Source organism: Sapajus apella, unplaced genomic scaffold, assembly GCF_009761245.1.
Source record: "Sapajus apella isolate SASKATOON/1434 unplaced genomic scaffold, GSC_monkey_1.0 scaffold2, whole genome shotgun sequence".
Taxonomy (NCBI): domain Eukaryota; kingdom Metazoa; phylum Chordata; class Mammalia; order Primates; family Cebidae; genus Sapajus; species Sapajus apella.
Window position 1 is genome coordinate 23,673,284 of NW_022436942.1, and position 68,528 is coordinate 23,741,811.

Below are 68,528 nucleotides of genomic sequence, written 5' to 3' on the forward strand. Positions count from 1 at the left end.
GTCTTCAGGGTCCAGGGGCAGCACTCTGGAGTGTGTACTGGGTACGCAGGCCTGGGCATCACAGCTCCTCACGTAGCAACGTGCCTCCCCGGGAGAATCACTCCTGCGGCTATAGCACTGTCCACTGCTCCTTTTCCTGCACAAACATGATGAACTGGGCTCCCCTGTGCAGGCCCAAGTGGGTTAGGGTCCCAGTTCTGCCCCTCATCTTTCTGAGCCTCAGTTTCTTCATCTATAGAGTAGAGATTATGTTTCTGTCCACAGAGTGGGAATAGAATAATGAGAGCCTTTAGGTAATTCTTTCTTTCCTGAGTCAGATGTGGGGGCAAATCAACTGTAAGGCTGATAAGATAGGGATCTCATCCTTCCTCTAGCTTTCTATTTTAAGTAAAGAGATTCTTTCTTTCTTTCTCTTTTTTCTTTCTTCCTTCCTTCCTTCCTTTTTCTTTCTTTCTTCCTTTTCTTCCTTCCCTCCCTCCTTCCCTCCCTCCCTCCTTCCTTCCTTCCTTCCTTCCTTCCTTCCTTCCTTCCTTCCTTCCTTCCTCCCTTCCTTCCTTCTTTCTCTTTCTTTCTTTCTTTCCTTCTTTCTTTCTTTCTTTCTTTCTTTCTTTCTTTCTTTCTTTCTTTCTTTTTCTTTTTTTTCTTTCTTTCTTTTCCTTCCTTCCTTCCTTCCTCTCTCTCTCCCTTTCTCTCTCTCTCTCTTTCTTTCTTTTTCTTCCTTCCTTCCTTCCTTCCTTCCTTCCTCTCTCTCTCTCTTTCTCTCGCTCTCTTTCTCTCTCTCTCTCTCTTTCTTTCTTTCTTTCTTTCTTTCTTTCTTTCTTTCTTTCTTTCTTTCTTTCTTTCTTTCTTTTTCTTTCTTTCTTCTCTCTCTCTCTCTCTTTCTTGATGCAGTCTCGCTCTGTCACCCAGGCTGGAGTGCAATGGCGCGATCTCGGCTCACCGCAACCTCCGCCTCCTGGGTTCAAGCAATTCTCCTGCCTCAGCCTCCTGAGTAGCTGGGATTACAGGCATGTGCCACCATGCCTGGCTAATTTTTGTATTTTTAGTAGAGATGGGGTTTCACCATGTTGGTCAGGCTGGTCTTGAACTCCTGACCTCGTGATCCACCCGACTTGGCCTCCCAAAGTGCTAGGATTACAGGCGTGAGCCACCGCACCCTGCTGAGATGATATTTTTTAAACCCAAAATTGAGGCACATGGTTTGATGTACTCTGACAACAGGACAAAGTATTTGAAATGGGACTATCTGAAAAAAATGAAGAACCATGGTGGTCCTCAGGAGGAGCCTTGTAGATAGTGATCCATGGTACAGGAAGAGCTCTAAGCACCCTGGGAGAGGCTCTGGTAAAGTGCCAAGGGTTGGGGGTGGGGAGAAATAGGAAAAGAGCACTTGGGGAGGTGGTGTAGGAGGTGTACTAGTGTCCCTGGGCTGCCATGACAAATCACCACAAATTGGGTGGCCTAAAGCAACAGAAATGTAACCTCTCACAGTCCTAGAGCTTTGAGGTCTGAAATCAAGGTGTCGGCGGGGCTGTGCTCTCTCTGAAGGTGCAGCGGGAGTCCTCCCTGGGTCTTGCTAGTTTCTGCAGGCTCCAGGAGCTCCTTGGCATTTCTTGTCTTATTGCTGCATCATTCTGATCTCGGCCTCTCTCTTCTGATGAGCTCTTCTCTCTGTATCTGTCTCTATGTTTCCTCTTCTATTCATAAGGACACCAGTCATTGGATTTAGGGCTCACCCTAAATATGGTACGATATGATCATGAGATCCTTAATTATATCTGTAAAGAGCCTACTTCCAATAAGATCACATTCTGGGGTCCTGGGTGGACATGAAAGTTTTGGGGGATAGTTTCAACCCACTGCAGGAGGTAAGGAAGTGAGGGAAGCAATGCCTTTTCTTAGAATGAGAGGAGCCTGTTGCAGGGGTGGTGTTGGTACAGACAGCCACGGATAAATTTGAGCTCATGAGATTATGATCAGCCCCAGGCATCAAGTGATATCCACAGTGGGTGCTTTGGGAGGCTATGTTGAACTTACAGCCACTTTCTTGCTCATTCCCACCCCGCTTCCAGAATGCCAGCCTGCAGGGCGCCATCGCTGATGCCGAGCAGCGTGGGGAGCTGGCCCTCAAGGATGCTCAGGCCAAGGTGGATGAGTTGGAGGCCGCTCTGAGGATGGCCAAGAAGAACTTGGCCCAGCTGCTGCGCGAGTACCAGGAGCTGATGAGCACGAAGCTTTCCCTGGATGTGGAGATCGCCACCTACCGCAGGCTGCTGGAGAGCGAGGAGTGCAGGTGAAGGAGGCTGGGAGGGACCTGGGAATATGAGGTGGGGGAGGAGGATGGGAAGCCAACACAGCGAGCTGCTTGCTGAAGAGCATTCTGAGAGATTTCCTGACATTGTGAGTCACTAAGGGCAAGCAACTCTGCAGAGAAGGATTTTAAGTTGGGGAGTGGATTTTATCTGCTAAGAGGGCGGGTGACCTGCTCTGAGGGACTTAAAAGATTGTGGGGATGCATTCTTTGCAGTATTTCTTAGCACATCCTCCTCTTGTCCCTTTTCCCCTAGGATGTCTGGGGAGTGTCCCAGCCAGGTCACTATCTGTGAGTATCAGGGGGCTTTGAGGGTGGGATCCCCCTGGGGAGCTGAGGACCGTGCTCTGACCCGGTGCGTTTCTTGGCAGCCTCGGTGGGAGGCAGTGCTGTCGTGTCTGGAGGAGTTGGTGGAGGCCTGGGGGGCACCTGTGGACTTGGTGGCGGCAAAGGCAGCTCTGGGTCCCACTGCACCAGCATCGTGACTGGAGGCTCCAGTGTCCTCCTGGGCTCTGGGATGGACCCTGTTTTGGGTTCCTGCTCTGCAGCTGGCTCCAGCTCTGGCTCCAGCTGCCACACCATCCTGAAGAAGACAGTTGAGTCAAGTCTGAAGACATCCATCACCTACTGAGTGACCCAGCAGCCACGTCCTTCCTGAATGCGTTTGGCCTGCTCCCCCCATCAGCCAGCTCTGCAAGGCCAACTCTGTATCCACGGCCCACAGCCCAAGCCAGCCCACAGTGGATGCTGCAAAATTCAATAAAATGTCCCTGCCTGTTGTTCTGAATGCTCTAACTGCTTACACACCCCACCTGGCAAAACAAAAGCTGTGTGGCTCCCCAGCCTCCTCTCCTGGGAAGGCAATCTGTGTCCGAATGTGTCCTATGGGCCACTCACTCCATATACCAGCCACACGATCAAGGGATCCTTTGAGCCCTCCAGTGTGTTCCTTGGAGTGCCCTCCATCTCCCCACCTCCACTAAGGTTTTAGCGCTTATAGCTCACTTCCTCATTAATTGCCTGCTTATTTATTTTTTTTTTTGAGACAGAGTTTCACTCTGTCGCCCAGGTTGGAGTGCAATGGCACGATCTCGGCTCACTGCAACCTTTGCCTCCCGGGTTCAAGTGACTCTCCTGCCTCAGTTTCCTGAGTAGCTGGGATTACAGGTGTCTGCCACCACGCCCAGCTAATTTTTTTGTATTTTTAGTAGAGATGGGGTTTCACCATGTTGGCCAGGCTGGTCTTGAACTCCTGACCTCAGGTGATCCGCCCACCTCAGCCTCCCAAAGTGCTGGGATTACAGGCATGAGCCACCACACCTGGCCAATTGCCTGTTTTAAGAGGTTCTAGTCCTGACGGGGGGCAGCCACCTTCCTCCTTGTTCCTCCTTCTTCCTGACTGTGCACCCATTTTTTCTCTTCTTAGGAACCTACTCTAATTCCCACGTCTAACCTCCTGGGCCCTTCCTGTCCCTGGCAGTCTGGCTGCACCCGTTGCTGTCCCAGGCTCTGTGTCTGTCTGGTTCTGGGCAGGGACTCAGCTTCTCTATTAGCCTGGCATTCCTGTACCCAGGATGAGGATGTGCTCAGCCTGTGCCTGGGGGCTCTGATGGAGTCTTGGGGCTCAAACTCTGCCCCTACCGCCTTATCTGTTCGCTCTCATCTTATCCTGGGGCAAGTCCAAACATGAGGCTGGAAACTTCTATTCCTTCCTCTCCTTCAGGAAGCTCTGCAGGAAGCCAGGGGTGCCAGGAGGGCCTGGGAGGATCGCCTTTTCTACTCACCCCAGCGTCCCCGTGGGGACCTGCAGTTGCTCTTTCCCTATTCTCGATTTCCAGACCCAGGTGGTGGAACCTTACTTAGCGCTAGACTCCATAGCCTGGGCTGCAGGAGGTCACACTATGCCTCTCCTTGCTGAGGGGGAGGGAAGACCTTTTCTCAGCTCCATGGATCTCTCCCTCCAAATCATGCAAGAAGCTTTTCAGCTTTGTATGAGGGAGACAGGAGCTGGTGAGGATGCGGCTACAACTCCTAGGCTTGAATCCCAGCTCTGCCGTGTCCTAGTGGTGTGACCCTGATCAAGCAGCTTGACCTCTTCAGTTACCTCACCTGTAAAAAGAGATTAATAAGCATATGTACCTCACAGGGCTGTGTGGCAACTGTGCCATTAGGATCCCGGAAGGAAACTAAATTCATCCAAGGTAGTTCAATTAAATGGACTTTAAAAAAAGTATAATTTCAGTGTTCTTTTTTCCCTGGGGGATAGTCTTTCTTTAGTGCTGGGGGATTCAGCCCCTTACATGGGCTCAGGCAGAGGTTGTGGGCAGCACTGCAGTTCTGAATCGGGATATGGGTGTTGGGTCCTTCTGGGCTTCCTGTGGCTGCTTCCTACTTGGCCTGCTGCGGGTGCCTCACCTCACATGGTGATGTGGTTTCACACACAGCTTGGGAAGCACCCAGACGTCCAAGACACTCGCTTTGGCAATGTCCCTGATGGCAGTGGCCTCTGCCATGTTTCAGATGATGACCTTCTTCATGGCCTTGCCCTCGGGCATGTGTCAGGTGGGGTTTGTGCAGCGGATAGTCTGCATGTGGCCGTGGCCCCTGTTGGCGTGACCGTTGTTCCTTCTTTTCGTTGTTATCTTGGAAGTGAGGACCTGAGAGAGCTAAATTGACTTTATTTTATTTATTTACTTTCGAGATGGAGTTTCGCTTTTGTTACCCAGGCTGGAGTGCAATGACAAACCTCGGCTCACCACAACCTTTGTCTCCTGGGTTCAGGCGATTTTCCTGCTTCAGCCTCCCGAGTAGCTGGGACTACAGGCATGTGCAACCGCTCCTGGCTAATTTTGTATTTTTAGTAAAGATGGGGTTTCTCCAATGTTGGTCAGGCTGGTCTTGAACTCCTGACCTCAGGTGATCTGCCCGCCCCAGCCTCCCAAAGTATTGGGATTACAGGTGTGAGCCACTGCACCAGGCTCAAATTGACTTTCATGAAAGCATTACTTACAGAGGTGTGGGTAGGCTGAGGGAACAGGGGTGGAGAGGCCAGCGACCCGCAATGGTGGGAAGCTGCTACCACCCCTACAGCCAGGTCCACACTCTCAGACTGTCCAAGACCGAGGGAGCTTGCAGTGCTGAAGCCAGGCAGTCCTGAGAAAATCAGGATGAGCTGGCCACCTTATGTGGAGCTGAAGAAGAAGAGAAGCTGTGAGCGGCAGCAACTGTACTCATGGGGGACGCAGCCCCAGCCCCAGACAGTGGTCTGAAGTGGTTGGGAGCAGGGATGGAGCCGGGAAGAAACACCTAAATTCTCTCCTTTCTCTGATCTCCTGCTGGCACCTCTGGTCAACCCAGCTGGAAGCCAGAGTGCCAGGGAGCAGCCCAAAAGGGTGAGAGGAGGGTGGAGAATGGAGTGGGAGGGAGGCAGATGGCGCATCCCCAGCGTGGAGACGCCACATGCCGTTGCATGGAAGGTGCCCAGGCCACTGTCTGCCGCATAGCACATATTCAGTAAGTGCTGACAGCAATAATGGTGAGGATGAACTCAGAAGGCCGTACACTCTGGGGGGCTCCTGGTCCCTACAACTTTCCTATTGCTCAGCACCCAGCCTGGCCCATGGCAGGTGCTAGGTTGGCAGCATCCACTGTCTTTCCCCCTCCCTTCTTCAATCCCCTCTGGTTTTGTGTCCTGCCATCAGGGAGGGACTCTGGGCAGGTGACAGTCTCCAGAGATGGAGCCCCCAGTAATGAGTCCAGCAGTGTACAGCAGATCTTCCTCTCTGTGGAGGGCAGGAGGGGAGGAAACTGCTTCTCCCTGGGCTGCAGAAAGAAGGTCTGAGCTTGCATGTCCTATCTGAAGATAGTGTGGAGAGTAAGGGCTGGTGGAGGCAAAGTGGCCTCCCAGGCTCCTGTCTGGGCCTAGGCTGGGAGCCTGGGTGCGAGGGAGGCTGCCTCTAAGCAGCAGCTGGAAGCTCCATGCACAGCACAAAGCCTGGCCAGATCCCAGCGCAAAGCCTGGCCCAGAGAGTGTGCTTGGTAAATGTGTGTGAGGGACTGGCGCGAGTGACTGTCAGTGTCTGGGGTGGGGTGAGATGTGTGTTTACCGACTGCCTCTCACTCCCACCAGCCTGGCTGCACTGTGACTCAGAGGGCTGACACCTCCCCTGTCCCAGGGGCCCACAGCCACGTCCTGGAGGCTAGGGCCCACTCATGACTGTTTCCCCCTCCCACGCAGCCCAGGGAGAGATAAGGGAGGCTGAGAAAGTGATCTCAGCCTGAGGAAAGGAGACAAAGGGCAGTGGGAAGTGGCAGCTTTGTCCAGGGATCACAGGCCATCGCTTTTCCAAAGGGCTTCCACGGAGGGACCTGCTTATAAGCAGAGGAAATAGGGCCCAGAGAAGTTGCGAGTTGCCCCAGGACACACAGCTCAGTGCGGGAGACTTCTCGGCTCGGCCCCCTCAAATGCTGGTGTCCTAACTCCAAAATCTCTTAGGTATTAGGGACTAGTTCTGCAAGCACTCTCTCCCTGATTCCTTGTGGGGGCCAGGTTCAACTTCTTCAAGCAGCTGGGAGCCACTTCCAGCCTCCCAGGGGCTCTAGGAGGAGAGCCCACAGCTCCCTCTGGTCCTGGAGTAGGCTGTCTCTTCACCTACCCTCCCGGGCTGTGGGGACCACAGGAGGGAGGCCAAGCCTTCTCCATGGCAGTCCCACGTCCTCCCTGTTGGGATCCTGGGGACACAAGCTGGCTGGTCACCCTGCTCCTCTGGTGGGGTTGGGGAGCACAGCAATGCCGTCCTTACTCCTTTTCAGGGCAAGTCTCTGTTCTCTTTGAGCCTATCTTCTTGCTGCGACACGAAGGGGGTGAGGAGGGCCAGTTTCTAAAGTCACCTCCTGAATCACCCTTCTGCCTTGACAGTTGACGTCTCTTTGCTTGGGGCTGTGTTTGGTGCCAGCAGACTGAGGTGAATAGGAAGCGAGGGAACCATGTGAGGGGATTTAAGGTGCTCCCCAGCCCCTCTGAATCAGACACGTGGGCTCCTGCCTGTGGGGCAGGGGAAGGTGGGAGTGATGGCTGCGGCGTGGGCCTCCTGGGGCTTTTTCAGAACACCTGCTTCTTGGAGCTGTGCCTGTTTCCACCCAGGGTGGTCCGTGTCCTTGACCCCCCTCCAGCTCCCTCCAAAGCGGCTGGGCCTTTCTGAGGGGACTCCGCTGAGGGGCAGAGGGTCAGGGATCTCAGGTGTGGCTTATAGCCCCTGGCCTCTCTTCAGCCTCCATGAGTGTCCTTTGCTCACAGGCTTCTGGGCCCTGCCAGAGGACCTCAGGCCTTTCCCACCCTGGATCAAGTGCCCAGGCCTCACGGTTGGGCAGGGACCCTCTTTCTGTCCTTGAATCCACTTTGCCAGCACAGACTCATCTCCCAGAAGGGTCTGCCACTGTAGGGCAGAGGCACAGGCTGTCCCCACTCTCACCCTGTCACCTGTGTCCCCCACCCTGGACCTGTGAGGAGTGGTGGGCCGTGGGCTGGAGGGTGGGACAGGAGGAGGCCTGGACGCTCTCTCTGGCAGCCCATTGCCCAACGCTGCATTCCCCACCACCTGCACAGCCCTGGGCCCTGCAGCCTTGGCTTACAACAGGGGCCTGGGACAAACCCTGTAGAACAGAGCCCTATTGACAGCGGCCACTGGGGCTGCGTGGGAGGAGAGCAAGTCAGCCACTGGGTGGTGGGGGTGGCCGTGGGAGCCCGTGTCATCCTGTGCCAACCAAGGAGAGCCTGGGGGCAGGGGGAGAAGGTGGCATCCTGCCCCACACAGTCTCGGCTCAGCCCCAGCTCTGGAGCACAGGTGACAACTGGGAGGGCCCCTCCCTCCTGTTGGGGGATAGGGCACTCCCCACGGCCCACAGGACCCCTCCCACTACCCCTGGGGCTATGGGGCAGGAGTGTCAGTGGAGCCGGGGAGCCAGCCCATTGGGAAAAGATAAAAAGCCCACAGTGGCCCAGCGGCTCACAGCGGCTCACAGCGGCTCACGGCATTCCCTTCCTACCCTCTCGGCCTGCCCTCCAGCCCCTCTGCAGCTATGAGATCCTCCGTGTCTCGGCAAACATACTCCACCAAAGGGGGCTTCAGCTCCAACTCTGCCAGTGGAGGGGCTGGGGCTGGGACTCGAACCAGCTTTAGCTCGGTGACGGTGTCCCGGAGCAGTGGCAGTGGTGGCGGGGCCCACTGTGGCCCCAGTACAGGTGGCTTTGGCAGCCGGAGCCTCTATAACTTGGGAGGCCACAAGAGCATCTCTGTTAGTGTGGCCGGAGGGGCCTCTGCGGGGCGGGCTCTGGGAGTCTTCGGCTTTGGCAGCAGGGCATTTACGGGACTGGGGGCTGGCAGGCAGACATTCGGGCCTGCCTGTCCTCCTGGGGGGATCCAGGAGGTCACTGTCAACCAGAGCCTGCTGACCCCCCTCCATGTGGAGATCGACCCCGAGATCCAGCGGGTGCGCACTCAGGAGCGCGAACAGATCAAGACCCTCAACAACAAGTTCGCCTCCTTCATTGACAAGGTGGGCCAAGCGGGAAGGTGGTGGGGGCCCTTGGGGCAGAAGTGGGGCCTCTAAGAGAGGGTGGGCTGGGCTGGGGCTGCTGTAGCCCACTTGCACTAGGGTGGGGGTTGATGGAGCTCTGGAGCTCTCCCCGTCTGAGCCTGGGGTGCCAAGATGTGGGCAGCTGGAGGCGGCCTTCAGGTCTTCACTGGGCCTGTGCAGGGGGAGTCTCCAGTCTACTCATGAGTCCTGTTTGCCAAGCCCACCTTGCCTGTGTCGGAGCCTGTCCTACCGCCATGATTACTATAATTGATTATACAGTAGCCTTACCTCATCATCAAAAAATGGATCGTCCTCATTTCTCTTCTTAGCTGGGTGGCCTGCATTGCCTTTTGCCATTTTACACCCGGGAAACAGTGGCTCAGGAGTTGAAAGAGTTGTTCAAGGCCAAGGGCATGGAGCCCTGTTTGTTCCATTTTTTCAGGCTTGGAGGAGGCCTAAGGGCAAGACGTGATGAGAACACTATTGTGTGGGAGTAGGTCCTAGGGGAAGTCCCCCTTTTGCTTCTTTTTTTTCCTCTCTGAGTGAAGAAGTTCAGTTTGGGGTGGATAATGAGGGTGGTGGCCAGGTCACCAAGCTCTGGGGGTGTGGCGTTTGACCTGCTGCCCATAGGTGTGGCCTGGGTCTTGCCCCTGCCTCCGGATGGACGGGGGCAGCACTTGTGCTGGCATTTCCTGGTCTGTTTTGCTGGCATTGCCTGTGTCAGTCCTGAACCAAGGCAGCGGGTCACGATGGGGAAGCTCTGGTTCAGTGATTTGCGTTTTTCCAAAGAACGTGCATATCCCTTTTCTCCTGTGGTACCCACAGGGCTTCTGTGACAAGTCAGAGAAGGTGATATTGTGCCCATTTTCAAGGTGAGAAATTGAGGTTTAGAGAGCTCAGGTGATTGAGGCAGAGGCAGGACTGGGATGCAGGCCCCCGAACTCCATGGTTCTTGGCGCTAAGAGGTGTTACTGCTCATGACAGGTGCACCTGCTGCATGGTGCTCCCAGGCCACGTGACTGGGGCCCAGGTGCTGTGGAGGTGGGACCTGGGGAGACTGGATGACGGGATGTGAAGCAAGCTGTCTCGCCTGCCTCCTCACCCTCTCCCCTAGTGACTTTTGGTTTTACTGTGGGACTGTCCCCAGAGGCCAGACAAGTCAAAACCTTTCTCAGGCTTGCAGAATCACAGCCTGGGAGCTGGAGGTCTGAGAGGTTGTCTTAGAACCCTAGCTGGACCAAGAACTCCCCCTTATAGGAGGGTTCAACTCACCCTATAAGCCTCCTTCAGAGTCTATAGAGGAAGGGCCTGGACATTGGTATTTTAAAAAAAATGTGTTTTTTTGGGAAAAATTGCTGAATTTACAGAAAAGGCGCAAGAATACTACACATACTCATGTATACTTTCTCCCAGATTCACCAATTTTCTTAAAACAATTTTTTTTTGAGGCAGGGTCTTGTTCTGTTGCCCAGGCTGGAGTACAGTGGTACAATCATAGCTCACTGCAGCCTCCATCTCCTGGGCTCAAGTGATCCTCCCACTTCAGCCTCCTGAGTAGCTAGAACTATACCCTCATGCCACGCACCTGGCTAACTGTGTTGATTTTTAGTAGAGACAGTCTTGCTATGCTGCCCAGGCTGGTCTTGAACCCCTGAACGCAAGCACTCCTCCAGTCTCAGGCTCCCAAAATGTGTGATTTTAAACAGTTGATTTACATTTTAAACAGTTGATTTTAATGCAGAATTAAGGGCCGGAAGCATAGATCTAGTCCAGTTTATGCAGAAAAAGTGAGAAAGGGAGACCCAGAGAGAAATGATTCAACCAAGTTTACCCACTATTAAGTTGGTACTGCTACTGAGCTGGCCTTTTGTGCTTATTAACTTGTTAGAGTTCTTTCCATCAGATTGGACTGTCATTTCCAGCAAACTGCTCCCCTCAGGAATGCTTCCCCGCAGCAAGGTGTAGGTGCGGCTGCACTGCCCCCATGATGCCCTGGCCTGGGAGGGGACGTGGCAGTGGACCCCATCCTTGCTTGGTCCCTCTGGTGGCCGGGGGATGACATCAGCCTACCCTCTCTGCTCTGGCTCAGGTGCGGTTCCTGGAGCAGCAGAATAAGGTGCTGGAGACCAAGTGGGCGCTGCTGCAGGAGCAGGGCCAGAACCTGGGTGGCACCAGGAACAACCTGGATCCCCTGTTTGAGGCCTACCTGGGCAACATGCGGGGTATGCTGGACAGACTTCAGGGCGAGCGGGGGAGGCTGGACTCCGAGCTCAGAAACGTGCAGGACCTCGTGGAGGACTTCAAGAACAAGTGAGGAGGGCAGGCCAGGTGGAGCCATGTGGCGGGTAGGGGGCCAGTGGGAAACCTGCCGAGAGGACCACCCCATTCCCGGGGTCCCAGGCCCACGTGGGGGACGTGCACACAGAGCTGGCTTCCTCAGGTGCTCAGATCCGGCATCTGCTGCCACCTGGAGAACTGGCAGGTTTGTTTGTAATTTTAAAAAGTCTTTAAAGTAGGGAGAACAGTAGAATGAACCCGCGCTCCTGCCATCCAGCTTTAATCGTCATCCACTCGTAGCCAATCTTGTTGCGTTTTTACACCTCCCCACTTCCCTTCTTCCTGTGCAGTCTTTTTTTTTTTTTTAACTTTGTCCTTTTCTATGTGTTCTGATTCCCTTGCAGTCTTGAAGCAAATCCCAGACATCTTGTCATTTCATTCACAAATATTTTACAAGTTACATTCATATATCTGCATACATGAATGTAGTTCATCTACATGACTCGATAAAACACACCGTGCCATAATCACACCTAACAATTTTAAAACAATAATTCCTCAATGTCATTAAGTATCCAGCCAGTTCTGAATTTCCAGTGGTCCCATACATGTGATACATTTCAAAAATACAGCTTGTTTGACTCCAGCCTCGAATAAGGTTTATATGTTATAATTGGCTGATATGTATATTTATAACTTTAAGGCACATTTAAAAATAACTTTTCCCGTAACTTGACACTGACAATTTCTAAATCTTAAAATCTCAGCAAGAGTGGGTGGGGAGGAGTTAGCTGTTTTGAATGACACCGTGTTGTTGAAAGTGATGGTAAAGGTCAGCCACTGTTGACACATCTTCCCTTGTCCCTATAAAGCCTCCTAAGGGCTCACATCCAAAGAGATGGCAGCTCTTGATTGCCATATTATTGCTCAAATTCCATGCCTCTTTCCCTAAAACAGGGCGGGGAGAGAGAATGTTTCAATAAAGGCAGATCCCACGTTTCTTCACTGATTGGCTATATTAAAGAACTGCTCCCCAGAGGTGTTCTTGACCAATGAGGGACCCATCAGGGATCCCGTAAAGCTGAGTGAGTCCCATGCCTGAAAGGCAGAGCCAAGCTAAGCCTGGCATAAATCTCCCGTGTGTGACAGGTATGAGGATGAAATCAACAAGCGCACTGCTGCCGAGAACGAGTTTGTGGTGCTCAAGAAGGTGAGCCGGGTGGAGTGGGGGAGGTGGTCTTTGGCTGATTCCAGGAAAGGTGACATCCCTGGGGGCTAAGCATCTGCCTTGCTCTCTCGTCCCCAGGATGTGGATGCGGCGTACATGGGCCAGATGGATCTGCAAGGCAAAATGGGCACCTTGACCCAGGAGATTGACTTCCTGCAGCAACTCTATGAAATGGTGAGACGGTCATAGGGCAGGAAGAGTTTGGATACATTACAAACGGTACTGGGGGTTTCCTGAGGAGGTCTGGCATGAATTCACCAGTGCAACCTCATTGGTGGAAATGAAACCTTGACCCCCGCCTTTTTTTTTCTGAGATGGAGTTTTGCTCTGTGGCCCAGGCTGGAGTGTAGTGGTGCAGTCTCGGCTCACTGCAACCTCCGCTCCCCGGTTGAAGCGATTCTCCTGCCTCAGCCTCCCGACTAGCTGGGACTATAGGCGCCTGCCACCATGCCTAACTAAGTTTTGTATTTTTAGTAGAGATGGAGTTTCGCCATGTTGGCCAGGCTGGTTTTGAACTCCTGACCTCAGGTGAGCCACCAGCCCTTGGCCTCCCCAAGTGCTGGGATTACAGGCGTGAGCCACTGCACCCAGCCTAAAACCTTGTCATGTTAATTAATACTAGCTTCTATGTATTGATGGGCTGGGCACTGGTCCAAGCTTTTAACATAATCTTCTAACAACCCCATAATGCAGGTACTGTTATTGTCTCCATTTTATGGTCAAGGACCCTGGGGCTCAGAGTTATTTGCTCATAGTCACATAGCTAGGAAGAAGCAGAATTAGAATTCAAATCTGGCTCTTGAACTCCAAAGTCTGACTCTTGCCACTGTTATATTGCCCTCTTCCTGCCCAGTTTGTAATGGAGCAAGGGATGAGGGAGCAGGAATGGGCAGAGAGGAGGGACTGGGATTCCAGATTGGAGTAGGAGGTGAGGTGTGAGTAGATTAAAGGGTCCAGGAGGGGTTCCAGGAGACAAGAGGGCTTTGGAGACTTGGGTGAGGGGGTTGAACTTAACATGAATTGACCACAGAATCATAGACTCTTAGGGTCTGCGGGGCCTCAAGGTCAACCTTCCACTCATAGAGTGAATGAACACCTTCTATGATATCCCTGACATATCCCTACCATATGTCACCTCTACTCAAATACTTCCTGTGGCAGGGAGCTCACTACTTTTTAGGGCAGGCATTGCCATTGGTGAACAACTTTATTAGAGCACTGACTTGGACCTCATGACTTCTGCCCTTGACTTTGCCCTCTGGGCTGCACATATCCAATTGTCTTCCATGTGACATGTGCCTTTCACATGACAGCCCTTTAGAAGTCACGATGATTAGAGGATAAAAATCTGTGGCATGTGAGGAAGGTCAGGAAACAGGGCTCTTAGTGAAGTATTCAGAAGGCAGAGGGGTGGGGAGGGAGGCTCCAGATACAGACTTTTTTTTTCCTTGAGACGGGGTGTTGCCCTGTCACCCAGGCTGGACTGTGATGGCATGATCTCGGCTCACTGCAACCTCTGCTTCCTGGGTTCACATGATTGTCCTGCCTCAGCCTTCCAAGTAGGTGGATTACAGGTGCCTGCCACTGCACCTGGCTAATTTTTGTATTTTTAGTAGAGATGGGGTTTCACCATGTTGGCCAGGCTGGTCTCAAACTCCTGACCTCGTGATCCGTCCACCTTAGCCTCCCAAAGTGCTGGGATTACACGCATGAGCCCACTGCACCTGGCCTAGATACAGACTTCTACTGATGCGTTCTAATAGTGCACTAGTTTATGTGTTGTTTTAGAAGTTGTTTCATAATGTTGGCTTCTTAGAACCCCTCCTGGACTTTTCACATGAATGCTTTCAAATGAGACATGCATCTACTCTCCTCCACCTTCCTGTATTTGGGAAGCTGAATTTTGAAACTGAGTGGAATGGTAACCATTCCCCTTTTTTTCCCTAAAAATGCCATTACGGTGTCATCCCAACACTTGAAGCTGTTTGGGCTCCTAGCAACTTGATCCTTTTATCCAATGTATTAGCGGTGCATAGCTTTGTGTTATCTGCAGATGGGATAAACTTTCAGTCTAGGTATTTGATAACGTCTCAGTGTAAATCACTGGCACACATGTTAAGGCAATCAGGGCCCACAGCAAAGTCCTGTGGGCCTTCAGTGGTGATTTTTCATGGGTCTATTAGTTCGCTAACCAATAATTTGTGGTTAAAGTGCCTCAACTGCTTTAAAATCCACCTAACCATGCTGTTACCTGGACCACATTTTTCTGTCTTCTTTCAAGAATGCTATGAAAGGCTTGATCAGATACTGTCTCTGGCAGGCCTTTAGCAGTTGAATATTATAATCAGGAAGGAAAATGAAATCCACTTGGTTTCACCTTTCCTTAGGGAACCCATGATGGCTTCATGCCTCCCACACACATTTAGGAGTTCATTCTGTGGATCTGGAGGAGGTTGACATCAGCTTTATTTGAAGAATTCCAAATCTCTCCAGTTTGAAAATCAGGCCATTTTCTGTTTTAGGGGTTTTGGGGTCTCCTGCTCTCCATATTTCTCAAGGATGATGAGGGTGTTCCTCCCCTTGGCGGTCCCTGGAGCCTGTGTGTTTGCTCTTCCGGCCTGGATCCCTGTGATCTCCAACAAGGCCAAGGCCTCTCATCTTCCCTGTCTTGGTTCTCATTTCCTCTTAAGCATTTCTGCTATCCTTCCAGTTTGATGACCAGTTTGTTCTTGATGGAAAAGAGGCAAATGACAAAGCAGCTGAGTGACTGGCCTTTCCTGGATCGTCTGTAGGGATCAGCCCAGTGGGACCTCCGTGTTCTTCCTGCTTAGAGTTTGTCTCACAGCCTTCAACCTCTGGCTCTGGCATTTCCCAGGCTTACCCTTGGCTGGACTGCTTGCCTCCCAGCATCTCTGAATGGTCTCTCCGGATGGAGCTTGGTGGGAAGTGTTCGAGGCTGCCATGCTGGTTTTGAGGTGCTTCCCCAGTTTCTACTTTGCTGGGGTCATTGATGGGTCATTCATGGTCTGGGGCCTCCTTGGGGTCTCTTAGGTTCTATTCTCTCTCCCCTTCTTCTCTGAATGTTCTGGAATTGGCTTTTCTCTGGTCTAAGGCACATGGCTGGCACATTCAGCATTCCTTTCCATTGCTATGCCTTGTTTATCTAACAAGCATTTACTAAGCACCTTCCACATAGCAACAAAGACAAAAATTCCAGCTCTTGTGGAATTTTTGAGTTATCAAATGATGAGACCTGTGCTGGGGACAGGTGCAGGTGCAAAGGCACATGGGGAGGCCATGGCTGACCCTTCCTGGGAGGGCTGCGGAGCCTTCGGGCGAGATGGCATCTGAGTTGGATCTTGATGGAAGGGCTAGACTTCTAAAGGAGGAGGAGGAAGGATTTGGCAGCCGGGGGCCCAGCCTGTGCAGTATCACAGAGGCGTGAAGGAGCAGCGTGCTTGGTGACCAGCGGATGGTGGGTGCCCGCATGGTGTGTGTGAGCAGTTAGGTGAGGAGGAGGCAAGGGAAGAAGAAGTAGGGACTAAGCCAGGGCCCTTTCCCACCAGAGGTCCTCATGGCCCAGCAGTGCCTCCGTGGGGTGAGAATGAAGGCCAGCATAGCTGTTCCCTTGCTGCCTCATGAGCTCGGTCAGGCACAGAGCCAGCATGGCTCTCAGTAACCAAAGCCATGGTCTGGTTTTGGCCAAGCCAGATGCCACGGCAATCTGGCAGGTGAACCACCTATCACTAGGTGTCTCACAGGGCAGGAAGGCAGGCTCTGCGATGGCCTCCCTCTGGCCTGGGGTGTCTGTGGAACCCAGCCTCTCTTCCGGTGGCCACTTCTGCCTGCTGGCTCCCTTTACCCTTGCCTAGACCTCTCCAGTATCTTTCCCCTTTAGAGTCCCTGATGTCTAAGGAGACACACACCTTAGCAATTCACAGAGCTGTTCCTGCTCCGATTTCATGAGTTCTCTTTCATTGGGAACTTTTTTTTTTGGTTTGTTTTTTTGTGTGACAGGGTCTTATTCTGTCACTCATGCTGGAGGACAGTGGTGCAATCACAGCTCACTGCAGTCTCCACCTCCTGGGCTCAAGCGATCCTCCCACCTCGGCCCTCCAAGTAGCTGGGACTACAGGCGCATGTCACCATGCCTGGCTAATTTTTGTATTTTTTGTAGAGATAGGGTTTGCTCTTTTTCCTAGGCTAGTCTTGAACTCCTGAGCTCAAGTGATCAGCCCGCCTCAGCCTTCCAAAATCCTGGGATTACAGGCGTGAGCCACTGCACCTGGCCATGCCTCGCCTTTCCATCCCCTTGTTCTAGCAAGACCATCCCTTCGACTCATCCGCTCTTGGTGCTGTCCAGTGGAGAGTTTTTGCCTCCTTGTCTTAAAAATTCCGGGTTGATTTTCCTCAGGACCATGCTCTGGCGTGGGGCTGAAGAGAGGCCCTGAGCTGGGGAGGGCAGGGGCAGAATGCTTCAAGATGATGTTGACAGTTCATCTTGGTGGGAAAGGGGACAAGGCAGCTGTGACAGCACGATCTGGCCTGTGACAAATAGGCCTCGGGGACCCCTCTGGTGGCCTTCAGAGAAGTCTTAGCAAGTAAGAATGCACTTTACTCAGCACACACCGTGGGTCATGCATGGATCTTAAGCCCCACAACCACCGCAGGAAGACAGTATGATCAGGCTGTGTTACAGAAGAGGGAACTGAGGCATCGCGAGGCTTAGCTGCCACCTTGCTACACAGCCAGTGCACGTCAGGCCGGGGACTTGACCTCAGGCCTGTCTCTCTCCAAAACTCGTATCTTTTCCAAAACCTATAAATGTTGTAGTGACTGGATTGATGGGATCTCTACCTCCTCGTCCCACCTTTTAGAAGACAATCTGCTTTAACAACCTACACCCACATCAGAGTGGGTATCGGTGTTGCCTTTGGTGTTTCTTTTTCCCCCGTCTCTCTTTATTCCTGCCTATCTCTATGTTAGTCTATGTCCTCTCAGCTTCTGCTGTCAGCCTCCTGGGCTTTGAAACCGAGCTCCTCACTTACTGGCTTGTGATCCGGGGCAAGTTACTTAATCTCTTTGTGCTATGGGAAAAGGGTGTGTAGTGAGTTAGCACCTGCCAGGCGCCTAATGCGGAGCCCGAACCACAGTGGTGCTCAGCCAGCGAGGGCTGTCATTATTATGCTGTTAGAATCACCTGGGCTGCCATGAAGGGCCAGTGTTTCAGAAAGGACGGAGACAAGACCAGAATATGGGAGATGTTGGCTTTTAGAGGGAAGGTTCTCCACCTATCAGGGAGCCTCTGAGGAGTACTGTGTGGGTGAGTGATTTGTCAGAGCTGGAGTTTAGGGCATTTTGTTGGTAGCCCAGGATGGGAAGGACCATGGGGGAGATGGAGGCAGAGCCCCATATGGGAGCCATCACAGTCCTGGCCCAGTGATCCAGCTGGTCCCAAAGCCAGAACAGAGACCCTTGACTCCTTATCACCTAACCTGCCATTCACAGCATCTTGAAACCTGCTTATGTGTGAAAGACGGTGGTTCTAGAAACACGAGGGCCCAAGAGCATCACGACAGTCTATCCTTTCGGCGTGCTCTAGAAGAAACCACTTGAGCTTTGTCGTGTAATTGGTCCCAGGCTGGGTCCTGCCCTGGACCTGGTGCCCTTGGATGTATCACTTCTCTCCAAGCCCCGTTCCTCACTTGCCCCTGGTCAGGACCACTGTGGATGGTGGTGCAGTTGGTGACTTGGCTGGTACTGGACATGTTGCTTCCACCTGAAGGGGTGTCTTTCCCCAGTTTGCACAAAGGCACCCTGTGAGCCTGCCGTGGGCCCGCCTGCCACATGGGGTGCTCCGAGACCTAGAGGGGTTAGTGAATGTGCCAGCACAGTGCCAGGCACCAGTGTTAGCGCAGGGAGTACACATTCCCTTTTCCCTCTCTAATCTTCTGGAAGCCTGCAAACCCACACAAGTAAATGAAGTCTATAAAAATGGGAGCCCCCGCTGGGCATGGTGGCTCACGCCCGTAATCCCTGCTCTTTGGGAGGCCGAGGTGGGTGGATCACCTGAGGTCAGGAGTTTGAGACCAGCCTGGCCAACATGATGAAACCCCCTCTACTAAAAATACAAAAAATTAGCTGGGCATGGTGTGGCACGTGCCTGTGATTCCAGCTACTCAGGAGGCTGAGGCAGGAGAATCGCTTGAACCGGGGAGGTGGAGGTTGCAGTGAGCAGAGATCTCACCACTGCACCCAAGTCTGGGGAACAAGAGCAACACTCTATCTCAAAAACAAAAATAAGAAAATAAACACAACAACAACAAAAAGGAAGCCCCATTTTACAGCTGGGGAGACTGAGGCCTTTCTTTGCAGTTGTCTTTGCTGTAGGCTGAAGCCTGGACAAGAGCACAGGCCTCCTGATGCCACCTGGGGGCCATGTCCTCCACCCCTGATGCTTCCTGGGGCCTGGAGCAGGGGTGCTGATGGCAGCTGTCTCTGTTTCTTCAGGAGCTGAGCCAAGTGCAGACTCATGTGTCTGACACCAATGTGGTGCTGTCCATGGACAATAACCGAAACCTGGACCTGGACAGCATCATCGCCGAGGTCAAGGCCCAGTATGAGCTGATTGCCCAGAGGAGCCGGGCTGAAGCCGAGGCCTGGTACCAGACCAAGGTGAGAGGCGTAGCTGGCCCAGCTGTGACGGCTGGGGTCGGATCAGACCCTCCCCTATCATGAGACGCCTGGGCCTCTGGGACGCTTGGAGTCTGGGGGACCAGATACACTCAACCTGCATGGGGCCTCCAGCTGTGAGGGTGGGGCAGGGCCATTTGAAAGCTTACTGCCACTTCTTTGGTCCCCAGTATGAGGAGCTGCAGGTGACGGCTGGGAAGCATGGGGACAACCTGCGGGACACCAAGAACGAGATTGCTGAGCTCACCCGCACCATCCAGAGGCTGCAGGGGGAGGTGGATGCAGCCAAGAAGCAGGTTGGCCTCTACTTGGGGGCTTCAGGGTCCAGCCTGGGTGTTGACAGGGCCTTCTCATTGTCATCCTGAGGGGCCAAGCCTGCTCTTTTCCTGATGGACACAAATAGAATGCTGGGCCATTGACCACAGGCTCCTTTTACTGGAGGGGGGAGATGGACTTGTCCCATGTCACACGGTATATGAGTTGTAGCGCAGGTGGGACAACCTTCTCCAGGGAGACTGGTCCATCTCATCTCCAGGAGGTCGGAATAGGAGGTAGAGGGTTCAAGGGGCCACATCACAGATGCTGACACTGACCCCATCTTGAGGACGGCTAAAGAGTGTGGGTTCTTTCCCAGATTAGAATGAATCACTTGGTTATTAAGTGAGGCATTGGGCTGCTCTACAGCAGGAGGGATTGAGGTTAGACTTCAGTAAGGACTTTCCCAGTGGCATTACTTGATCCTGCTTGTGTAATAGCATCTCTTCAGATGAATATTTTTCCTTTCTTCCTTTCCTTGTTGGTTGGGGGCTGGGATGTGGGAATGCTGATGTCTCCATGGCTTGAGGGCAGAGAGATGAATGAGATGACCCCGGAGGGTGCTTCCAACACCTCTCCTCCCTGGGCAGTGTCAGCAGCTGCAGACGGCCATTGCGGAAGCGGAGCAGCGTGGGGAGATGGCACTCAAGGATGCCAAGAACAAGCTGGAGGGGCTGGAGGACGCCCTGCAGAAGGCCAAGCAGGACCTGGCCCGGCTGCTGAAGGAGTACCAGGAGCTGATGAACGTCAAGCTGGCCCTGGACGTGGAGATCGCCACCTACCGCAAGCTGCTGGAGAGCGAGGAGAGCAGGTGGTGGCCCCTCCTTCCCGACGGAGAGCACTGCTCGGGCCTGCCCTGTGGGAGAGCCTGAGGAGTCTGCTCTGGGGTCAAGAGGGAGAGGGAGGAACCAGGGAGCAGCTCCTGACTCATGCCAGGGGAAATCTGCTTGTGCCCACCACCTCTGCCACTCCTCTCCTTGGTTGGCACAAGTCTGGTTAATCCTTATTGTGGCTGACAGCCCAGGAGGAAGGGAACTTCCTCTTCCACCACAAGATTCTACCAGCAGTAGAAGCTTTGGAAAAAAATCCACCATCTCTCTCCTTAGGGAAGGCATGAAATAGAGAGAAAGTGGGCCGAGACGAGGCAGCTCTGTCTGGTCGTGGGCTTGTTTCCACTGGGGCAGGGATGCTGTCCGTAGCCCACACGGGGAGAGAGGGGCGGAAAGGGGAGGATGGGGGTTGGCCAGCCTGCTGGTGGCTCTGCCTCCTTTGCAGCACTGGCTTTTGGACCTGGGCACAGCCCTATACACACACTTCTCATGTTTCCTGGTCTTGTCATCAGGACTCACTGAGTTGATCCAATGTAAAGGCAGAGGGAAGGAGAGGGTTTTCATGTGGGCACCAGGGACCACTGACTACTCTCCTGGCCTTTCTGTGTCCCCTAGGATGTCTGGAGAATGTCCCAGTGCAGTCAGCATTTGTGAGTATTCACTGCCCACTTCTTGCTCCACCCCTGGCCGGGCCCCAGAATTCTGCTCCGCTTATGCAACCTGTCCTTGTCCTAAAGCATGCTCTCCTCCATTTGAGCCCCTGGAGACAGGCTCAGAGGGTCCTAGTACTGGGCTTCTCTATCCATTTCCCCTGGCTCTGCTGCCTGATTTGGTTCTGACCCCCTACTGACTTCTGGGTGTACCCCCGCCCTCTCCTGGCATGGCCACCCAGACTAATCCAGACCCTTTGCTTTGCAGCCGTGACTGGGAACTCCACCACTGTGCGCGGAGGTGGCGCAGCCGGATTTGGAGGTGGCATCTCTCTGGGTGGCAGTGGGGGGGCCACAAAGGGTGGGTTCAGTACAAATGTGGGCTATAGCACCATCAAGGGAGGGCCCGTCTCTGGGGGCACCTCCATCCTGCGGAAGACCACCACGGTCAAGACGTCCAGCCGGAGGTGTTAGCTGCTGAGCCCTGCAAGGGCCCCTGCGGTCTTCTCCCTGCCCTCCTCACCCCACCTCTGCTGCCATTCTTAGCCACTTCTCAGGAGCAGGAACAGCCAGGGGACCTCAGATCCAGGGTACTTTCATACCAGACTATTTGCATTTTGGGAAGTACTCAAATCTACTCAGGTTTTCTCCTTGATTCTGCGGTAGGTTGGGAGGGAGGTTAAAGCTGCCAGCTTGAGTGATGTGCTTGGGTGACTTGGGGGTGGTCTTTGACCACTGAGAGGAGGCTCAATTTCCCAAGCTATTAGGAGAGAGAGAAATTGGGAATGGTCCCCAAAGACCCTTCAACCTTCCCAGTCCCCCACCAGACCCACCCTCTCCCTGAATCTACCCACATCCCCCTTCCCTGTCTGTGTCTCAATAAATGGGACAATTACAGCTAGCTGTCTGTGGCTGCAGTCTGTTCTGCCTGGGGCACTGAAATTGTGTCTGATGGCTGACACAGCAACAATCACACACACTCACCACGTCCCAATCACCATGCTTCCTTAGGTACATTAGTTTGATACCATCGCCACTCCAGAGCTTGCACATGGCTCACAGGAGGAGACCAAGGCTCAGAGGGAATATCTAAGTTGCTCAAGGCCAGACCTGGCTCCTGAGTGGCTGCCTATTACCCAGCCACCCCCTGGTGCCTGTTCAGCCTCCCACTAACTCTGTGGGGGCAGACAGCATGCTTTGTTCAGTGGAGAGACCTAGACATCTTAGACTTCAGAACTAGGCAACTTGGGTTTAAATCCTAGTTCTGCCACTTACTAGCTGTGTGACCTCGGTCAAGTTACCCAACATCTCTGAGCCTCAGTTTCTTCCTTTGTAAACGTGAGTTGTGATAAGAACATGTGTAAGGCATCTGGCTTATGGAGGCTCTTATGGTAATTAGGCTTCTTCGCTTCCCCAATCCCTGACTTCTGGATTCCCAGCTTATCCTCTTGGCCTCAGTGATGTCTCTCTCAGCCCCCACACCCAGTCAGCAAAAGAAATTCACATTTAATTGGATTTTGTGGTTCACGAATACATCACTTCGCCTGCGATCATCACAGCAGCCCTGGGTTCAGTCGTGGGCACATGGTGCTCCAGTTTACAGGTGAGGTGATCAATGCTCACAAAAGTGACCTCTCATGCTGCAGCCATCCAGCTGGTGAGAGGCTGGTCAGTAGTGTCCAGGGCTGCGATTTCAAGCCCTCGGTGCTATCAGCACCGAAGCGACCTCCGTCTCACTCCTGCCTCCATCACTCGATAAATCTTATTGCTTTTCCCTCCGTGCGTCTCTTGGAGTCACCTCCCTTCCTCTCCGTCTCCACAGTTCTCTACTCTGAGCCTGGACCCCACTCCTCAACCTGTACCCGAGTGATTCCCCAATTGGCTGACCTCTCAACCCTGCACCTCTCAGACCCTCCCCACCCTGCTACCAAACCAGTCGGGCCGACCTGAGGCTGTGACCACACTCTCCCTTCCTTGGCTATCTTAGGGCTCCTTAGGGCTCCACTGCTGGGATGTAGACAGCCATCTTCCAGCCTGGTCACTCCATCCTCCTCAGAGGAGCCCCAAAGAGCCCCAAGAAAACTTCCTCCAGGGCTCTGGAAGGCCAGCAGAGGGATTTTCAGCCAAACTCTAACCTCCAGCTTAGGAACACAAAGGCCTAGCGGTTTGGGGTCAGCTCTGCCTCACCAGCCTGGGTGGTCTCTAGCTTCCGTTCTCAGGTGGATGGGGCATGGCCCACCCCAGACACAGCGCTTTGAGGACTACTAGCTAATGGGAATACACGTGAACGGGGTGAGGGTGCCTGCCTGGCCAGGGAGGGCAGGAGCGCTTTCCCACACCACACAGGGGGTTTGGCGCTGAGAATGACAGAAGCCCTCAGGATTCCTTAATCCCAGGGCTGAATGTAAGGGTTTGCCTTCCTCACCCAGAAAGCCCTGAGCAGCACTCCCTCCACCCACTGATTCTCTTCACAACAGCCTATGATATAAATATTATTATCATCCTAATTTTGCCTATGAGGAAAATAAGGCACGGAGTGGCTAAGTAACTTGCCTAACGTCACACAGCTAGTAAGCAGCAGAGCTAGGTGTGGAATCCAAGCAATCTGGTTCCAGAGCCCAAGCTCTTAACCAGAAGGTTATGTTGCTTTATATAGATAAAGAAATAGAGAGGTGAGGATGCTGGAGCTAGAAGGGGCATTGGATGTAATCAACTCTAAACTTTTAATTTCATAGGTGAAAAAGCAGGCTGAGAAAGGGGAAGAATGTATCCAAAGCCGCAGTAACGTAATGGCAGTGTTACAAAAATCAGTTTTACTGAGATCATAGGCCAGGCATGGTGGCTCATGCCTGTAATGCCAGCACTTTGGGAGGCTGAGGCAGGTGGATTGCTTGAGCCTAGGAGTTCGAGACCAGCCTGAGCAACATGGTGAGACTCTGTCTCTACAAAGAAATACAAAAAATTAGTTGGGTGTGATAGTGCATACTTCTAGTCCCAGCTACTTGGGAGACTGAGGTGGGAGGATCATCTGAGGCTGTCGAGGCTGCAGTGAGCTGTGATTGAACCACAGCACTCCAGCCTGGGTGACAGAGGGAGACCCTGTCTCAAAAAAAATTATATTTGGGACTCAAAAACTGAACAATAGAAACTTTAAATTTTCATGGAAAAACCCATAAGATTATATTGCAGTGCAGGACGGCCCACTAACAATCACATGCTGCTTAGGGTCCCAAGTGAGGACCCTGAGGGCTGCTTAAAGGGGTGCAGGGGGAGGTCAGCAGGTGAGAAGGATCATGACTTCTCCTCTGCACCAATTGGATCATCTCTCCTTATCTGTTTACACATGGGGCTGTGCATGTGATTTTGTTTGTGAGGATGCTTTTGCTGCCAGAACATGCTGGAAGCCCCTGCCTGCACATGCCCAGGGTAGGAGGCCAGCAGGGGCAGCTCTCCGGCCCAGGGAAAGAGGAGACCCTGGGTGCAGACCCCCATGCCTGTGCAGACCCCTATGCCTGTACAGACCCCAGTGCCTGGCTCTCAGGAGTGCCCATCTCTCACTGCCCTTGCTGGCCTCTCCCTAAAATGCTGATGGCCCTTTTCTGCAGAATCTCTGATCCCCATATTGGCTCTGGCTCCCCAAGAATGACTCAGGCCTTGTGGGGCAGCTGAGGTTGGGTGACTGAGTGAGGTGAGGGTGCCTGCCTGGCCAGGGAGGGCAGAAGAGCTTTCCCACATCGCACAGCGGGTTTGGAGCTGAGAGTGACAAGCCCTCAGGATCCCTTAATCCCAGGGCTGAGTGTAAGGGCTTGCCTCCTTCACCCAGAAAGCTCTGAGCAAACATTCCCTCCACCTGGCTCCACACCCCTCTCAGCTGCTCATCCCTCTGTTATGAGATCGGGAACAGCTGCCAAACAAGGAGAGGTCACGGGGCGAGGGCGGGAGCAGAATCTGCGTGTGGGGGTCTGGGGAGGCGCAGGGGACCAGCTTTTAGCTGCGGCTGCTGGGTAGAGGCACCTAGCCGCCTGCCTCCGGCTCAGATATGAAGATGTCTTTCCCATTTTCAGGGAAAGAAACTCATCTCTCTTCCTTTCTCACTCTAGGGTGTAAAGGTGCTCTTGCATAAGAAGTTCTTCCTCATGTCTGCCTTTGGTTTCTTAGGATTTGAAGATTTTGGGAGCTTCTTGCAATTCTGATTTAATAATAAGGACGCAGAATGTGGGTCTAGACTAGAACTTTCTTCCTGTTTGGATTGGGTTTATCGTAGGATTTGTCATGAAATTAGTTTGGATTTAGTTGATTGGAGGACACGGAGCTGGCCCCTGAGGACAATGTCATACCTTATCGGGTACCTGTAAGGACAGGGCCACACCAACCAAGCAATCGACCATGTGCTGAGGGTTAAGGACAGAAAGGAGCAGAGCCGCATCTGTGGAGCTTGCAGCCTGCTGGCCAGACCCCACGGCTGTCCTGGTGCACCATGAGCTACAGGGCTGTGTAAGTTGCTGTGTATTTTTTTCCCTGCAGATTCTGTGTGAGCCACTCACTCATATGAAACATTGTACCTGCCATTTTATACATTGTAAGTTCACAAGCTTTGAAGTCAGACAGATAGGACTTGACTTCCCATCTCATCCACTTCCTGGCTGTATGATCTCAGGCAAGTTACATACCCCTCTGAGCCTCAATGTCTGCAGCTCCAAACTGGACATAGGAAAACACCTCTTTGGCAGGGCTGTTGGAGGAAGCACCTAGTGTTCAGAATATAACGTAGTTCCAAGAGAGAATCTCTTCTACCCACGAGGCACCGCTGCCTTTCCTTTATCTTCCTTCTTGTATCAGGGATGGCACACCTCAAGTCACCTTTATAAGAAGTACCCCAATTGTAGCTCTATGGTTTGGGCGCCCCATAGGCACAAAATAAGACTGATTGCATATTTTATATTGTTTCCATGAAAACCCCCTTCACTCCTGGCTTGCTTTTTGTCCTAAGCACTGAACACAACTCTAGGGACACTGAACCCACATCATTTTCTCTTAGCGTTGGAGTGTTACAGCCATGGAGTTAAAGACACAACGAGCACATTGTGAGCCATCTCAGGGATTCACCTGTACTCAGGCAAAGCCCCTACCCTGGCCTGTGATAGTCCCTATCAAATGCCAGGGGCTACCAGAGAAGAAAGTAGTGAATGGCAGGTGCAGAGGCTGAGGCGAGGCAGCTGGGGGGCTGAGCTCTGGCCCGGACTCAGGGTGAGATCCTGATGGCCCTGACACGTCTTCTGGGGGATGAAACCAGTCAATTGGACCTCAGCTTCCCAAAGGGGAGGCTCACATGTCTCCTCTGCTCCTGCAGCTGCAGTCCTCAAAGACCTGGGGTAGCTCCCACCCTTTTTCCAAGCCATGCCCATCTTAGGAGCAAGAGCGGAAATTGATAGACCCTGGTAGCCCCTTTGACCCAAACAGCCGGTTCGGTCAGGTTTATTCTGGTGCCCATTCTGGATTGGTTGTGACACAATTTAGACAGAGTGGCTTTATGCCAGCTGGAATGGTGTGAGGAAGAGGCCATAGAGTATGGAGCCTTTGGGATCAGACTGATGTGAGTTTAAATCCTGGCTTTACCACGTGCTATTGTGTGACCCTGGTAGCTACTTTACTTCTCTGAGCTTCTGTAAGCAAGGCCAATGGTGCTGACTGCATAGAGCCTTTAAGTAGGCTAGTTGATCAAGTATATGTAAGGCATCCAGCACAGGGCTGGGCACAAAGTTGGCACTTGGCGAATCTGGGCTGAAAGGATCAGTGAAAGTCCAACCCTTCCTTCTAGGAGATGGTTCTGGCTCTAGAATGCTCACCTACTACAGGTGGACTGACCCATGACCTGGGCATTCTTTGGTGATGAAGTCCAGAACCTCCAGTCCCTATGGCCACAGCCCTTCCACCACCTCTCCACTTACTTAGGGGCCATCCGGGCAGAGACAGACCAGAGGTAGGGGTGAGAGGGGTTGGAGGAATGGGGATAAGGGAGGAAGTGGCTGGAGAAGGAGCTGGCTGAGTTCCCAGCCAGCCTGGCCTTCCCTGCAGCCCTGCGTCTGGGGTGGGATCTGCTGACCACTCTGTCCTCAGCACTGGCCCCTGCCCTCTCTCTGTGCATGGAGGGAGCCATTTACTCTCCCTGGCCAGCTTTCATTCAGCTGGGGGCAGCTTGGGTCTGTGGGATTATCCAGGACCTGGGGTCATTTCATCTATGAGGAAGTGAGGAAAAGAGAAAGAACAAAGACACAGATTTCTCCTTGTAAATGGCAATGGCAAAGCCTCGGCAAGAAGAGAATGAATGCCTGCTGACCCCCCTATATGCCAGGCACCATGGGGACATTGTCTCATTACTTGTGAGGCAGGTCTTCCATCTCGTAGATGAGAAGATGGATTAAATAGTGCATTAGTCCATTATCACACTGCTAATGAAGACATACCCAAGACTGGGCAATTTACAAAAGAAAGCGATTTATTGGACTTACAGTTCCACGTGGCTGGGGAGGCCTCACAATCATGACAGAAGGCGAAAGCCACTTCTTACATGGTGGCAGCAAGTGAGAGAATGAGAGACAAGTAAAATGGGTTTCCCCTTATTAAACCATCAGATCTCGTGAGACTTATTCACTACCACGAGAACAGTATGGGGGAAACTGCCCCCAGCATGTGGGAATTATGGGAGTACAATTCAAGTTGAGATTTGGGCAGGGACACAGAGCCAAACCCTATCGGATGGGTTCAGAGTGGTTAGATGGCCCGCCCGAGGTTGCACAGTGAGTTAGCAGCAATAGGTGGGGTTTGAACACAGATCTGTTACATTCAGCTGGGAAGAATTTAACTTATGGCTGAAAACTAGGATTTTGCATTTAAAAACATTGCTCTGAGAAGGGATCCATAAGTTTCATCATTCTGCCAAAGGGATCCCCAGCACCAAAAAAGTTAGGAACTCCTGCCCTGAATGCTGCACCATTATAGAAAAACAACGTGCCCAGCAAACCACTGGGCAGCAAAAACTGGAGCAGCAGAGCGCACGCCGCCAGGCCCCCGCTGGAGAACGCCGTCGAAATCGTGCAAGCACAGACTGAAGGGAGGCCTGCGAGGCAGCACGTGGACCCAGGGCTGAGAAAGGCAGTCAGGGTTTTCTTAGGGGAGGGTTTTGCCTCCCTGCATCTCTGCCTCCTTAGTACCTAGCTCCATGCCTGGCGGGTTCTCAGCAGCTGTTGGCCAAGTTGAAGTGAGTCTGGATCAGGTTTGGAAGGCTAAGGCTGGAATACAGAACATTTCCCCTTCTTATGGGGCTAAGTACATGTGGAGGAATAAGAATGCTAAGAAGCTAAGAATAACAAATATACATGTGGCTCTTGACAGTTCACAGAGCACTCCATCAATCACTAGCTCACTCTAACCTGAGAAGTGGTAAGGCAAATATTTGTATTACTTTCAATTTACAGGTAAAGCAACTGGGCCTCAGAGGGTGACTTGCTCAGGTTTGCAGGGCTAGGAGGTGGCAGGCTGTGCGCTCAAACTCAGGCCTTCTAATTCCACATTCTGTGGGGTGAGAGGATGGGTGATGGGGTGTCTTTTCTGGAGGAGGGAGGTGCTGTGAGGCTGGTGAGATGGAGGTGCAGTGGGTGGGGGCCTGGAGGGCTGGGCCCAGCCAGAGGATTCTGATTAGGAGGCCCTGGGGCATCGGTTCAGGTTCTCCCAGAGGGGATTGTGATGGGATCCAGTAACCTGTGCCCTCCAGATGACTTCTGTAGGTGTGTTTAGTGACATGCTCAACAGGTGCGGGAAGGATGGGGCTGTGCCAAGGGCCAAGCCCAAAGATGTTTCAGATTTTTCCCTTTATGCCCCTGCAACCAAGCCCTGCTGCTCCAGCAGATAAAAGGGACCCAGGCTGAGGGCTCCAATATTCACCAGCCTGGGCTATCGCTTCTCTGACAGCTCCCAGCTCACTATCTTCTCTGCAACCATGATTGCCAGACAGCAGTGTGTCCGAGGCGGGTCCCGGGGCTTCAGCTGTGGCTCGGCCGTTGTAGGCGGCATCAAGAGACGTGCCTTCAGCTCAGCCTCCATGTCTGGAGGTGCCGGCCGATGCTCTTCTGGGGGCTTTGGGAGCAGGAGCCTCTACAACCTTGGGGGGAACAAGAGCATCTCCATGAGTGTGGCTGGGTCACGACAAGGCGCCTGCTTCGGGGGTGCTGGTGGCTTCGGCACTGGTGGCTTTGGTGCCGGTGGCCTTGGAGCTGGTTTTGGTGCTGCTGGCTTTGGCGGTGGATTTGGGGGCTCCTTCAGTGGTAAGGGTGGCCCTGGCTTCCCCGTCTGCCCTGCTGGGGGAATTCAGGAGGTCACCATCAATCAGAGCCTGCTGACCCCACTCCATGTGGAGATTGACCCTGAGATCCAGAAAGTTCGCACGGAGGAGCGTGAACAGATCAAGACCCTCAACAACAAGTTTGCCTCCTTCATCGACAAGGTGAGCTGTGTCCTCGGCTGGAGACGGGCAGTTAGAAGAGAGGGGTCCTGCCGGGCGTGGTGGCTCAAACCTGTAATCCCAGCACTTTGGGAGGCCGAGGCGGGTGGATCACGAGGTCAAGAGATCGAGACCATCCTGGTCAACACGGCGAAACCCCGTCTCTACTAAAACTACAAAAAATTAGCTGGGCATGGTGGTGCGTGCCTGTAATCCCAGCTACTCAGGAGGCTGAGGCAGGAGAATTGCCTGAACCCAGGAGGTGGAGGTTGCGGTGAGCCGAGATGGCGCCATTGCACTCCAGCCTGGGAAAAAAGAGGAACACCAGCATTCAAAAAAAAAAAAAAAAAAAAAAAAAAGAAGAGAGGGGTCCTGAGTTCTGGTGTCTCAGACCTGAGCCTGCCACAGGTGCTGGGAAGACCACTAAAGTTCTCCGGGCCCCAATTCTTCAGCTGTTGAAGGGGAATCATGACTCCGAGCCTTCCTTTTTCGTCCCATGGCTGGCGGGAAGATGAGACGCTCAAGGCAGTTAAATGTCTGAATTCACTAGGCATGCTGTGGGACACTGGACAAATCATCTGGCTTTTCTGGCTCTAGTCATCCCAGCTATAAAGTGGGTTCATTATTTCCCTGCTTCTTCTCAATTTTGGTTTTGAATATATTGCAGTTAGCTCCATTAATTGTTTAACAATTGCCACTTCTGTTCTTGGAACAGAAGAAAACCAAGCTGATTTTGCAAATGAAAAAGGGACTAGCTCCAGTGTCAGAGTCTAGGTCTCACCAGGGCCTTGGAAATTTACCTTTTTCATTCGCTTGACTCTGGGCAACACTGGGTCTGTTCAAAGAGAGGAGGAGGCAGGTCTCTTTTCTTTTGTAGCCCAACTTCCTTTTTTATGCAAGGTCTAGAAGTTCAAGTTCGTTAAGCTCAGTTACAGTCATGCATGATGGATGATAGGGAGCCGTGATGCCCCAGAGAATCGAGTCATCCAAAGATTGATGACTGGGTGATGAGTGCCGCCCTTGGGCCCAGCTTGCCCTGGCTCACCAGGCGTTAAAGTCTCAGGTAGCTTCAATGGAAGGGGCAAGAATGAACAATCTTGGAGTAGATCGAGGGGCATATTTGCTCTTCTCGTTAGTTTGAATAAACCCATAATGGCTTAAAGAGGTTTTACTGTGACTGTAGGACATACAGATATGACAGCAAAAACTCAGGGCTCTTCGATGCATCTTTGTCTCATCTCGCCTTGGTTTACCTTTTGGGTTCAAAATGGGATCAGTCTCCCTTACCTGCTTTCCTTTTAATTCTGAGGCTCATAAAGTGGAAATGTCATGCTAAGCTGCTATCTTAATTTGTCTGGCTAGATTTTTTTCATAGAGGGAGGGAAAGTTCAGGGGAGCCTTTTGCAGAATGGAGTTTAGGTGAGACTCCCACTGTGTATACGGTGCTGGTTTTAAATAGCTATACTCAGTTGTGTTCATAGGGACATACCAAGTCCATTGATAAATAAACTTATTTAAAAAGTCTTTAGTGGCTTTATCTTTCATTTGCCTTGGGTCAGGGTCACTTTAATGCAACAGCCTCCAGAGTGTGGTGTCTCCTAATTTTATTTTGTTATTTCGTAAAAGTTTACCGTTCTTCTCTGGGGCTTTGGATGCCTGTGGTTAGGAAGTTGTTCTTGCTGCACTGTGAGGCCTTGCTGCTCTGGCTGTGCTCTGTTCTCCACAACCCATGTGGCTCCTCTGGCATTATGGGCTTGAGAGTGGGGCCATCATGTTGACCCGAGTGAATGGTGCCCTGGAGATGCAACATGGTGGCCCTACATGGGTGGTTCTTGGGCCGTGTGGTTGCCTCGGATTGATTGGCTTGGTGGTACCCTTGGCTGGCCCTCCTGCTACACTTCAGGCCCTCATCAGTTGGCTGGGTCCTTTTTCAACACAGGTGCGATTCTTAGAGCAACAGAATAAGGTCCTGGAGACCAAATGGAACCTGCTCCAGCAGCAGACGACCACCACCTCCAGCAAAAACCTTGAGCCCCTCTTTGAGACCTACCTCAGTGTCCTGAGGAAGCAGCTAGATACCTTGGTCAATGACAAAGGGCGCCTGCAGTCTGAGCTGAAGACCATGCAGGACAGCGTGGAGGACTTCAAGACCAAGTACGTGGGGAGGAGGGAGAGGACACCATCGGACACATGTGCCCAGCCTTGCCCCAGGCTTCTGGGGCTCTCCCCAGTGGCTTAGAATCTCTCAGGCTCTGAAGACATCCCAGGGGGTCTAGGAAGGACCTCTAGTCTGTTTTCCTATATCCACATAAGTCATATTTTCATAGGGTGAGGTCTAGTAATCACAAGTTGTTCCAAACAGAAATTTAATGATAGATTCAGGGATTTGGGTTTGCCATATATAAGCAAGATCAGAAACCAAACAGATGAAAAGCAGTATAGTATGGTCAGAAGAATACAGGCTGTAGAGACAGATGGAGCTGGTTTGCATACTGATTCTTCACTTACTAGCTGTGTGACCTTGGGTAAGTTGCTGAACCTCTCTGAGCTTCAGTTTTATTCATCTCTGAAATGGGAATGCTATTCCTACTTTATGGGTTGTGAGAATTAAATGAGATGAAATGAAATAGAGAAAGCATGTGGCATATTTCAGGCCACAGAGTGAACACTGAATACACAGTAACTCTCATTAAACTCACTATGGGATAGGACCAACCCTCTCTCTCAATTCACTCATTCACCAGACAAAGGGAAATGGAGTGTGCTGATGACACTGCTAAGAATTTAATCTGCCAAACGGCCAAAAGGACAGCCCTTCCACGGACATTAAATCAACTACATCATTGCTGGGTTTTCTCCGGAAAACAGTCTCTTTAAAGTTTGGTTTTCATGTCTCTGAATAAACCCTGGCCTAAACTGGTACTTCCTATATTCCATGAATGTAGGTTAAATAAAGATCTGTATGAACATGGGAAATGTAACTATTTACCTGGATATTTCCAAATTTGTTTGGACATGTTTAAATAAGCAGCAGAGATCTGAGAGCCACCGGCTCACAGTGGGCTTTTGCCTTTTTCTCCCTGTGCCCACCCCTAGGTATGAAGAGGAGATCCACAAACGCACAGCAGCTGAGAATGACTTTGTGGTCCTCAAGAAGGTAAGAGATGAAGGATGGTAGGGAGTTGCCTTCCCTTGGGGAGTGGTCTTTGGCTGAAGTCATGGGTTTGGTCTGTCTCTGCCTCATCTCCGCTGCACTTGGAACTATCCAGATCTATACAGTCAAAAAAAGCGGGTCACCAAGCCAGGTCCTAAGGAATTCAAGTTGGATGGAAAGCCTATTTTTGTTTATTTTTATAAATTTGTGGGTACAAGCGTAATTTTGTTACATGGATAGTTTGTGTTGTGGTGAAGTCAGGGCTTTTATCCATTGCTGGAATAACATACATTGTATCCAATAAGCAGTTTCTCATTATTCCCCCTCCCTGTCTCCTTCAGGTGTCCATGGTGGATCACTCCATGCGCTATGTCCATGTGTACACATAATTTAGCTCCCACTTATAAGCAAGGACATGTGGTATTTGTCTTTCTGTGCCTGAGTTATTTCACTTAAGATAATGGCCTCTGGTTCCATCCACATTGCTGCAAAAGACATGATTTCATTCTCTTTTTATGGCTGAATAGTATTCTATTGTGTATATGTACCACATTTTCTTTATCCAATGGTCCGCTGATGGACACTCAGGTTGATTCCATATCTTTGCCGTTGTGAATTGTGCTGTGATAAACACGAGTGCAGGTATCTTTTTGTTACAATGATTTCTTTTCCTTTAAGTGGAATTCCAGCAGTGGGATTGCTGGATCCAAGGGTAGTTCTATTTTTAGTTTTTTGAGAAACCTCCATACTGCTAGAAAAGCCTATTTGGATAATTAACTTCCGTGTCTTCAGGGGGCTTTAGGGGCAGAATATGTAAAATAGCTGGTCTCCACCAGCTCACATGCTGCTGGGTAGTCTTTCCTAAATGCTGTTGAGAACACCCATGGGTGTCAGTTAGCACCCTGTTCCCTCACTGCCATTCCTGCTCCTCATCTCTTATCCTCCTTCCTCCTCTGCAGGATGTGGATGCTGCCTACATGAACAAGGTGGAGTTGGAGGCTAAGGTGGACAGTCTTAATGACGAGATCAACTTCCTGAAGGTCCTCTACGATGCGGTGAGGGTCCATCCTCCCTTTCATTCAGGAAAAGGGAATCCCCCATCTGTGAGGCTGCCAGTTGGGATTTACACCTCTTTGAGAGGACTCCAGCTCCCTCATTTTAGGGTAGCGGGTTCTCATCAAGGTTGTGCATAGAAAGGTTTAAAGTGGGAAATTCAACAGGGAGATTCTTAGAACCAGATGTGGTCTCAGAAGGGCTGATTAGATCTAAAGAGTGCTTGCAATAGAATTCATTGCTGTCTAGCATTTTTCTGGTGAAATGGATCCATTCCATTCCCTTTGACGAAACACACCAGCACTCGCTGCATTTGACAAAGTGGCTTACGGTTTCTGGGGACCAGTAAAGACTAGAATCATTGCTCTTCCATCCTGAGCTGTCATATCCACTTGATTTCTGCTTAGAACTTTACCCATGTCTCCCCTTCCTACACATTGGGAATGCCATCTCTGCTCCTATCTGAGCCTCTGTCAGGTCAGTGAAGACTTTCCTGGGGGGCTGATGTGAGATATTTGCCCTGCAGGAGCTGTCTCAGATGCAGACCCATGTCAGTGACACGTCCGTCGTCCTCTCCATGGACAACAACCGCAACCTGGACCTGGACAGCATCATTGCCGAGGTCCGCGCCCAGTACGAGGAGATCGCCCAGAGGAGCAAGGCTGAGGCTGAGGCCCTGTACCAGACCAAGGTGGGTGGTGTGGATCTCTCAGGAGATGGGGCTGGCTCTGGGCTCTGCTTTTGATGTCTGTGAACAGGTAGTTTTTAGCTCAAGCCCAACAGAAGTCAGGTATGAACAGACTCTCCTAGGAATCATTGGTCCTGGTCTGATTAGAAATTACTTGACATTTGGTGTTATTCTTGCCACCTGCGGCAATTCTCACTGAGTTCACTTGAGAATGGACCCTACCCAAATGCCTCTGACCCCCAGTTCTCTGTGTCTCCTTGGGTATTAGGTCCAGCAGCTCCAGGTCTCAGTTGACCAACATGGTGACAACCTGAAGAACACCAAGAGTGAAATCGCAGAGCTCAACAGGGTGATCCAGAGGCTGCGGGCAGAGATCGAGAACATCAAGAAGCAGGTGGGTGTCGCTCCCTTCCAGATGGAGCACAAGGCCAGGGGCCTTAGGCAGGCATCTCCAGAGTGGACAAGCAGATAAAGCATCGGGCCAGAAGACCCCGAGCTTGTTGCAGGGAATTCATAGCTCTTTGTGCAAGCCACACCCAGACCTTTTCACCAATATCATAGTTGGCCCACCAAAACGCTCCTGTCTATAGGTTTCTTGGCTCTTCTTCATTGGTTCTTGGCAATCTTTATTCAATCAGTCTGGTGGAGGCATTTGTGGGCTATGGCTGGAGTGAATGACACGTGTAAGTGTCAGGGAAAGTGGGCAGAACACATAGAATCTTGACGTCCTAGTCCTAACCCAAGAAAAGATGGCCCAGGGGAGGGGACAGGTGTAGAGGCTTTGAAAGCAGGGAACTGCTGACTGCCTATCTAATGCCCTTGTCAATAGTGCCAGACTCTGCAGACATCCGTGGCTGATGCAGAGCAGCGTGGTGAGAATGCCCTTAAAGATGCCCACAGCAAGCGTATAGAGCTGGAGGCTGCCCTGCAGCAGGCCAAGGAGGAGCTGGCACGGATGCTGCGTGAGTACCAGGAGCTCATGAGTGTGAAGCTGGCTCTGGACATTGAGATTGCCACCTACCGCAAGCTGCTGGAGAGCGAGGAGTGCAGGTGAGGGTGTAGGCAGGGTGTGGACATGAGGGGTGGAGAGGTCCAGGGCCATGAGTTTGTGCTTCTGCTGGGCTGCATGCATCAGTGCTGTGCTGGTGCATTACAAACCAGGACAGCTGGGATCACAGGCTCACACTGCGCCCTCAAACTCAGAGGCTGCTCAGAGATAAGAGAGGCAAGTGAGGCCTGCTAACTGAATGAAGCTCTGCACTCCCCGAGGCTCACCGTCTTTTCTTTCCCCCACAGAATGTCTGGAGAATGCCCGAGTGCTGTGAGCATCTGTAAGTACCTTCTGCACCTGCTGTAGTTGTTCCTTCACCCAGATCTTGGCCGAGACCCCGGGCTGCTGGCACTGTTGGAATAACTGTGTCCTTTGCATCTCCCCTGCAGCTGTGGTCAGCAGTAACACCAGCACTGGAGGCATCGGTGGAGGATTTGGAAGTGGCTCCGGGTTCGGCCTGAGTAGTGGCTTTGGCTCAGGCTCCGGAAGTGGCTTTGGGTTTGGTGGCAGTGTCTCTGGCAGCTCCAGCAGCAAGATCATCTCTACCACCACCCTGAACAAGAGATCCTCCCGATAGAGGAGACGCGGTCCCTGCAGCCCCCTGAGCCCAGCTGGGCCCAGCACTGGTGTCTGTGCTTCCTTCACTTCGCCTCCATCCTCCCTCTCTGGGGCTCGTCTTACTAGTGTCCCCTCCACTATCCCATGGGCTCTCTCTGCCCCAGGGTGATCTGTGCTGGGATGGGGATTCTGCCTCTTGGAGTTTGGTAGCTTCTTCTTGATTTGGGCCTGGTGACCTACCTGGAATGGGAGGGATGTCAGCTGACCTCTCACCTCCCACGGACAGAGAAGAAAATGACCAAGAGTGTCATCTCCAGAATTACTGAGGTCACATATGTCCCTTCCCAGCCCAACACCATCTCCCAGCAGATCCTGGATTATCCATCTACATCAGAACCAAACCACTTCTCCATCACCTGGCAGTACCTGGCCCTACAAACTTAGGACAAGAACCACTCAGTGTCCCGTTCTCTCCTCTCATTCCCTCTTATCATCTGCAGGTGAATCTTCAATAAAATGCTTTTGTCATTCATTCTGAGCAATGGTCTTTGTTCCCTGGGGAGAGGTCTCTAGAATCCTGTATAACCAGATGATTTAGGTGAAGGTGGATGCTTGAGGGTCTGAAGGATCTGTCCACACAGATCGGGGCCATCTACTAATTTTTCAGGTCTCTACTTCTAAGTTGCTCGAATTTTTGGGGGAGAAGTACAGTGTATAGAGGCTGAAGGCTGCCTACAGGGTGGTTGTACAGATTCAAGAGGCAGCCAGCACTTATAAACACACTGTTGATTGTAGGGCACCCCGGGGCAGCACTGTTTCAATGCTGATCCTGGACTGAACCTAAGTCTGCAGGGTGGGTGGAGGGTGGCATTTGACAGGTATGAGAGAGGCAGGCCAGGGGTTTCTGCTGAATATAGAGCAAGAAGTTATGGACCTAATGAGAGTGCTTATCCTCTGTGTCTAGCCAGGCCTCCCTGTTTTCATGAAATTCCATGCATGGGGCTAAACCTCACTGGACCAACAAGACTTTCAGGAAACTGTTCCAAGGTTGCGGGAAGGAGGCGTGCATGCGTGTCATTCTCCTGGAGCTTTCACAAGCTGCTCACTTCCCCAGCTCCTCAGCGGTGCCTGGGGTTATGTCTGTGGTGCTATCCCTGAGTGGCAGAGAATGGCAGAGGTGGAGCAGGTCTTCTGGAGCAGCAGTGGAGGGAGCTGTTTGATTACAGAAGCAGGGAAGGGACAGTCAGAGGTGGGGGTCCGGGCAGAGCCTTTGACAACATCCTTTTTCTATACTGGACCAATTCCAAGTACCTGGAGCAGCACAGTCTCTCCTTTTCCAAAGACTTCCTAGGTCCTGCTCTGCAGTCTGGCGCAAATCTGTTTGCTGCAGATGCAAAATGCACTCTCTGTCTTGGCCACCCAACTGTGCCTCCCACCCTTGACTACCACAGAGTTCATTCAGACTCCAGTTTCTCCAGCCCTGTGCTCACGGGGCCTCATGGTGTGCAGGCAGAAAGGCATATAGTTTGCTCAGGACCAGTCCCTACCCATGGGGCCCTCGTGCAGATCCAAGGTAGCTCAGGGTTACTCTGCCTTTGGGAAAGCCGAGACAGAGCAGCAAAGGGTTAATCTCAGGGGCTTGTGCTGTCTGAGCAGAGGACTTTTCCAGGGGCAGCCTGGGCTCTATCCTTCACCTGTTCGGCCCTAGTGTCCCATGGTCTTAGGGCTCATTGAGCCCCATATGTCTGAACAGGAAGTCTCTGCAGCCACATTTGGCGGCTTTGACTTCTTCCCAGGACTGCTCTCCTTCCCTGGCAAAATGCTGATGGGCTCTTTTTTTTTGAGTTTCTGGGGTGGGGAGGGGGAGTTAAGGGTTGAAAGTAGGGGTGGAGTTTCTCAGGTTCACCCACCAGGAGGTTGCAGGATGGGCCCCACTGAGAGGCAAGGGGCAGGTTAAAGCATTTCCCATGCCCCCTGAGCAAGGGAAGTGTGGGAGCAGCCAGCCTGAGCGGCACTCCACGTTTCTGTGTCTCTTTGGTTGAACTCAGTGATTTACACTGCAAGGTCAGGCCATAGATTACATGTGCATCTTAGAATAAATGTGTTTGTACTCACAGGCACATGGCTATGTGAGTGTGTCGGTGTTTCTTATTTATATAAAAAGTCTCCTATTTTACATAAAGGAGGAAAAACCCTCATGTTGGCCTCTGTTTCTAGAATAGTCCAGGGGAGTGGAACCTGACCTTGATTTACATGTTTGAAGCTGGCTGGTAGTCAAAGGGGATGATTTGGGGTAAATATACTGCTGAGATAATAGGCACCACCTCTCTCTCTGATCCTTCAAATTGGATTCTGGCCAGCTCCTAGTGCTCAGGGAACAGGGAGGCATAGTTTGCATTTACCTAACCCGTTGGAGGCCCTGTGCTCTCCCTTTTCTTTTAAATGCTTCCCCCCTAAGTATATGGAAATCCCTTTTCACATCTGAAGGGCCCAATTGCAGGTTGGCAAATCCCTAATCCACCCATTCACCCATTCATCCATCCATCCATTCACCCATCCATCCATCTATCTATCCATTCTCCCATCCATCCATCCATCCATCCATCCATCCATCCATCCATTCACCCATCCATCTAACCATCCATCCACCCACCCATCCATCCATCCATCCATCCCTTCACCCATCCATCCACCTATCCATCCATCCACCCATCCATCCATCCATCCATCCCTTCACCCATCCATCCACCTATCCATCCATCCACCCATCCATCCACCCACCCATCCATCCATCCATCCATCCCTTCACCCATCCATCCACCTATCCATCCATCCACCCATCCATCCATCCATCCATCCATTCACCCATCCATCCATCTATCCATCCATCCACCCATTCATTCATCCATCCATCCATTCACCCATCCGCTCATTTCCTCAACAAATCACTAGTCTAAATGTTTTGTGGACAAGGACCAGGACTTTATTCATCTTGATGTTCCAGGGCCACTGTGCTTGCCATATAGTAGCTGTTTAACAAGTGTTAATTGAACAGTGTTTACTGAGTGCCTAGTTTGTGCTGGGCAATGGGGTCCCATTATACAAATAAGAATTAGACTTTGTTTTCAAGGAGCTTTCAATACAGACGATAATGTCTAGATAAAAATATGTACATAAATAACTTGGTAAACAGATAGACAGATGAATGCCTTTGGAAGTCACAAATGAAGGACATGACAGTCCAAGGAGAGTAAAATTTCTTCTAGTCTAGAGTGGGGGGTTGGCAATCACAGGAGGCTTCATGTAGGAGGTGGTACTGGAGTGGGGTCTTGAGGCAGAAGCAGGCCCTAGATGCTGGAAACAGAGGCAGGTGCTCTCCTTACAGAGGGAAGGACTCTGATCCCTCAGAGGAGTCCTTTCTTCTAGAAGTCTTCTATGAGCGGCTCCACCTCTTTGGAACGCCCTGCTGTTCTGTCTCCCTGAGACCTCCTCAGACTGGATTTTGGTCACACTCCTTTTTCTGTGCAGTGTCCTGTGAAGCTGCAGCATTTCCCCTATTGGACTGGGAGGTCCTTCTCCTGTGAATCCACCACCCAAGAGCACATCAGGGGCAGGTGCTTCAGCTGGACAAGCCTTGTTGAGCACCTACACTGTGTCAGGCTCTGTGTGAGGACGTGAGGATTTAAAGCTTATTGCAGTGTGGTTCTCACCCCTGAGAAGGGCATAGTTTAATACGAATATAGTGCATGAGTGTGGGGAACGGAGACACATTAAGTACACATTTTCCATACTTTCAGGAAAATGTTAAAAGGAATGGTGTATGCAAGCATTGAGGCTCTGGAAGCTTAAGGGAGAAGCATTTGCTTTTGCCAGGGATTCAAGGAAGGCTTCCTGGAGGAAATGACACCTGTGAAGCCAGCCATGTAAAAGGGATGTGGACCTGGAGCTTGAGAGAGGGTTTCAGGGGAGCAGGGTGCTCTCGGCAGCAAGAATTGGAGAGTAAAGGCAGGGAAGTGGGGCTCAGTGCAGTACTAAAGCAAAAGCAACTTAGCGTCACTCAAGACAGGACAGGGAGTGGTGGGAGAGGACACTAGAGAGAAAGGTGGAGGCCAGGCTGTGGAGGATACGGGATGGCCCATTGTCCAATTTGTTTGGGGTTTGGGCTTCATGTTCCAAGACTAGACAAGCTCAGAACAAGGCGTGTCTGAGAGATTAAGCTCAGAAACAGATGAGGAGGTAGCTCTGGGCCACCTGCTCTCAGGGTGTGGCCTGGAGGCCCATGATGTGCTTTGAATTCCGGTCTGGGAACCACCACTTTGTACTTCCCTCCCCTGCCACGCAGCTGTAACACTAAGCCTTGCCATGGCTCCGCCTCCTTTTCCACTCTTGTTTCCTATGAGGGTGTGTTTCCAGGAAGAAGAGGTTGGCTGTCATTCTTTGTCTCTTGGCAGAATGGTCTCTCACCTCAAACACTGACATCCATTCCTTTCCTTTGGTATTTGTTGAGCACCTTTCATATGCTAGGGGCTATGAATTGCTGTTTAAAATCCCCTTAGGTTACTTACAGTATCCCCTAGTCCCCTTATTTTCTATCCTGATTGTACCCCTTGCTTTATGTCCAACTGGATCCCCTCAAATTCCTCAGTGGAGACAGATCCATGCTTTTCAAATAATTACATTGAGAAATAAATGTAATTTTTCTCTCAAATTCCTCTTTCCCAGGTTAGAGGACCACTTAATGCTTTTTTTCACCTCCGCTTTTATCTTTTGTTTCAAGACAACTGTTTAATAACTTCCTAAGATCTTTTGGGAATTTTTCGGTGAGAACAAGGTTGTGATTTCTGCTGTGTACAAGCCTCTGGTTTGAGCAGGCCTGCCAGCCAGACATAATTCAGCACAAATATAAATGGACAGCTCTTATCATGCAGAGGAATCTTATGTAAATAGAGCCTTATTCAGAGCAAATTTTTTTTTCTCCATTTTTACTGTTATGTTTATTTTCTCTGTAAGTGCTTTGTGAACGCTGTCCCTTCAAGTCTATTCTTACAGCAGGAGGAGTAAGTGAGTTATTTAAAACTAGGAAGCTGGCCGGCATGGTGCCTCATGCCTACAATTGCAGCACTTTGGGAGGCTGAAGCGGGAGGCTTGCTTGAGCCTAGGAGTTCAAGACCAGAAATAAAAAAAATTATCTGGGCATGGTGGTGCATGCCTGTGTCCCAGCTACTTGGGAGGCTGAGGTGGGGGGATGGCTTGAGCCTGGAAGGTTGAGGTTGCAGTGAGCTGATTGTGCCACTGCACTCCAGCCTGGGCAACAGAGTGAGACACCCTCTTTCTCTCTCAAAAACACAGCACAACACAACACAATGAAAAAACCCATGCCTTACCATTCCTCCTTCCCAGGCAGGACTGATGCAAGTCAAGAGCAAAAGAAGGGGATAAAATCTCAGCTTGCACTGAAGGAAGCACAGTGCCCCTAGTCACAGACAGGAACGGGCTTCCTATTAGTTCTGGTGCACTTGAAACCACCTTCGAGTATCCTATCTTAGCAAGGCACTGCAGTTTTAAGAGGCCCATTAACATATTAATGGAAGAGTCCTGGAAACCACGTGTACTGAGGACTGGGAGAAACAACTGGGTCTATCTAACTGGGAGGTGGGTGTCTGTGACTTCCACCGCATTTTTAATATTGGAAGGGTTGTGATACAGAAGCCAGGGAAGTTTGTGTGCTTTACTCTGGAAGGTCAGACAAGAGCAAATTCATCTCAATTCAGTTCCCCTCTGCTGAAGGCCTGCCAGGGCCAGAGGCCGACGAACACAAGGACAGGGAAGACAGGTGGTAACAGTGTTCATTGGGGAATCTCAGCTAGGACAGGTGTCCAGTTGTGGAAGGGGCAGGAGCTTGAGACCTGAGGCTGAGAGGCCCCAGTTAGAGTTAATGTTGCATCAGGACTGCAAGGGTTCTGGCAATGCATATGGAAGTAGCTGTCTCTCGACTGAGGGAATAGTGTGTCTTTTTACGTATATGTATTGACACTTTAAAATGTATATGATCATGAACCACAATTTTATGTAAAAGTGTTGCTATATTCATAGTAAAAATGTATGTTCTCAAAGGATAGTGGAAGTATAAGCTCTGACATGTGTGAAGGTCAATGTAATTTTGTGTGTGTGTTAAAAGGGACTTTCACACCCAGAGAGGTCTGGGTGCCATGCCATGACAGACAGGTGACTGGGGCTCCTGCTGACCGCAACTTCACAGATCCTGTAAAAGAGTCAGGCTCCTGTGAAATGGAGCGGAAGGTCTGAAAGCTAGATCCGTGAAGACCTTCCTTGGGTCGGGGTGGGGTCTTGCTGGCCTGGGGAAGTCAGGAGATTTGATGAATCGCCTTCCATGGGGATCTTGAAGAGTAGGAGTGGTCAAGTGGATTCTGCCTCAAGGTAGAAGAGTGGACTGGAGAGCCTGCTGGCCATAGCGCCCTATGAGTCTCTGATTGCACACATTACAATCCAGTGACTCACTCTTCTCTGCAGGGAGAAAGCACTTAGGGTGCTAAGTTAATAAACTTCAGATAATTCGGGTGTTGGGGTGACTGTAAACTAACTGTTTTCTCAAAATGTTTATCAGTTCCTCCAAGTTTAGAGGGCTGGGCCCAACCAAGAAGAATTTCAACTCACTGATTATCTCCTCCCCTTCCACCGCTTCCTTCACTCACCACTCTGATCAGAATTGACATTCTAGTCCCACAAATGTATTCCCCAATCTTCATTTTGCTCCCTGTCCTCTCAAAGGCCACGCCATGCCTTCTCTGCTACCCCGACCCCTAGAATAAGTACAGATTATGCCCTTTTTCCCTTCCTTGCACCATCTGTTGGGGATGTCCCAGACCCAGGACTAGCTGATGACAGCAGTGGTTGTGACATTGCTTCTGAAGATTCTTCTCCAAGATCATCCATTCTAGAGGAATGACAAGCATTGTTCAGAATCAGTGGGCTCTGGCAATGACTGAGATCTCCCCTTGATGGAGGCCCTAATTACCCTGAATCACTACTGGTTTAAAAATTCTTAGAGACCCATCATTCTAGACTCTAGGCCCCTTACCTGACCAAACAGCAGCCTCATTTCTGTCTGGTTTAAAGGCAGGCCCTCCATCCTGCTCTCTTAAATATTATTTTAAAAATATGGCCTAATATTTGGGATATGTTTCCTTCTTTCTTTGTTTTTTGTTTTTGTTGAGACACAGTCTCGTTCTGTCATCTAGGCTGGAGTGCAATGGTGCAATTGTAGCTCACTGCAGCCTTGACCTCCCAGGCTTGACCTCCCCTAGGCACATGCCACCACACCCGGCTAATCTTTGCATTTTCTTTTGTAGGGATGGTGTTTTGCCATGTTGCCCAGGCTGATCTGAAACTCCTGGGCTCAAGCAATCTGCCCACCTGAATCTCCCAAAGTGCTGGGATTACAGGTGTGAGCCACCACCTTTGGCCTTGTGATACGTTTCTTAAAACGTTGGCAGAGATTTCACTAATCTAGCTACGTTCCTGCGACATCTAGAGGGTCAGAGATGATTGTTCATCTTTATGGTTACTGATGCTGAAATGTAGAGAATTTAAACAGCTTTGGTCATGCTTAGTCATGGGGAGGATCTGGTCTAGTCCTGGGTTTGGTTCATTGTCTCTGAGGCAGCAAAGAGGAGGGAAGCTTGTGTGGCCGCCCTCTGGACCTGGGCTAACTTCAGAGTCCAAGGGCAGAACTTGCAGAAGATCAGGGATGTAAGTCAGAGATGCTGGAGAGGGGATCCAGCAATGAACGGGGCAGACTATGTGACCTCAAATGTCCAGTCAACCTCAACTTGATTCTGTGATTGATTTATTGATTCTTCATTGAGTGGTTCTTGATTCTGTGGTTCTACATTTTTTTCCTTGAGGAGGTGACACTCATTTTGCATGCACATTTTTCTAAATCTGAACACCAAATTTGAGAAGTCTGGATTCCTCACATTGAAATAATCTCAGTGAGCTTGTGCTAGCTCATGCAATGGGAGTTGAGCTAGCTTTCAACCAGCTTTATCTGGTTGTAATCCAGTATAAGGGCTTAACCGTTAATTCATTAATAATTGATTGAAGGACTCATTCATTTTTTCAACAAACCAAACTTTACGAGCACTTCCTATTGGCGAAGCACTGTGCTTTGGTCCAGGGACCCAGTATATTAACAAGACTGGAAACTCCTGGAGAGCTTTTGGTTTTATCCTGGGGAGGAGCCAGGATGCTGGACAGCCTGGCAGGTAACACAGGGGAGAGATAAGGATAAAATGGAAGAACTAGGCCACTGAAGAAAATTTTACTTCCTTTGCACATGGGCTACTCCCAGCCCTGTCCAGTGGGTGTTGAAGAAGTCTCTGTCCTTTCCTGCAATTCTAAGTAGGTTCCCGCCAGGGCCATATAGACCTCACCCTTGAAAGGGCCCAAGGTACAGCAGACAGAACAAAAAAAGGCCTGCCCTGGAGAGATAAGCAGCTAACGCGGCTGGCTCCAGAGTGCACAGGATGGTTTTCTTCTTGGACAAACTAAGCCCCATCGTAAGCCTCTGAACAACCCCAGACTGGCAGTTTCAGGCTTTCGGAGTCAGACATGTTTCATAGTGCTGCCAGCTGTGCCAGATCTGGCCTTCCGGGGATTGGCAGGGGTTAGGGGGTGTCTGTGGGTGACTCTCAGGAGCACATCTTTCAACCAGAGAACGGTCCCACAGGGCTCTGTGTGTCTTGTCCTTGACTGGGTCTCTGGGGTTTTGTACAGGGCCTGGCACATATTCGGCAGTCTGTAAATATTTGCTGAATTTGCTGTTGAATTGACGTTTGAGTTTCTTGTTCCCTAGGCCTTAAGCTAAAAGCAGAGAAATGCCAAAATGTGGGGAGCAAGAAAGGAAGCCATAGAGAAACCCTGAGATGTACAATTAGTGTACAGTTTCTCTGGGAAGTTTTCAAGAGAAACAAACATTAGGCATGTTGGATTTTGCCAGTGTCTGGTCAACACGCATAGGTGTTAACTTGGCTTTTCTCTGAAGACAGTCATAAACCAAAAAGTCACTACCTCCTGAACTAAAGCTTGGAGTACAGGGAGAACGTAGGAGGTAGATTTGTGATAGTTCTGGTCCTCGTTTCCAGGAAGGGAGAAGGAGAGGTCAGCACTTCATCCCTAAGCCCAGCACAGAGCCGGGCACATACTGTGTACTCAGTAATCATGGAGAGACCTGCAACACTTATCCCATTAAGATCCTGTCCCAGAGCTGCGAGTGGTTTCCACCGTCTCCACCACTCAGAGAAGCAGAACCTCCCCATTCCCCCTCCACTTCATTCTTTCCAGAACTACGCAGAGCTCTGCAGGACCCAGGGCAGCTAACAGGCAGAGGGATGGCTCCTGAGCACCTGATGCAGGTGAGCATGCCTCCTGGGTCCTGTTGGACAAAGCTAGGAGAAGGCCATGCCCAAGCATGGGGCGATGCCAGGCACCACCCCCTTGCCAGGGAAGCCTGCCACCTTAGCACTTTTACCATTTCAGATTATTTTCAAGGTGTGTTTGGTAGCCTGGAACAAACTTACTGCCTTGGAGGCAAACCCAACCCATGAATATTTGGGATTAATTATCTCTCCTTCGTTTGAGCCCAACAACCTCCTCAAAGGTATATAAAGGGATTTATTTTGCGCAGGTCTTCAGTTCCCTTCCCTCTTCCTCTCACTCTCAGTGTCCCTGCTTAACTTACACTCTTCTCTTCGCCAACCTCCTCACCATGAGCAGACAAGCCAGCAAGATATCTGGCGGCGGAAGCCAGGGTTTCTCCGGCCGCTCTGCTGTGGTCTCCGGCAGCAGCAGGATGAGCAGTGTGGCCTGGGCTGGGGGATCTGGCGGAGGGGCCTGTGGCTTTCGAAGTGGAGCAGGTGGCTTTGGCAGTCGCAGCCTCTACAACCTGGGTGGCAACAAGAGCATCTCCATTAGCGTGGCAGCTGGTGGCTCCCGGGCTGGTGGCTTTGGTGGAGGGCGTAGCAGCTATGGCTTTGGGGGTGGCTATGGAGGTGGCTTTGGGGGTGGCTATGGAAGTAGTTTTGGTGGTGGCTTTGGTGGTGGCAGAGGAATGGGAAGTGGCTTTGGTGCAGCTGGTGGCTTTGGAGGGGCTAGTGGCTTTGGAGGGGCTGGTGGCTTTGGAGGGGCTGGTGGCTTTGGTGGCCCTGGTGGCTTTGGTGGGTCTGGCAGCTTTGGGGGTCCTGGTGGCTTTGGCCCTGGTGGCTTTCCTGGGGGAATTCAGGAAGTGACTATCAACCAGAGCCTCCTGCAGCCCCTCAATGTGGAGATCGACCCCCAGATTGGGCAAGTAAAGGCCCAGGAGCGGGAGCAGATCAAGACCCTCAACAACAAGTTTGCCTCCTTCATCGACAAGGTGATGACGCTCTGGCTGGCCATCCCTTCCTGGGCTAGGGACTTTGAATTTGATCCCTGGGACACAGTGTTTAAATGTGTCTTGGATGGGCCAGACTGGAGGGTGAGGAGTTAGGTTGGAACTCTAGGGTCTAAGAAGACAGTCAGGGCTGCAGAGTTTCTCCACATGGTCAAGTGAGGGGAGGTGTGGAAAGAAAACGGTCCCCTATTTGGACCTGAGCACCACATATCCTGTTTGTTGGAACCTCTGCCGAAGTCTCCAGTCATTGCTTCACTGAGGCCCAGGCTGGCAGGGCAGGCAGCCCAAGGCAAGGGTCATGGCCACCGTCAGGGAAGGGTCCACCAAGAATGGGAGACTTTTCAAATACGGGTTGTCCTCTGAGGCTTTCCAGGAAGCCCTTTCCCCTACATGTTGCTGTGCCAGGCAGAGGAGACTAATGCCCTGGAGACGGGATTAGGAGCATAAGTAGAACCTTAGTCCCGAGGGACTGCGGAGAAATGAATGACTTTGCACCCCTACTCAGCCCAGTCAGGAAGAGAAGGGTGCTCGGTGAGCTTCTCCAGAGCAACAGCTCTCATGGGGCTGCCTCTCCGCCAGGCTCAAGAGAGGTGTTGTCATGCCAATTATGCTGTGTCAGCCAGCACCACCTCACTGTTTCTGAAGGGCTAGCATGTCAGTAGAGTCATGGGTGGAAATGGTGCTGCTGAGATTTATGTACATTTTTGCAGAGTGTACTGTAGTTTTGGAAGTTGAGGTAGGGTCATGAAGTCCCCAGGGACACCAAGGGGTCAATCTTATAATTCTCTTGCTTTCAGGCAGGGGCTACTTCCAGTTTCCCCTTCTATAACTTTCCAAACCATGCTGCTGACTGATCACCCGTCTGACCATAATCTCTCTGACTACAGTAGGAGCCTATCTTTGCATCCTTTCTAGGTCTTTGTGCTGGGGGCGCAGGGAGATAGACACCTAGCCCTGCCTGGAGGAAGGCCCCTCTGCTCCTCTGCTACAAGTGTTGCCTGATGTGGCTTCCTGCAACTATTGCAGGTGCGGTTCCTGGAGCAACAGAACAAGGTCCTGGAGACCAAGTGGAACCTGCTCCAGCAGCAGGGCACAAGTTCCATCTCAGGCACCAACAACCTTGAGCCTCTTTTTGAGAATCACATCAACTACCTGCGGAGCTACTTGGACAACATCCTCGGGGAGAGAAGCCGCCTGGACTCTGAGCTGAGGAACATGCAGGACCTGGTGGAGGACTTCAAGAAGAAGTGAGTGATGGCAGGAGTGGGAAGATGCTGCGGCCCACCCTGTCTCAGAGTCTCGGCCCTTTCTGCATGTATGACTGCCGGGCAGTGGTGTCACCTGTCGGCCCTTTCTGCATGTATGACTGCTGGGCAGTGGTGTCACCTGTCGGCCCTTTCTGCATGTATGACTGCCGGGCAGTGGTGTCACCTGTCGGCCCTTTCTGCATGCCCCCTGACTGCCAGGCAGTGGTGTCACCTGTCAGCCCTTTCTGCATGCCCCCTGACTTCCGAACAGTGGTGTCACCTGGCCCATTTCCCTCTCCTTGCCTTCATGGAGGACAGCTTGGTTCATTCAGTTCCCCCTCACCTTCCTTCTCCAATTTAGTTCTTTGCAAATAAAACTGTGGCAAGAGTTTAGGCTAGGCACAGTGGCTCATGCTTGTAATCCCAGCACTTTGGGAGGCTGAGGCAGGCAGATCATTTGAGGTCAGGACTTTGAGACCAGCCTGGCCAACATGGTGAAACCCCACCTCTACTAAAAGTACAAAAATTAGCTGGATGAGGTGGCACACACTTGTAATCCCAGATACTCAGGTGGCTGAGGCTAGAGAATTGCTTGAACCCAGGAGATGGAGGTTGCAGTGAACCAAGATTGCACCATTGCACTCCAGCCTGGGCTACAGAGCAAGACTGTGTTAAAAAAAAAAAGGAAGAGTTTAGAGTCGGGGAAGGATTTCCTCATGAGCCACGTTGGGGAATCCTGGTTCTGGCATCTGAAAGATTCTGGGAAAACTCAGGGCACAGTGATCAACCATCCCAGAGGTTTGCCTGGGACTGAGGGTTTCCTAGGATGTACAACTTTTAGCTAAAACCAGATAGTTTGTGCTAAAACCAGACAGTTTGCCTGGGCGAATCGACATGGTTGTTCCCCCAAAATAACAGGAAGATAGTAAAGAGGATGTGCTCATCTGAGGGGGCGGGACAGGGATGGAGGGTTGGAAGAGATGAGCTTTCAGAGTTCCAGGGATCAGTGGTGTTTATGGTGACCTCAAAACCAAACTCAGCTGTTTTTTTTTTTTCACTCACACAGATATGAGGATGAAATCAATAAACGTACAGCTGCTGAGAATGAATTTGTGACTCTGAAGAAGGTAAGGGTTGTGTGTGAGGTTTCTGAGTCTTGCAGCTGCAGGTTTCTGGCTGGGTTGGGGGAATCTCCTCACTCCACTGCCACAGAGCTGCCAAGCTCAGGCCTTTGGAGCAATAAACAGAAGTCAGGTGCACCTTAGTCTGGAAAGTCCCTAAAAGATCCCATCAGCTTTTAGTTGTTTAGTAGGATTGAACTTAGACCATCCTAATGAGACACAAATTGCCCATTTAAGTGGAGATTGGTCTTAGACAGAGACTGTCACTGCAGCAGTCCCCTCTGCTCTTTCTTGCTGCAGCTATGGTTTGTTTTTTGTTTCTTGGGGAATAAGACCTTTATGCTCTTCTTTTCTCAGGATGTGGACACTGCCTATATGAACAAAGTGGAGCTTCAGGCCAAAGTGGATGCCCTGCTAGATGAGATTGACTTCCTGAGGACCCTCTACAATGCTGTGAGGATGTTACCTACTAAGAGGGGACAGAGGGAGAGTGAGATGTTTCCAGATTTGAGGTTGGTGCATTTTGGTATCTAGGTCCCAGACAACGATGTAGGATGAGCCTGGAGATGAGAACCCTTGGAAGGGATTCCACAGGATGGGCTGCAGACATGGGGTTCTCTGAGTGGCTGGAGACAGTGTGCAGTCCATACACATTTGGAGCAAGGAGTCAGTGAATGAGACTGTTAATCAGGAATCTCTTTGGGGCTCTGTATGCTTGTTACAGAGACCCCAAAAGTGAACAAGCTCCCTCTGTGTTAACAGGAGCTGTCTCAGATGCAGAGCCACGTCAATGACACATCTGTGGTGCTGTCCATGGACAATAACCGCTCCCTGGACCTGGACAGCATCATTGCTGAAGTTCGTGCACAGTATGAGGATATCGCTCAGAGAAGCAAGGCCGAAGCGGAGGCCCTGTACCAGACCAAGGTGGGTGCTAGGCACCTCTTAGAGGATCCACTGGAGGCTTCAGAGAGGTTGTGGCCTATTGGACAGCTGGGGAATGAGTTCACAGTGGTCACTGGGTGAATGCCTTTTGGTTCTACCCTCTGAAGACATCCTTCTAATGGTGGTTCAGTTGCAGAAAGTCTTGCCCCTGGGGGAGGTGGTCACCTGCTATGTGGAACTGACTTCAGCTTGCTCAGGAACTACAGGGTAGGAAATCTACCACAACGACCCAGAGGTTCTCTTTCCTCTGCCTGGGGGGTGTCCCTGCTGAAACCGAATTATCATTTTAGCAAATGCTTACTGAGCTTCTCAAGGTTTGGTGGGTGATGTTGGAGGTATAGAAACAAGTCAAGCAAAGCTGCAGGAATACCCCATCTTCCCTTCTTTTCTCTAGTTGGGGGAGCTGCAGACCACGGCTGGCAGGCATGGGGATGACCTAAGAAATACCAAGAGCGAGATCATAGAGCTCAACAGAATGATCCAGAGGCTGCGGGCAGAGATTGAGAATGTCAAGAAGCAGGTGGGATGATCATGGATGCTGGCGCCTGGGATGACTGCTGAGGGGCGGGGGCTAGGGTCTCAGGACTCCTCCCCTGGAATAGACGTCTGGAGGTTATCTCAGGCTGGGTGATTCACAGGGCACTATCTCCACACATGGAGACCAGATGGAAGCACTAGGGGAGGAGGAATGTTCCCTGACTTTAAGATGGGATAGGATTATCCATTGCATGTCAGGAAGGGCCTGGGGCCCTCTGACTGAGCTCATCCTTCTTACCTTCCTTGCCCCAGAATGCCAACCTGCAGACAGCCATTGCAGAAGCCGAGCAGCGTGGGGAGATGGCCCTCAAGGATGCCAATGCCAAGCTCCAAGAGCTGCAGGCTGCCCTACAGCAGGCGAAGGACGACCTGGCCCGGCTGCTGCGTGACTACCAGGAGCTGATGAACGTCAAGCTGGCCCTGGATGTGGAGATCGCCACCTACCGCAAGCTGCTGGAGGGCGAGGAATGCAGGTGAACCCCCAGTCCCATCTTCCCACACCCCCTGGCTCAAGTCACATGCCGAGGGCCAGATAAGTGACCAAGTAACCGCAGATGGAGCTCTGCTATATAAAGAGAGGCCTTGCAGGGAAGCATTTGCCTCTACCAGCCCACTCCCTCCCAGGCAGCCGAAGCGTGTATGCAACCAGTGCCTACAGGCTCTCCTTGCAATGGCCCAGAGAGGGGTGGAGAAAGCTCACGGATCTGCCAGGCTTCTCTGCTCAGCTCTGTCTGCTGTTCATGCCCTTGGTCCGTCGACCTGTTGGTGATGTGCTTTGTGACGGGCCGACGTTCTCTTGCTTTCTCAAACAGGATGTCTGGAGAGTGTCCGAGTGCTGTCAGCATCTGTAAGTACTGAAAGTAGCTAGAAAAATGAGAGTTAGTTCTGAAACATCTGCACTGATCCAGAGTAGTAGCAACTAATTTAAACATATTTTTGTGGAAGTTGGAGGGGTTTCCTGGGAGAGGAGAGGGAAGTGATTGGCTTTTGTAATTGTTCTGGGTTCAGGGCACTTTTAATAGGCTTAGAAGGGCAATGTGGAATATCCAATAGGGGCCCCTTAATGGGAGGAGAAATTCAGAGGCCAGATCCCCTCCAAGGGGGTCATCAAGACTGGACTGTGGGAGGGATCTCCGGCTAATTCATAACGGCTTAAAGGCAGGCGAGTGAGTAGCTTGTGGCCTTGGAACGTCTCATGACGACCATCCTGTGCAAAGCTGCCGTGATCAGCTCTGGATAGTCCCGGGCCTGGTGGCCGGCGCTGATCGCTGTCCTGGTCCTGTCCTCTCCCCGATAGCCGTGGTCAGCAGCGGCAGCGCGACGTCCGCCTCAGGAGGGGGCTACGGGGGCGGCTACGGCGGAGGCTTGGGCGGTGGCTTCGGCGCCGGCGGCGGCGCAGGCAGTGGCTTTGGCCGGGGAGGCGGCGGTGGAATCGGCGGTGGATTCGGATTCGGCGGCGGCAGCAGCAGCAGCAGCGGTTTCAGCGGTGGCAGTGGCTTTGGCTCTGGCTCCGGGGCCCGCTATGGAGTCAGTGGCGGGGGCTTCAGCTCGGCCAGCAACCGGAGCGGCAGCATCAAGCTCTCCCAGTCCTCCCAGCGCTACTCCAGATAAAGAGCGCGCATCGCAGCCACCCCAGCGTCTCTCCTCCGCTCCCCATGCTCCCATATCAGCAACACCCCCAGCGCCACCCCCTGCTCCCCAAGAACGCGGCTCTGCGCTGGAAGGCTGGTGGCCTCCTGTTCCTACTTCCAGATCCCTGGCCAAGCCCAGCCACAAGAATTTCAGGCTCCCCTCTCTGGCTCCAGCCTGTGCCTGTGATTGTCCAGGTGTGGCCTAGGCCGCCACCTTCTGCTGCCCCGGGGTCCCCTCCCTGGGTGGGATGCTCACTACAGCTCTGATGTATATAGGCCACAGTCCCCTCCACCCCTCTGGTCTGTAGCCAATAAAGTGCACTGTGTTTCACTCCTGGCCTCTGAGTATTCGCTCCATGTCCTTCTCCTCAGGGCACTGAGCTCCCTGGTCACCTCCCTGGGCTCCTTGCCTCTGCCTCTGCAGCTGGAGAACTCTGCCTCTGCAGCTGGAGAATTCTGCCTCTGAAACAGAGGCAGCTCTTCTCCTCCATCCATGGTGCGGATCCGGTTGTTCATTATTCTCTGAGCACTGTGTGGAGGGAGAGGCCTGCTCCCGGAGGCTGTGTACCCTCACTGTCCTTAGTGGGGAAGGATGGGTCATGCTGACATCTATCTCCTCCCTGCCGTCTCTCATGTGGGGGAACTAAGAGGGCCTTGGGGACAGAAGGCCCAAGGCCTTCTTCCCTTGCTGTTGGTTCTCATTCCAGCTGACATCGTCAAAGTTTTTCCCCCGTCAAGGTGCTCCGGGGAAAGTGCCAGGGCTGGAGGGTTTCCCCAGAGCAGCCTATTTCAAAGTCTGACCCAGGAACACCATTCCATTGAGACACTCTGTAATAAAAGGTTCCATGTCCATTACATCTTTCCTTTTTGGAGCACATATTAGAATTTCTAAGAAGTTCAGTAGCAAGAAAAACCTGTTAGCTTCCTTGAATCCAGCATTTCCTGCAGAGGCCCCCATTCCTGCACCTAAAAAAAAATCTCTGCACCTAAGCACTGTGCATATACTCGGGGCCTGAAGGGATGTGCACCAGCCATGATAATTCTTTGATTTTTTATTTTTTATTTTTTTTGAGACAGAGATCTTGGCTCACTGCAATCTCCACCTCCCAGGTTCAAGCGATTCCCTGCCTAAGCCACCCGAGTGGCTGGGACTACAGGCGGACACCACATGCCCAGCTAATTTTTTGTATTTTAGTAGAGATGGGGTTTTGCTGTGTTAGCCAGGATGGTCTCAATCTCCTGACCTCATGATCTGCCCGCCTTGGCCTCCCAAAGTGCTGGGATTACAGGCGTGAGCCACCGCGCCCGGCCACCAGCCATGAGGGTTCTTGTCATCCTGGCGTCTACCCTGCACCAAGAAGCTCTGCTGAAGTGTCAGTTGGCCATAGGAGAGCTGTCCAGAAGGTCACTGCTGGAAAGGACTCAGAAGCAAGGACTCCAAGCCTTCACTTCCAGATGAAGATTGAGGCTCAGAGAGGCGGAGTGACTCCTTTAGGATCTTACGGCGTGTGAATGCCTGAGCTGGGAAGGAAGCCCAGCATCCCGAGTCTGGAGCTCCTTCCATTTCCCACACTGTACTTGCTGCCTTCCAGGCATTGCACGCTGCCCAGGCACCCGGAGAGAACACATAGGCTGTGGAATAGAAATGTGGAGTCAGGCCAGGCCAGGGAAGCAGTATTTCCATCCTGGGACAAGGGAGAATTTGTTTTAGAGATGAGAAATGGCAGTTAGAGAAAGAAAACCTGCAGTTGGGGGTTGAAGAGATTCAGTGTGGAAATCCAGCTACTGGTTCCACTTTTTGAAGGAGGAGGGATTCAGGAGCTGTTGTTTCACATTTGGGCAGAAACGTACCTTTTTTCTGGTTGGTATCCTTCTGTGAAAAGGTGAAGGAGACATAGGTGGGGAGACTCAGTGCCTGACCCAATTCAGGGTGTTGCCCTATGGGGCTATGCCAGGCCGGTCATGGGGCAGCTGCTTCACCCTGGGCAAAGTCTTTATCAATGAATTCCTTCCTTCACTTATTCAACCAGTATTCACTAAGTGTTTATTTTCTGTCTGGAACTGGGCTAAAGTCTGGAGATGAATTGGTGAGCAAGAAATCAGATGTTGACCCCACCCTCATTTTAAGAAGGGTCTCAACACCAACAAAGGAATAAAACCAAATGAACAAGGTAATTTTAATTTGTGGGAAGTGTAGAAAGAAGTGAAACTAGGGGCTGAGTGGATGGATGCCAGGACTGGGTAATGTCCTGGATAGAGGTGGGGAGATGAAGGGAAAGGAGAGCTCTAACCAGGACACCCAGTTTCCCAGTGTGAGCACTTGGGTGGTTGGTGGTGCCATTTGCCAAGGTGAGTGGAGGGGTGGGAGGGCGGGACAGGTATGGAGAGGAACTTCAGCTCTGATTTAGACAAGGAAGAGCTGCTCATCAGATAGTCGTATGAGACGTCCAGGTGACATGTGAGTCTGTGAATTCAGAAGGGGGCCCCGTCAGGGCTAGATACTTGCATCTGTACATTATCAGCCTAAGGGTGGATTTTAAAGCCATGGTACCTAATGAGTTTTTCCACAGAGAGGGTGGAGAAGAGGGCCCAGGCTGAGAACCAAGGTGGCCTGGAATGTAGAGTCAGGGACAGGAGCACAATTGACCAGACGGTGGAGCCTGGGCCATGTTCTCCAGAGTGCCCCCACCTGAGCAGTTCAGGGGGTTCTAAATTGGCTCCAAGGAAAGCCCAGAGCAGGCCTGGCCTCCCTGGGAACTGTGCCCACTGGTTTCAAGTCTCGCGTTCAGACAGTGACCTCTGTCCTTTGCTGTTCCTCCCTGGACCTATGCTCATGGCCCTTGTTTCTCCTGTGGGGGTTTATAGGAGCCCCTGCTACCTAAGCAACCACTAGTGGTGAGGGGTGGGTGGGGCTCCATGCAGCTTCTTAAAGGAAAGCCTGGCACACAAGGAGTGAGGTAGAAAGGCTATTTCTTAGAGGTGTCATTATTCCAGAGGAATGGCCAGGGCAGGTGAACTTGGTGCCAGGACCTGAGACCCAAGGAGTTAACTCCATGCTTGGCTGGATATTCTCAGCCTAGCCCTGACAGTTTCTTTTATTCATTTATTTTTTGAGACAGAGTCTCGCTGTGTTACCCAGGCTGGAGTCTAGTGGCACTGTCGCTGCTTATCACAACCTCTGCCTCCCAGGTTGAAGTGATTCTGGTGCCTCAGCCTCCTGAGTAGCTGGGATTACAGTTGCACGTCACTAAGCCCAGCTAATTTTTGTGTTTTTAGTAGAGACGGCCATGTTGGCCAGGCTGGTTTCCACCTCCTGACCTCAGGTGATCTGCCTAGCTCGGCCTTGCAAAGTGCTGTGATTACAGGCGTAAGTCACTGCACCCTGCTGGGCCCTGACTGCTCCTAATCCGGGCTGAAAACCCCTTGCAGGAACTTCACCTGCTTCCAGTGCTCCTTTTTTTCCTTTGCGTTAGTATTTGCATAGTTTCTCTGCACCATTCTTTGGGGTTTTTTTTTGAGACGGAGTCTTGCTCTTTCTCCAGGCTGGAGTGCAGTGGTGTGATCTCAGCTCACTGCAACCTCCACTTCCCAGGTTCAAGCGATTTCCTGCCTCAGCCTCCCAAGTAGTTGGGACTACAGGCGATGTACCACCACGCCCTGCTAATTTTTATATTTTTAGTAGAGCTGGGGTTTCACCATGTTGGCCAGGATGGTCTCGATCTTCTTGACCTTGTGATCCCCCCACCTTGGCCTCCCAAAGTGCTGGGATTACAGGCGTGAGCCGCCATGCCTGGCAGCACAATTCTATGTTGACTTTTCAAGTGCTTTTAGGTCACTGGGCTTGAGTATGCCTTCTTGTGCTTGACTAGTCTTTTCATTCTTTTTGTAGGTAGTCAGTGAGTCCTGTATTGTCCATGGTTTTCCTGTCCTCTAAGGCATGCTTTTACCTATAAAGAGAGCTCTCAGTGATTGTTGAATAATACTCACTTGTGAGTGTGGATTTTAAACTGGGATTTGGGGTCCTTGGTCAATGGTCAAGAGTTTCTTTACTTTCTCTTCCACATCTCTCTTTCCTGGGTGTGGGGAGGTATATCCACTTGCAATGAAACAGAGGAACCAACTTCTACCCTACGCCCCATTCTAACCATCTGTCTACTCCCCTCCAACATCCCCCACACTGCCTTCCCCAGAAGAAATGCTCAAAAGAGCATTTTCCTGTTCTAAGAGCTTGTAAATTCACTGGTTCACTTCCCATTAGGAAGATCAAGTTGTGTTTTTAGATTTCAGGTTATTTCCTTCTACATCTTTGAGAGAATACAGATTACATGTCAGAGCAAGTATCAGTGGTGACAATGTCACATCTACAAAAGGCTCAGCTAAGGAAATCAGGGGATTGTTTTCCACAAGAATTCGAAAGTAGTTCAGCACTTGCCTAGGGATAATTTAGACTTGACTGCTGCTGATCAAGGCTTGCATGTAAAGTTTTGTGTAATTTGCAGGTAAATCTCTACGTGACTCTTCTCTGTTTTGCCTACAACTGGGTGGAGTGTTTGTTAGCCAGGCATCAGAGATCTCACATTCTGGGATTTGGTCTGCCCCTTCTCTCTGCCTTCTCAGCACTTCAGCCCACGTGCATTCTCCCTCTATGCAAAGACAAAGACAAAAAATGTGGACACCTTGAGAGTATCTTGGGATGACTGAGAAAAACTCAAGTTCTGAAAATGCTTCTTCACACATTTTATCTGTATCTTAACTATGTCCTTCACAGGTCCCTCTGGCACGCACACTGCCTAACTTACATCTCTGTTGTGCCTAAGATAGAGCTAATCACCACCAACACTTCCAGTCCAGGCTGAAGGCTGAAGGTGACTTGGTTTTCCTAGGAAACCATTAATGGAGGTGTGCTAGGAGAATCTGATACTTTGGAATCCGTGGTGACAAGATTGAATGGTGAAGGGAAGATGACTCTGGGTGGAAGTAAGGCTGCGACTCTCAGTGGGGGCAGTTTTGCTCCCCAGGGAGCATAGAGCCATGTCTGGTGACATTTTTGGTTGTCACAAGTGGAGGAGTGCTACGGGCATCTGGAGAGTAGAGACCAGGTTGCTGCTAAACATCTCACATCACACAAGCCGGCCCCTTTAACATAGAAATGGCCAGCCTGAACTGTTCACAATGCCACTGCAGAGAAAGCTGTACCAAACAAGAGGTCATCTCACTCACTTGTGTCCTTGGGAGAAGATCTTTGGTTACAGTGATATGGGTTACAGCTGAACTGAATAGAGACATACTCTGGATTTGAGAGAAGTATGTATTTGTAGTAGTTTGTTTTAAAATGGAAATGTCCTTTTATTCTGGATGAAGACATAGGAAACAAGCCAGGGAAATAGCGTGGCCTTGGGTGAGAACTTCCAAGAACTATGCAAATGACCCACAAGCTGCCTGCAGTTCTGGTATCAACTCAGCTTTTTCATGCCTTTGTGCCTCTGATGCTCTGTTCTCTGCCAGGAATGCTCACCCTGCCTTCAGCCACTTGCCCTGCCTCACTCATCACTGAGGATTACCCAGGCACTGCCTCCTGAAAGCTTTCTTAGACCCTACATGGCGCTGAACATCTGTTTGGACTCCCACGGGACTTTGTTTACCCCTTTTTATCATGTGCCATATTATATTAAAAGTTCATGTCCTTTGCAGGGACATGGATGAAGCTGGAAACCATCATTCTCAGCAAACTGACACAAGAACAGAAAACCAAACACCACATGTTCTTATTCATAAGTGGGTGTTGAACAATGAGAACACGTGGACACAGGGAGGGAAACGTCACACACTGGGGCCTGTTGGGGAGTGGGAGGCTAGGGGAGGGATAGCAGGGGGTGGCGGGATTGGGAAGAGCTAATATTAGGAGAAATACCTAATGTAGATGATGGGGGGATGGATGCAGCAAACCACCATGGCACGTGTATACCTATGTAACAAACCAGCATGTTCTGCATATGTACCCCAGAACTTAAAGTATTAAAAAAAACCTATAGCAAAAAAAAAAAAAAAAAAAAAAAAAAAAAGACTAGTTTTAGTGTCTGTTCTCCACATTAGAATAGAAGTTAATCGAAGGGATGGCTGTGCCTGATTCATCTTTGTGCTCCTCAGTGACCAGCAAAATGCCTGGCACGTAGCAGGCACTGTGAGCTTCGCTGAGCTAATGAGATTTTGAAAAGGGTAGGGTAGATTCTTAAAGGTAATTACTGCCCTGACATATTTAACAAAAACAACTGGATTAAACAACTAACTTTTGTGACTAGTGCAAGTCATATGCTGGGCACTTTGCATATGTCATCTCATTTCATCCTTTGCAATTACCATAGAAGGCAGACAGCAATAATCCTCATATTCTAGATGAGGACACTGTAGCTTGGAGAAGCAGAGTGGCATGGCTGATGGGAAGTGGCAGATCTGGCCTCAAATCCAAAGGATACACATGTAACTGCTGTGCTATGCTGCTGAATGGGGCCGGCTGGTGTCTTCTTGGACTCTAGGATGCCCTCCCTGGTACATGTGTTAATGACTATCTGCAGTTTTAAGCCAGAAATCAAACCTAAAGTTCCTACATTAGCAGAAGAGGTTTCTACAGCTGAGGCCCTGTGACGGTGGGCAGGCCCACTTTCAACTCTGGGGAGTTCTGATCTCCAGAGAAGCCATCGAGATTGATTAGGAGAATACCTTGATAATGATGGGGGTTCCTATTTGAGGCCAAAATGAAATTCATAAAGTTTAATTTATGTTTTTTTTCATCAACACAAGTTGGTGCTTCAAGGCAGATCTGAGCATTACATTCTAAGGGTGTTCTTTTTTTAAACATGTAACACAAATGTATTATTTAAAGGTGCATCTCGGTTACCCATTTGGTGAACAAAAAGAAAATATGATGGTGCACTCCTGTAATCCCAGCACTTTGGGAGGCCGAGGCAAGTGGAGCACCTGAGGTCAGGAGTTCGAGACCAGCCCGATCAACATGGTGAAATCCTGTCTCTATTAAAAATACAAAAATTAGCTGGATGTGGTGGCACGCACCTGTAATCCCAGCTACTCAGGAGGCTGAGGCAGGAGAATCATTTGAAGGCGGGAGGTGGAGGTTGCAGCGAGCCTTGATCATGCCACTGCAGATCAGACACTGCAGTGACAGAACGAGACTTCATCTCACAAAAAAATTAAAAATGAAGTAAAAGAGAAGATTGTGGCAAAACATTCCTGTGGGCCAAGTGGTCCATTCCAACACCCAAGATCCAGCAAGCAGCCAAGCTCAGCACAACCTCCTCGCCTCTTTTTCTTCCTCCAACAGGGTGAGGACGTTGCCTTTTACACTGCAGATGATGGAGCAGCTCATATCATCCCTAAATTCCATGCCCACCCATGTGTCCTGACCCTGAGAGCCTGTCCTGACCAGCACTTCGGTCAGCCTGGCCAGCATGGTACGTTGCACATGGCTGGTGTCTAACCGAGCATGAGGGGGTCAGATGGAGAGAATATGGGTGGGTTCTTCACATGTCAAAGTGGACTTTTCACTTTGGGATGGTGTAACTTGACTTGCTGAAGCCTATGTAGAAGAAAAGCATCCATGAATTTATGACAGGCTTTGGAGCTGGATAGTCTGATTAAGATCAAAGCCCATAAATGAATTGACTTGAGGCAAGTTAATTCACCTCATGCCGTTATCTGTACAATGTGAATGAAAATTCCTACCTTGCAAAGGTTTTGTGACAATTAGATACGATACATATAAACAACCTAACTCAGTGATTTGTATATGTCACGTGTTCAATGTTAGCTATTTTAAAATTCTTTTCACAGTTGGGCAATAGGAGTAAAGATTTGAAAGAGGAAATTATTTTCACTGAAACATAGTCCCCACACCTCTAGAAAGGATGCAGTAGATCAATAAGTATTTGCTGATTGATAGATTGCATTACTGATGAGGCCCTGTAGTGCGAAAATGGCTTGGCCAGGCATGGGCAAATGGTGTTTATGTAATTCTCAATACAGACACTACAATTCCTTGTAACCTGTTACAAAAATTATCAAAGACTTCACTGTTGCCTTGACGTTAAGTTGGGCTATCACTTAGAAGTCCTCCTTCAGCCTCCAAACTGACACTTTCTAGGAGGGCTTCCGACACTGACGTCATCATCACAAGGGCTGCCACGTGTTCAGCACCTGCCTTGTGTACGGGTTTTCTAAGTTTACCTGCTGTAGTCCCCACTGCAACTCTATGAGGAGGCTGTGCTAACTCCAATTTGCTGAACGGGAAACTGAGGCCCAGAGGGCAAAACGACTTGCCTGATGCCGTACAACTGGAAAGTGGCAAGGCTGGGATCTGAATACAGGCTTGTCTAATTCCAAGGCTTCCATATTTTCCACTCCTTCAAGCTGCCAGGGAAGAGAGGAGGAGATGCAGTTATTTGAGCTCCAGAAAATCCAGCATGCCAATGAAAGAGCCATGGCTTTTGGAAAGATCCAGCCAAATCCATGTACAGATGAGAAATATTCATTGGTGGGAGAGCTGGTCTTTAGAGAACCCATCCACTTTTCAGCATCCCAGTGCTCTTCTTGATGCATCTTCAACCCCAGGCCTCACTCTGCTCTCAGCTTCCTGATCTTACTTGGAGCAAGTGCTTTTTCTGCAGGCATGAGGACCTCACTTGGAGCAAGTGCTCTCTCTCTGTAGGAATGAGGACATCTTCTTATGCTCTAACCCCCTGGTTGGTCTATCTGCACATTCTCATCCATCCTGGATGGCTAGTTAGTCTAGTATTTCCCAAGTATACTTGGTAACATGTTAGTAGATATTAAGATAGAGAGTTTTTTTGGTTAAGTTTGGGAAACTGTGATTAAATTAAGGTAAAAAGATTATTTTCTATAGGACTTCTTAGGGCTTTTAGTATGCTAAATAACTTTACTAAAATCCCACGAGAGAGCTTTTCATTTCCCCAGTTTATGTAATCACAGAACCTTTTAATAAGGGCCATCTTGGGAGATAGAATTCTGCCCTACATAAGACCTGGGAGAGATCCAAGAACCTGATAAAGAATTAGGGGTGAGCTGAAGAGTATTTTAATCAAGTGTAGAGGTAAGACCAGAATCAGAACAAATTGTGATTGCTAACAGCTAAGACCTTAGAAATATAAAGATTTAGTTATACTTAGATGTTTACTTCTTTATCTAGCTTTCACTATAAATCTTGTTCTATATGATAATTATTTTTACTGTTCATTGTTTAAAGTTGTTTTATTAGTGACAATCTTGCACTTTTAACAAGCCCTCCAGGTAATCCTTGTAATGCAGGAAGTCTGGGAAGTATTTCAACCGGAAAAGAACGCAAATTTCTAGTCCAGGGGCAGTGTACCCAGAACGTTAATTCTTTTTTGTTTATTTTTGAGAACAAATTGGTGATCATCTTGAAAATGGGATCTGCAAACTTCCATGTATAAAGAGGCCGCAGCCATGGCTCCCTCATCCTCAGCAGATGGTGGGTGGAGAGGGATGTCTGCTCACTTTGACCAAGGGTAATGACTACTGTCTCGTGATGTATTCCTCTGCTCATTATTATGTTACAGGCAATCTGAACTCTTCTCACCGCAGTTGACTACCAGGGAGCAATTTGGTTAGAGGGGATAACTCCACTTGGTTTTATTTCTCCCTGTTTATAGGTGGGGAAATAAAAATCTGGGGTGCTCAGCCATCTGGCAAGCTTTACACAGAAGGTTCTGGCAGGTGAGGGATTGGAACTCAGATTGCTGGCAGCGGGCAGCCCCTTTAGATACCATTCTGAAAGATCTACAGTGAATGAGGGAAATGTTGGTGAGGATGGCAACTCTGGGTATTTCCATGTAACTGCTGAGAACACAATCCCCATCTGCTAAATAAGGTGGTGTTTTGGCAGGCTCGGGTGACACGGATTAGGCGACCCAACCCAAACCCATGCTTCTGTGATCTGCACTTCACCTTTCTCCATCATGCTTCTCCAGCTTACACCAGGATGGCAGAGGTGAGCCACACATCAGAGGCTGCCACACACCGCCTCAGCACTGCAGCCAAGGGAGGGAAGGGAATCAGAGACACTTATGCCTGTTCTTGTTTGCTTTGGGCTCTCACCTGGAGCTTCAGCTGAGCCTGGCTCAGCTTTCTTCCTAGGAAGGGCATGTGATCTTCTGCTTTTAAAAGATCCAGAGAATATGAGGAAACACCATACCAGGAGGGGCTGTCATTCAATGGAAGGGTGGAGTAAATGTCTCAAGGAAGAACTCGACATGGAATCCTCTTCCTGGATTGTCTGTGGATGAATGATGTTAATTAAAAAATCCAAACATATATTGCAGAACACTATGTATTTAAATCTTCAAAACAATCCTGCAAGTAGGATAGATGTCACATTTTACAAATAAGGAGAGAGAGAAGTCAAGTACCTTTTCCAAGGTCGCCACATAGTGAGAGGTAGACATAGGATTTGAACGTAGGTCTTTGGACTTCCACGATGACAGGTTTTCTCTTAGACCACAACTGTCTAACTCCTGTGTGGCATTTTGTGATTTTCAAAGGATTTTCACTTACATTATCCTGCAAGTCTCACCACAAACCAGCAAGGTAGGAAAGGGTTTGACAGGTTAGAACCCAGACTTACATTAAATCGCTGTGCAAGTTCGCCCAACCTACCTGTTCAGTGTAGGTCTCACTCTTTTCTATCCCAGGTTGTTTTTCTAACTCTTCACTCCTATTCAGCTTCCTTTCCTCACCTTTGGTGAGTTACTTAGGGATGCAAAATTGTCTTGAGAAGGGCCAGGGCCAAACATGTTATCTCTTTCCCATTCTCCCAAATAGAGTACTAGCATAGCTAAGTATACAGTGCTTGCTGTGTGTCAAGCACTGGGCTAAGCATTTTATATATTTAATGCTCACAGCAACACCACGAAGTACTTGTTCTTATTAGCCCCATTTTTACAGCTGATAAAACCAGACCCATAAAAGTTAAGTCACTTGTCCAACCCCTAAAAGCTGGTGGATAGTGGATCTGGGATCTGACGCCAGACAAGTTGCAGAGCAGAGAGCTGAGAATTAGCTGCAGAGCTCTTGAAGTGCTCAACTCAAGGTGTTCCACAGATTCTCAGACCAATCGTCTTCCCTGGTCTGGACTGTTCAGAAACCAGAAACTCGGAGAGGCAGAGTGCCCACTGCCAATTTGGCTGGAATTCTGGACATAGAACCCCACCAATTTCTCAGGGAAATCAGTTCCCCTTGCTCCTGTCATGTGTGAAATCTCCTATGCAGACAACCTGAGAATTTGCTCTTGCCCTGTGTGGTGGGTTTGGGTGTGGAGGTGGGTTGGATGGGGGTGGGGGTTGGCTGAGCTCTTGGGAGTGAGAGTGGTAGCTCATCATGTGTCATTCCTTCTGCCATCAAGGGCTCTCCATCCTCCTACTCCTGGCCCATGTGGAATAGCCATGGTCTAGACAGGGCTTCCCAGACTTCCTGCATTGTATTGATTACCTGGAGGGCTTGTTACAAATGAAAATCCTCAAGCCCTTCTTCTGAAGATTTTCATTCACAGGGCTGGGAGCTGGTTTTAGGTATTTGCATTTTTAGACATCAGTCATCAGTCAGTTAACACGTTCATGCTGTCCTTACCTTATGCTAGGTGCTGGACGTTTAGGATCATTTAGGATGGACGGGACTCAAGTCTTGCCCTCAAGAAGCTCAGGGACTGGAGGGGTATGGACAAGTAAGCAGGTAAGTATACTTTATGTCATGGCTATGATGGGAAAAGTACAGGGTATGGTGGGAAGACAAGGAGGGGCATCTGACCCAGACCAGGGAGTGGAGCAGGGAGGAGATCCCCTCCAGAAGACTGAGTTGGGGCCTAGACATAACACACTCTCTCCTCCTAAGATGAGTGGGGGCCTTGAACCGACTCTACCAGCCAGCTGGAGGGTTTTCATATTCTGTCCCGTTTTGCTTCTGGGTCCAGAAATTGCCTGCTGTCAGTCTGGGATGGTCGGGGGAGGGTTTGGCCTGAGACCCCTCCTCTGCACATTTGTAGCCCGCTCTGGGGGAGCTAGCGGAGGGGCCTGTGGCTTCCGGAGCGGAGCAGGTGGCTTTGGCAGTCGCAGCCTCTACAACCTGGGTGGCAACAAGAGCATCTCCATCAGCGTGGCCACTGGCGGCTCCTGGGCTGGTGGCTTTGGTGGAGGGCGTAGCAGCTGTGGCTTTGGAGGTGGTTATGGAAGTGGCTTTGGGGGCAGCTATGGTGGTGGCTTTGGTGGTGGCAGAGGAGTAGGTAGTGGCTTTGGAGGGGCTGGTGGCTTTGGTGGCCCTGGTGGCTTTGGTGGGCCTGGCAGCTTTGGCAGTCCTGGCGGCTTTGGCCCTGGGGGCTTTCCCGGGGGAATTCAGGAAGTGACTGTCAACCAGAGCCTCCTGCAGCCCCTCAATGTGGAGATCGACCCCCAGATTGGGCAAGTAAAGGCCCAGGAGCGGGAGCAGATCAAGACCCTCAACAACAAGTTTGCCTCCTTCATTGACAAGGTGAGGGCAAGGCCAAGAGGTGTTGTGGAGGGCTTGGGGTTCCCAGGGGTTGGTGTAGAAAGATGCCATGGGACCTGTGAGACACAGTGCAGGGGTGGCTGACTCTTGTTCTGGTGCTGCCTTGGTCCCTACAGAACAGTGAGCCTTTCACTGTCTTTTACTTTGTGGACCTTGTTTTCCCAGCTGTGAAACGGGGGGAAGAATTCCTGGTCCTGGTTTCCTGCTAGGAATGAGATGAAGGTAAATGAAGTGAGAGTCCAAACATGCTCTTTGCTCTTTGAAGAATGAGGCATTAGTCATGAAATTATTGCAGTTACTTTAATTCCTCCTGAAAAGCAATTGCTTGATAATCCAAACTAGCTGGTCATGAAAACTTGAGTTAGCACAGATCTTGGGCCTGCCTCTAAATGAGGAGTATTGGCAACTGCCTCATCTTCCAAATGATGTTGTGCTTCAGCCAATATTAAACTGAGCTGTCCATGCTGGGGCAGACAAGGGTGTGCTGGGTCTGTGGGGGACTGAGCCCAGGATCTGAAGTGAATTCTAGGTCAGCTGCAAGCTGAATAACTGAAAGGTCTTCATACGTGAAACCTGTAAAGAAATGTTAGATCTCATTGACTGTTTTCACTGCCTTTCTGGAGCTGAAAAAAGCTTACATTGAAGAAACAATGACAAATAACTTTATTTGTGCTGACCTCCTTTAGTTGTATTCTGAAGGATCCCTTTAGACCCAGGGCAGTCCTGGGTTTGATTCTTAGCTCTGTCACTCATAGACTCGTCACTTTGGGAAACTTAAATTCTTTGAGTCTCAGTTTCCTTATCTACAAAATGGGGATCACAGCAACTCCTTTATAGGTGGTTATGAGGATTAAATGTGATGGAAATACATGAAAATAACAGGTATGGCGTAATCACTCAACAAATCCTAACTCTCTGTTTTCTAACTCTTCATCCTTTCCAAATTAAAAAACAGGGGCAATTGCAGATTGAAGAATTGGGTTCCTTCTCCACATTTCCACCATTTGGGATGGGCGGCCCCACATGCCCAACTCAAGAGGCTGACTCCTTTTCTTCCTCCCCTGATGCAGGTGCGGTTCCTGGAACAGCAGAACAAGGTCCTGGGGACCAAGTGGGAACTGCTCCAGCAGCAGACCACAGGCTCTGGCTCAGGGCCCAGGAGCCTGGAGCCTTGTTTTGAATCCTACATCAGCTTCCTGCGCAAGCAGCTGGATTCACTTCTAGGGGAGAAGGGGAACCTGGAGGGAGAGCTGAAGAACATGCAGGACCTGGTGGAAGACTTCAAAAAGAAGTGAGGGCTCCTCCTGGGGAGTTTCCCCTTCTGGGGAATTAGCAGGGAGGTGTGGTCCTAATTTGGGATTTCAGCTGTTCCCAACTGTGCCTTCTGTCAATACTCTGGGATGGATTTATTGAGTGAAGCATGACCAAGCAGAAGGGGGTGAGAGGGTGGGGGCTGAGACTTCTATGTGGCTACGACACAGATTTCAGTCTCCAGGCAGGCCCCCTCCTATTCCAGCTCAGAGGGACAAAAAAGTCCTCCCAAAGTTTAGAGCCTTTTAGGATGGGTAGTCCACCACACTTGACTGTACCTAGGAATCACCTGGGATGCTTGTCAACAATGCGTATTCCTGTATTGCAGACCTAGGTGTTCTGAATCATAGGTGTGGGGCAGGTCCCAGGGATGTGAGTGCTCCCCAGCTCCCGGGGGTTCTAGGCAGATGCCCGGGGCTGTGCTTTGTAAAGGCCTCTTTCAGTGTTTCCTGTCCAATCCCCTGTTCTGCGGCTTTGGTTTGCCTCCTCCCCCGCCATCCAAGTTGCAGTCCTTACCTGCTGAGGTCTGTGAGGAGCAAACTGGGCCTCTCGAGGTGGGAGGGAGTTCCAAATTTCTCCAGGGGTCAGAATCTCCAGGATGGGCACACCTGCTCTGTGGAGGCCCTATTCCGATTCAGCCGCACCCGCGTGGTAGGCACCCACTCTCTGGCAGGCTCTGTGCTGGCTCTGGGAATCCAGTGGCAACTCAGATTCCCATTCCCAAAAGAGATCCCAGAGGCCTCTTTTCTCCTAGAGGGAAAAAAAGAGGTCCTGCCCAGAGAACTCTTTTCTCCTGGAATCAGTCCAGTTCCTCAAGCTTTGTGAAATCCAAACTCTTGGTATTAGATTTTAGTCCTTAACAGGCAGGAATCCCACAACTTTGATGCATTCAGAAGACATGAGTTCATTCTTAACAAGAAGTAACTGTAATGAAGGAAAACAGAAACAGAGAAAACAGGCAGAAAAGCCCAATGAGAGCAAATATTTTATTGGGTTTCATATGCACATATTGTGCTTCACAAAGTCAATCAAAGAGCCCAGGCAAGTAGCCAAGCTCCTTGAAGTCTGCCCTCTCACCGTGACTGTCCCTACCTCTGCCCGCCACTGGATTTAGAGGGAAGTGGCCCAGGTGGTGCCCTGAGCTCTGAGAGGTCTCTGGGTAGGACCAGCTACATAATTTTCAGGGCTCAGTGCAAAATGATAATGCAGGAACCTAGTTACAAAATTATTAAGAATTTCAATCATGCCTGTAATCCCACTACTTTCGAAGGCTGAGGTGAGAGAATCACTTGAGCCCAGCAGCTGGAGGCCAGCTTGGGCAACAAAGTGAGACCTTGTCTCTACTAAAAATTAAAAAATTAGCTGGGCATCGTGGCTAATTTTGGTTCCAGCTACTCAGGAGTCTGAGGCAGGAGGATTGCCTGAGCCTGAGAGGTTGAGGCCGCAGTGAGCCATGCTTATGCCACTGTATTCCAGCCTGGGTGACAGGGTGAGACCCTGTCTCAGAGAAAAAAAAAGAGAAAGAGTGTCAAGATGGTGCCAGCATTGAGGTGAATGTGAGGACCCTGAGCCCAGGGTCCCATGTAACTGCACAGGTCACATGCCCATGAAGCTGGTCCGGTCTCTGCACTAGTGGGGAGACTGCCTGGAATCCTCATCTTTCTTTTTCACTCCTGAAATGTCGCTGATCAAATGTTTGCCTCTTCCTGTTCCAGGTATGAGGATGAAATCAACAAACGCACTGCGGCAGAGAATGAGTTTGTGGGGCTCAAGAAGGTAGGTGAGCCTGGACCAGCTTATCCAGGTTCCCTTTCTGGGAGCTGTCCCCCAAGGAGAGAGAGCACAGCCAGCTGTCGTGGGGGACAGTCACCTTATCCTGTGTGTGGGATTGACACTTTTCCTTGCATTTTTGGAAGTGAAATGTTTAATGAAGGAAGCTGCTCTAAGTATATTACCATGAGAAGGTGTATTAAAATGTTACTGCGAATAATGAGTGATTAGCATTATGAACTAATAATGAGCACTTTATGTGTAGAATTAATCAAGATTTTCAGCCTACAAATGTACTCCAGATGCTATTAATAACAATCAGCAAAAACTTGTAGCATATTTATACCAGTCATTGTAAAGATGAAGTAGTGAGAATACTCTAATTTCTGTTCAGGAGGGTGAGGTTTCTGGTACTATACAGCCAAAGTCACATACATATCAGGTAAGTGTGATTTTTCTACCCTGAAATCAGATGGTTACTCTGTGCCTTATGGTTTGTATTTTGTTAAAGCATTGGGGTTTGGTATGTTGAGCGATTAAAAGGAAGAAAGCCGCTTTGATTTTCCTTATTTTAAGTAGACTTCGGAAGTAGAAAAGGGAAGTAGAAAGTAGAAAAGTAGAAAATTTTAAGTAGAAAAGGGAAGATGAGAAGTCACAATTAGGAGGGGAGCTGGGGGAGGAACAAAGACGAGACGTGAGGGCTTAGGAAAGAGCCCCTGGGTGGGAGGGGAACTGAGGGTCATTCTCTGGGTTTCTGACCTCCCCTGCAGGATGTGGATGCGGCTTTCATGAACAAGGTGGAGCTGCAGGCCAAGGTGGACAGCCTGACAGATGAAGTCAGCTTCCTGAGGGCCCTCTATGAGATGGTGATTCCTTGGTTTGCCAAGCTACGGAGCCTTCCTGTCTGCATCTTCCCAAGCATAACTTTAGGGACAGCCAAACAGCACAACACTCACAAAACCAGTAATGGGGCTCAGAACTCAGCTCCATCCCACCTAGGAAATGTTAGCTGAGCTTCCTCAGTCTGCATAGGCCTGGCTCACAGGTCCT

At 50.6% G+C, this 68,528-nt stretch overlaps 5 protein-coding genes across 5 annotated transcripts in view; all 5 read left to right on the top strand.

The window, feature by feature from the left end:
• Window positions 1–3,090, top strand: part of KRT78 (keratin 78) — a 9,318-nt gene extending 6,228 nt beyond the window's left edge. Inside the window, exons 7-9 of the mRNA XM_032293088.1 lie at window positions 2,073–2,293; window positions 2,568–2,602; window positions 2,683–3,090. Of these exons, the coding sequence (XP_032148979.1) occupies window positions 2,073–2,293; window positions 2,568–2,602; window positions 2,683–2,942 (516 nt within the window). The 3' untranslated portion in view covers window positions 2,943–3,090. The remainder of the gene's footprint in view (window positions 1–2,072; window positions 2,294–2,567; window positions 2,603–2,682) is intronic.
• A 5,245-nt stretch (window positions 3,091–8,335) lies between these two features.
• On the top strand, window positions 8,336–21,822 carry KRT79 (keratin 79). Its single transcript, XM_032293087.1, has 9 exons — window positions 8,336–8,866; window positions 10,977–11,197; window positions 12,314–12,374; window positions 12,471–12,566; window positions 18,903–19,067; window positions 19,256–19,381; window positions 19,991–20,211; window positions 20,846–20,880; window positions 21,149–21,822. The coding sequence occupies exons 1-9, from the start codon at window positions 8,390–8,392 to the stop codon at window positions 21,352–21,354; spliced, it is 1,608 nt and encodes a 535-aa protein (XP_032148978.1). The 5' UTR covers window positions 8,336–8,389; the 3' UTR covers window positions 21,355–21,822.
• Window positions 21,823–28,372: 6,550 nt separating this feature from the next.
• KRT4 (keratin 4) lies at window positions 28,373–36,413 on the top strand. Its single transcript, XM_032293131.1, has 9 exons — window positions 28,373–29,380; window positions 31,317–31,531; window positions 32,474–32,534; window positions 33,491–33,586; window positions 34,111–34,275; window positions 34,541–34,666; window positions 35,102–35,322; window positions 35,569–35,603; window positions 35,713–36,413. Exons 1-9 carry the CDS (start codon window positions 28,877–28,879, stop codon window positions 35,898–35,900), a joined length of 1,611 nt encoding a protein of 536 aa, XP_032149022.1. The 5' UTR covers window positions 28,373–28,876; the 3' UTR covers window positions 35,901–36,413.
• A 9,181-nt stretch (window positions 36,414–45,594) lies between these two features.
• Window positions 45,595–52,143, top strand: KRT3 (keratin 3). The gene is made up of 9 exons (XM_032293100.1): window positions 45,595–46,313; window positions 47,358–47,578; window positions 48,645–48,705; window positions 49,057–49,152; window positions 49,462–49,626; window positions 50,039–50,164; window positions 50,434–50,654; window positions 50,994–51,028; window positions 51,479–52,143. The coding sequence occupies exons 1-9, from the start codon at window positions 45,669–45,671 to the stop codon at window positions 51,790–51,792; spliced, it is 1,884 nt and encodes a 627-aa protein (XP_032148991.1). The 5' UTR covers window positions 45,595–45,668; the 3' UTR covers window positions 51,793–52,143.
• Window positions 52,144–63,848: 11,705 nt separating this feature from the next.
• KRT76 (keratin 76) overlaps window positions 63,849–68,528 on the top strand; it is an 8,555-nt gene continuing 3,875 nt past the window's right edge. The window contains exons 1-4 of the mRNA XM_032244602.1: window positions 63,849–64,379; window positions 65,468–65,688; window positions 67,424–67,484; window positions 68,249–68,344. Coding sequence (XP_032100493.1) covers window positions 63,849–64,379; window positions 65,468–65,688; window positions 67,424–67,484; window positions 68,249–68,344 — 909 coding nt within the window. The remainder of the gene's footprint in view (window positions 64,380–65,467; window positions 65,689–67,423; window positions 67,485–68,248; window positions 68,345–68,528) is intronic.

Excerpts from the sequence above, each read along its gene's own strand:
- KRT79 (XM_032293087.1), top strand. The coding sequence starts at position 8,390 with ATGAGATCCTCCGTGTCTCGGCAAACATACTCCACCAAAGGGGGCTTC. Across the intron at positions 11,198-12,313 it reads GTGGAGGACTTCAAGAACAA|GTATGAGGATGAAATCAACA; the intron begins GTGAGGAGGGCA and ends CGTGTGTGACAG. Across the intron at positions 12,567-18,902 it reads TGCAGCAACTCTATGAAATG|GAGCTGAGCCAAGTGCAGAC; the intron begins GTGAGACGGTCA and ends CTGTTTCTTCAG.
- KRT4 (XM_032293131.1), top strand. The coding sequence starts at position 28,877 with ATGATTGCCAGACAGCAGTGTGTCCGAGGCGGGTCCCGGGGCTTCAGC. Across the intron at positions 34,276-34,540 it reads AGGCCCTGTACCAGACCAAG|GTCCAGCAGCTCCAGGTCTC; the intron begins GTGGGTGGTGTG and ends CTTGGGTATTAG. Across the intron at positions 35,323-35,568 it reads CTGGAGAGCGAGGAGTGCAG|AATGTCTGGAGAATGCCCGA; the intron begins GTGAGGGTGTAG and ends TTTCCCCCACAG.
- KRT3 (XM_032293100.1), top strand. The coding sequence starts at position 45,669 with ATGAGCAGACAAGCCAGCAAGATATCTGGCGGCGGAAGCCAGGGTTTC. Across the intron at positions 48,706-49,056 it reads AATTTGTGACTCTGAAGAAG|GATGTGGACACTGCCTATAT; the intron begins GTAAGGGTTGTG and ends TTCTTTTCTCAG. Across the intron at positions 51,029-51,478 it reads TCCGAGTGCTGTCAGCATCT|CCGTGGTCAGCAGCGGCAGC; the intron begins GTAAGTACTGAA and ends TCTCCCCGATAG.